Here is a 72,089-nt window from a genome sequence, read left to right as displayed (position 1 = left end):
AATTTTATAAAATATTATCAAAATGAGGATGATAATAAAGCAATCATGACAAAAATTATACAAAGTCTGCTTCTTCCCACTAATCATTGCTACTCAGAAATACTTTCAGCAATGTATATATTTCCTATTTTAAATGCAACTTGTATAATAACTACCATAATATGTAAAACCCCGATGACAGTAGTGGTCCTAAAACACTACTCAAGAAACCAGAAAGACAATTTTTGTTGTGTTTTTTTAGGCAGAACTTTCAAGACCATATTCTCTACCCTTGACAAGTTATAGATTATTTTTCCTGGCAATAACTTCCAGTAGTTTCTCTTTACTCTTCCATTTGGAGGCAATGTGGGACAATATTTGCCGTTATACCACCACAATGTATCCTGCAAATTATTACTATTATTATCATTATTATTATTGCTATTTTAAATACATTTTTAATGATTTCAGAGAGGAAGGGAGAGGGAAAGAGATAGAAACATCAGTGATGAGAGAGAATCATTGATTCGTGATTGATTCCTGCATGCCCCCCACTGGGGATCGAGCCTGCAACCCCAGCATGTGCCCTTGACCAGAATTGAACCCAGGACCCTTCAGTCTGCAGGCTGACGCTTTATCCACTAAGCCAAATCAGCTAGGGTTGCAAATTATTTTTTTCTATCAGTGCTACTTGGCATGTGATTCACTCTAATCCAAAGGTTTAATAAGTCCATTTCATCATTATCATATCTGCTTTCATGAAACAGATAAGGAGAAATGAATAAAACTTATTCAAAAGATACATGTGGCAATTTGAGGGAAAGGGAAATCTACATTTTCCTCTTGCTGAATGTTTTAGTCTTCTGTTAGACTGACTTTTATTTTATATTTTAAATCTTTATTATTGAAAGTTATAGATTATTTTAACCCCCTCTTTCCCCCCAATTGACCTCTTCTAGCCTGTCCCCCACCCCCTGCCCCAGGCCTTTACCACCCTATTGTGTGTGTCCATGGGTTATGCATATATGCATATATGCATACAAGGTCTTTGGTTGATCTCTTCCCACCCACCCACCCTTCCCTGCCTTCCCTCTGAGATTTAAAAGTCTGTTCTATGCTTCTATGTCTCTGGATCTATTTTGTTCATCAGTTTATTTTGTTCATTAAATTCCACATATAAGTGAGATCATGTGATACTTATCTTTCTCTGATTGGCTTATTTCTCTCAGCATAATATGCTCCACGTCTATCCATTCTGTTGCAAGTAGTAAGAGTTCTTTCTTTTTATAGCTGCAACAGAGACGTAGCCATGAAATTCATGCTCGGGTATGGTCCCCAGGGCCAACTTCCCTGGCTGCCCACAGCAGGCTCTGCCCCCGTTGCCACCCATCCCTGGTTCCCCTTTCACCATCCGGTGATCAGTGCCTGATGGCTGGGGGAAGGGACTGAAGGGCCGGCTGTTCCCGCCCGCTCGATGGCCCCACCCCCACCGCAGGTCGCCCTCTGTGTGTGGGGTGACCAGCGGGGTGGGGGCCTTGGCCTGGCGCTGCCCGCATCCCCTGCCACCCACCCCCAGTTCCCCATTCGCCATCAGGTGATCGGAGCCTGCTGGCCAGGGAAAGGGACTGAGAGGTGGTCAGTGCGCCTCATAGTGAGTGGTCCAGCGGTCGTTCTGGTCATTCTGCCTTTAGGGTCAATTTGCATATTACCCTCTTATTATATAGGATAGTATTCCATTGAGTAAATGTGCCACAGTTTTGTTTTGTTTTTTTTGTTGTTTGTTTTTTGTTTGTTTTTTAAAATATATTTTATTAATTTTCCACAGAGAGGAAGGGAGAGGGATAGAGAGCTAGAAACATCGATGAGAGAGAAACATCGACCAGCTGCCTCCTGCACACCCCCCACCGGGGATGTGCCCGCAACCAATGTACATGCCCTTGACCAGAATCGAACCTAGGACCTTTCAGTCCGCAGACCGATGCTCTATCCACTGAGCCAAACTGGTTTCGGCTGCCACAGTTTTTTTTATCCATTCATCTGCTGATGGGCACTTAGGCTGTTTCCTGATGTTAGCTATTGTAAATTGTGCTATGAACATAGGGGTGCATATATTTATTTTTATTGGTGTTTCTGGTTTCTTAAGATATATCCCTAGAAGTGGGATCACTGGGTCAAATGGGAGTTCTATTTTTAACTTTTTGAAGAAACTCCATATTGTTTTCCACAGTGGCTGCACCAGTTTGCATTCCCACCAGCAGTGAAATAGGGTTCCTTTTCTCCACATCCTCACCAACACTTGTTTGTTGATTTGTTGATGATAGCCATTTTGACAAGTATGAGGTGATACCTCATTGTCATTTTGATTTGCATCTCTCAGGTTATTAGTCATTTTGTGCATTTTTTCATATGTCTCTTGGCCATCTATATGTCTACTTTGGAGAAGTGTCTATTTAGGTCCTTTGCCCATTTTTAAAATTAAATTGTTAAATCACATAATTCTAAAAGTTTCACCCAAGTCATTGAAATAGAACTGAATTCTAAAATTAAAAATTTTCAACTTTGAGTATCATTAGTTTTCTGCCATCCCCATCTAAAGGAAAATAGAGATGCATTTAATATTAATAAAGAAGAGAATGCCTTATATTTGCATGTCAAATATTTGAAGCACTTTTCACACATTATATTGAGCTACACAAAATTTTATCCCTTGCTTCCAATTATAAATTTGGTAAATTTTATTAAACTCTAAATTCTTCAAACACATACTGTTTGAGGAATTTATTTTTTTCTTTTTAAAGTACCTTTAAAAATATATATTCCAATGCTTCTCAAAATATCTGACAGAATTATTACAAGCTCCTTTATTAAAGTTCATCTTATTATTTATGATACTAAGTATAGAGATATTAATCTGTTGGATGATTTTTAAATCTCTTCCTACATGCTTATTTGACTCATCCCAGTTTTATCCATTATATATTAAGCAGTTATTAATTAAGCTATTATGACTTAAAAGTTAATTAGCTAGTGCTCATGGAAAAAATATAGCTACTGAGAAAAAAAAATTGTAGAGCTGCTGATAGCTTGTAGCCAGTCTGGCCACTCAGAACTATGCTGTGGTGTGCCCTGGACTTTAATAACTTCAGAAAATGTTAACATTAGATGAGATCATTCTGTGACTATAATAGGACAAGACAAAATCACCACAAATATGAACATCACAGTGACCAAACATCTGTCTTTTGGGGAGAATATGAATGGCTACGCTTCTTTTGTAGTGATAACTCTGGCCCAAATAGACTTTATCCACTTCCTAGATAAAAATTAATAAGATACCCAAATCACAAATCAGCCTTATTCCCTGATAGCACCCAATCCTATACAAACCTGTACACCCTTAAACTTCACCCTGAATTACTCAGTTACATAAGATCAAATTTATAATCTTATCCTAACTTCTTCTCACTAAGTTACTCCATAATACCTGTGATGCATGATTGCCCTTACTACAGAAAGGGAAATATACTTAAATATATTTGACTATCAGTGTGTTCCTGGTGGCCATTGGGCACTGGAATTTACCACTGCATATTTATAAGCTATATGTGTGTGTGTGTGTATAATTTGTGTCTCTATATTTATAGGTATTTGGCTACCTACAATAACTGGGAGATATAGATACAGAGAAAGAGACATATTTGTTCAGTGTCAAGTACCAAACACATATTTAACGAATATTGAGTGAATGAATGACTGACCATCTGAAAAAAATTAATAAAGAATAGTAATTTTCTGACAAACATATTATAATGTAACTGGGATTAGGTTATTCCCTAAGATTTCAATAAAATGCCAAAGTGAAGAAACACTATATTAACTTTGAATTTTGAGAAAGCGAACCTCTGTTACAGGGAAATATCACTCTTTAAATGCTATAAAGTCTTGGTGAAATACAAGCAGCTGTCAGTCACTGTGGCTTTTGTGTTTTCTTTTTAACTCAACTATTATTATTTTGTATTATAAAATGTATTGGGATGACAGTGGTGAATGATATTATATAAGTTTCAAGTGTATAATTCTATAATACATCATCTGTATATTGCATTGTGGGTTTGCCACCCAAAGTCAAATCTCCTTCCATCACCATGTATTTGATCTCCTTTACCTTTTATTACCTCCCCCACCCCCTTTTCCTCTGGTAACCACCACACTGTTGTCTGTGTCTATGACTTTTTGTTTTTCTTGTTTGTTCATTTCTTGCTTTCAATTTTATATCCCACATATGAGTAAAATCATATATATTGACTTTTCTCGTCTGACTTATTTTGTTTAGCATGACATTTTCACGATCCATCCATGTTGTTGCAAATGGCTGAGTAGTATCCCATTGTACATATGTACCATATATTTATCCAATCATTAACTGAAGGACATTTCGGTTATTTCCTTGTCTTGATCACTGTGAATAATTCCTTTGCTGCAATGAACAAAGGAATATATATATATATATATTTACAAATAAGCATTCTCAAATTTTTGGGGTAGATACCCAGAAGAGGAATTGATGGGTTATACAGTAACTCTATTTTTAAAATTTGAGCAACATCTATACTATTTTCAATTAATGGCTGTACAAGTTTACATTCCCACCAGCAGTGAAAGAGGGTTCCTTTTTTCCCACAATCCCTTTAACATTTATTGTTAATTTTTTGTTGATGATAGCCATTGTAATAGGTATGGGGTGGTATCTTATTGTAGTTTTGATCAACATTTCCCTAATAGCTGGTGAAGTTAAGCATCTTTTCATTTATCTGTTGGCTAGTTATATGTCTCCTTGGGCAAAGTGTCTGTTCAGGTTCTTTGTTTATTTTTTAATTGGATTGTTTGCCTTGTTTGTTCTTAAGTTGTGTGGTTTCTTGTGTTTTGGAAAGAGCGAATCCTGAGCCACTAGATGCTACACTGAAAGTTTGTTCTGCCCTTGTCCCTCAGGTCTGTTAAAAACTTTCTATAGTGCCTTTAACCTTTGGGGCACACATGATGAATTAAGCTTCAGACTTTATTTACCACCCAGTCTTTCATTCAAACTCCTCATTCCCCATTAGTTCCTGACTAGCCCAGGACTTCAGTCCAGTTCACTGAGGGCCCGGATCCCATTTCCAATTCTTCTCAGCCTTTCTGCTTCTATCAGTTTGATTTGTCACCTGACAACTGGTGGAGGAGATGTTCTGCTTTCTAAGGCTTCATCATCAGGCTCCACTTTTTAATTCACTTACCTTTATTGTTGAAAGGATTACAGATGCCCCTCCTTTTTTCCCCATTGACCCCTTCTGTGCTGCACCCACCCCTCCCAGACCTTCCGTACACTATTGTCTATGTCCATGGGCTATGCATATATGCATATAAATTCCCCAGTTGATCTCTCCCCACCCCGTCCCCCAGTGAAGCCCTCTGAGATTCATCAGTCTGTCCCATGCTTCTATGTCTCTGGATCTATTTTGTTCATCAGTTTATTTTCTTCATTAGATTCCACACATGATTGAGAGCATGTGATATTTGTCTTTCTCTGATTGGCTTATTTCGCTGAGCATAATACCCTTCGGACCCTCATGCTGTCTCAAAGGGTTAGAGATCCTTTTTTACTACTGCATAATATTCCAAGGGGTAAATATACCACAGGCCCCACTTTTTTGAACCACAGTGGGGAATAACTTGATGAAGTGCTAAATATTTTAACTTTGGTTTCATTTCCCATTCTTCACCTCCTCACCAATTTTAACTAATTTTACTTAACTTCCTGGTCGTTCTTATATTTTCTCAAATCTGAAGTCTCATAAACAATGCTGATTTGTATGTCAGTGCTATATAAAAACCCACTTAAATTATATCTATGCAGATATCTATTTTAATTACTTGATTAATTTTACTGGTTCAGCTTATCTAAGTTGACTGTGAACAAATATAATATAATTTAATGGAAAATACAACATTTTCTTCAAAAGGTGAAGAAAATTGAAACTTGAAAAATGGAGGTTGTCTAACAAGTGGAAAGTGTATACCAGAGCACATTTTTTTTGAGTCCACTTGGTTGTATCAGAGATTTCAAAAGCATACATTTTTCTCCTGATAAATTCAATAGGCAATCCATTGAAATGTACAATAAATGAAGGGATTTAAATTATTTTTACATTCTGATGGATTCAAGATTTGTACTTATCTTTATAGTTATTCTCAAGACTTAGGAATCAGTAAATGGTGCTCAATAAGAGGTCAATGAAGAATACTGACAGAAGACCAGAGTGGGAATAGTTTCTCTAGAAAATTCATTTAATTAGATTACACATTAAAAAATAGCATATCCTATGAGATTTATATTATATATTAAATAAACCATTTAGAGATGCCACCTTCACTGACTACCCATATACAGTAAAAATATGAGAAAATAAAAAAGCAATCAGTATAGTCTTGAAACTTTTTGATTGCTAAATAAAATAATGGTTAACAGAATTACTTCTTGTGACATAGAGAAAACTTAAATTTAGATATTCTGGGATGATAATAAAGACAGTATAACAATATTCCTGAGATACAAGAAATTCTTTAGTTGATTGTAAATACTCCAGTTTTTTTCTCAACCCACAATTATAAATAATACTAGAGGCCTGGCACACGAAAATCGTGCACAGGTACGGTCCCTAGGCCTGGCCTATGATCAGGGCCATCTTCCCCGGCTGCCAGCAGCCAGCCCCACCCTCACTGCCACCCACCCCCTGTTCCTCATTTGCCATCAGGAGATTGGAACCTGCTGGCCAGGGGGAGGGACCTAGAGGTGGTCAGTGTACATCATAGCGACTGGTTGAGTGGTCATTCTGATTGTTCTGTGGTTTGGTCAATTTGCATATTACTCTTTTATATGTATAGATTAGATAGAACATACAGTGGGTTAATTAACTATACTAAATCTAACAACAAAAACATCCTATTAAAATTGTCATTTTAAAAAATATATATTTTATTGATTTTTTACAGAGAGGAAGAGAGAGGAATAGAGAGTTAGAAACATCGATGAGAGAGAAACATCGATAAGTTGCCTCTTGCACACCCCCCACTGGGGATGTGCCCGCAACCAAGGTACATGCCCTTGACCGGAATCGAACCTGGGACCCTTGAGTCCACAGGCCGATGCTCTATCCACTGAGCCAAACCGGTTTTGGCTAAAATTGTCATTTTTATAGATAGCAGATTAGAGGAAATAAAAAAAGCAAAACAGAATTTTTCTATGTTGCAGATTGTCCTGATTCACTTTGCTAGTTAAAATTGATACCATTCTTATTTAATAAATCTTTTCAAATTCCTCTATTAGAGACTCCAAGTAATACTGGAATCTAACTGAGCAATTGTATAATTTTGTTATGCAATACTAATTAAAGTTTAAATAAACTTACAGTGGCATCACCTTAGAATCCCACAGTGTGCCTACAGTGGCTCAAGTTACCTCAATTAACAAATGACTGAGGCTGAAGAAGAAAGACTAATTAATTATAATTTGAGGAGACTTCCTTGTATAACCAATAAGCTATCTGAACAAATTATAACACTTTTATAAACACTTAGTCATTTAAATTTTTTACTTTGTACAATGTTTTAAAACAGGTCACTTTAGATACTTGTCTCATCTGTATATATAAATGTTTATGTAATATTTATATATAAATTTTATATATTAAAAATGTTTATATGTAATATAAAAGTAAGGACAATCTAAAAACTAAGAACTAAATTTTTTCTGTGCATTCTTCCTTGAAAATAATGATTACATTGAGTCCTTTCTGACCCTCATATTCCTGGAAAAGCCTTCTCTCAGTGTTTCTCAGCTAGCTAAATGTGTAAGTTAACTATTAATAATGAAGCATCCATCTTATATAAAAACTGCTGTTTGAAATTTTAACCTTGCTATTTTGGCTTCTGTAAATGCTTGCTTAAATAATAAGAAAAATAAGACTACTTCCGTTTCAGAGAGGCCGTGGACTATGTCCCAGACAGAGTTGTCAGTGCTGACACCAGGCCAGGACTTGAGATATGGTCTCATGGCCCCTTCCCAGCATAGGCCTTCTTTCTCAGAAGGCCCAGAAGTCTCATTCCAAATTTGGGAGCAAAAGAGCTAGAAAAAGTATAAATAGAAAAAGTTACCTCCATGTTGGGGGCGCTCAGAATTTGAAAGGCACATTTTTCTCTGGGCCTGCACAGAATTTATAATTAAAATGTAACTCCCTTTCTCTAAGCGTGGCTTGGTTTTTCTCCGGTCTTCTGTAACAATACCAGTCATCTTTGATCTACATCATTGTCTCCCATCTTACTATTAGATTCTGGGACCTATAGGCCAGTGTTGTTAATTTCTCTGTAATTTTTGTTGGTTTGTCTGAAATATTAATATTAATTAATATAAGTAAGCTTACAATGTATGTAATATTATTGTATGTTAAGATGCCCAAAGCAGCATGTAAATATATCAGATACCTAAGCACCATGCCTAGAGATTGTAATATATTAGGTCTAGACTCACTCAAGAAATCTGCATTTTTATATGTATACCTGGTGACAGTAATGTACATCTATAGGCATAAATTTAGGGACACTGTGTATACTTAGTAAGCATGAAAAGGAGTTGGGCAAGTGAAATAAGTTAGTGTGTTGTTTCATGTCAGTGGTTCCCAAATTTTGTAGTAAACAGGTTTTCTGTTCATCAACTGGAACTCCATTGGCTAATGGAAATCTGAGTGTTCTGAGCAGCTATCCTTGCGAGAGAAAGAGAGACTGTCTTTGGTTTCACTAGTAATTTGACCAATCTTAGAGAAATGTCAAAGGGCAAGCGGGTTCAGTAGCAATTGTTGCCTTCTGATTGGCATGTTAGAATTGGTTCAGCAGGCCATTAATTTTAGGTGAGTGAGAACTTGACCAGACACAAATCCCCTTTCTACTTTGGTCCATTAGTACCGGAGGTCTGCCACATCAGGAACTGCAAGTAAAGCAGCTCGGGCTGTTGGTAGGGAGTGACTGTAGTCACCTTATAGGAACCGAGAGGCATTAATATATACTGTTCAAGATTGATGTTCTAAAATTTGCTTTTCCAGAATCTCGTGAAGTATAAAATGAAAAGACCCAAGTCTTTGAAGTCAGTTGAGTTTAGGATTAAATTCTGGTTTTGTCTATTACTAGTTCTCTGACCTTAGAATATTCTCGAAGTCTCAATTCACCTGTAAAATGAGAATAATAATACTTATCATGTAAGACTGTTGTGAGGATTACAAGGGTCGGAAGAGTAAAAAAAAAAAAAAAAAAAAAACTGTTAGTAGAGTGCCTAGAAAAAATGCGTATATGTATATCTATATATAGGTATATAGATATTTAGGTATATAGATATATATGGGTATATGATTTCTCGATGCAGTGTGCAGATCAGGTTTTATTGAGTTGTACACTTGAAACCTGTATCCCAATAAATTCAATAAAAAGAAAAAAATAGGTAATTTTCTAGATACACTTTTTTCTATCTCAAACATCAATTCTTTTTTTTAGATTTTTCACTTAGAGCTTCCCTCAATTTAGAATGACTTAGGTCTTATTTTTTTAAAATATAAATGTGCTTTATGTAGAGGATCTTATTCTGCTATTGATGCACAGAGATACAATATTTAATAAGCACTATAGAGAATAATATGAAAAACTCCAAGAAATATTGCAAACTAGAAAGTTCAGCTAAAAACTAAATTATTTTTAAAAGAATTTTATAATATGAAAGTTGAATTTTAATACAAACCATGTTCTAAGAAACAATACTTAAGATGTAGTGAGCTTATCTTAAATCCTTTTCAAGTAAATTTAGTTACTAACATGGAGGAAGGCTCTCTTCTGAAGACAGTTTCAGTTTCTGAAATTTTCTGTAAAATTGACTTCACATTGTTGCTCTGACGAGTGTCTAGCATATCCTTAATACAATGAAGACTTTAAAAGACAATCATCTGATATAATGCAATGTAAAACACTTCAGATATTAATGTGCAAATAAAACTGTAAACTGGTTTGGGGGTCTGGAATTACGTTTAACTCTTCAATGTAGTAGTTTAAACACTCTCAACTTAAAATAAAACACCTTTTAAAATTAACACACATGTTAGCATATTCTAAAATTTAAATATATAATGTAAAGAGACAACCTGCACTATTGAAATGATAATTTTTAAATCTGTCTTCAGAATACACATCATAACCCAATAGCAGTGAGAAAAATTATAATACCCATTTTAAAGTACTAAGAAAGAAAAAAAGAAAAAGATAAAAATTTAAATATAGCAGTTTAAAGTGTAAAATCAGAGTACTGGTATACAGAAAATCAAAAGTTAATTTTGGTATTATAAAAATATCTGTTTTTCCTTAATCTGGGATTAACTTTCATTACAGTATGTCATTTGATCAATTGTTCACAGACCCTGATGATTCCACATTATATCTTTTGTGATTGGTGAGTGTTTATGGAAAACACATGGAAAGTACAAAGAGGTCAACACTGATTGACACTGACCACGTGCTGTATGCTTCTCATTGCTCACTATGCGGGAACCCAGGCCCACAGGCCATCCCCAATGACTCGCGTTTAAAGCCTGTTCTGGCTGTGATGGCTCACAGTGCTTGATGACTCCTATGTGATTCCTGGCTCTGACTTCAGTTCTGAGCTGGCTTCTGACCTGCTGGCAGGGATGCTGATGGCACCTGAACCCTGTTAGTGCCAATATATTTGACATGTTCAGAGCCAGCTTCTGGCTGGTAAATTTGCCATTCAAATAGCAGGCTTTTGTATACATTATGAAGTTAAACACAGGGCATGCCAGCAGTGTTCCTTCATTTAAAACAAAATATGAAAATAAAAAGCATGTGTGAAACTTGGGTAGATCCAAGTGGGTAGAAGACCGTGTCTGAATGGTAATTTCTTCTAAGCAAATAGATATGCATTTATTTTATTTATATTCTCTATAATAAATTCTCTGGTCTCTAAGTTTAAAATATATTCATAATGAAGAGCATTAACTTTCAAAACACTACTTTCAAAACACACAAGAATGATGTTTTTTTAATTCATGGCACTAGCTTCTAAAATGTCTATGGGTAATTTATCAAGTGATTGTAAAAAGTGATGGTCATCTTATTAATTGTGCTGGTAGAGAGATAGATAGTGATAAAAAATAGTGAGAAGTTAAACAACTATATTTGTGAAATACTTCACCATAAAATTTTTTTCTTTGAATACCTTGATCTTTAATTTTTTATCCTTCTTAATCTGGGATAAGTATTTTATCATGTGTTTATTTTCTTTCTTTGTGCATGTAAGATTATCTTATGTAATAAAACCCTAATATGGAACGACTGGTCGCTATATGATGTGCACTGACCACTAGGGGGAAGACACTCAATGCAGGAACTGTCCTTTGGTGGTCAGTGTGCTCCCACAGGGGGAGTGCCACTCAGCCAGAAGTTGGGCTCACGGCTGGTGAGCATAACTGCAGTGGCAGAAGATTCTCCCATCTCCGTGTCAGCACTAAGGACCCCGTGGGGGTCCTGGACTGCAAGAGGGCTCAGGCCAGGCTGAGGGCTAACCCCCTCTCCCCCCCCCCCCCCCGTGCACGAATGTTGTGCACTGGGCCTCTAGTAAATATATATACTCTTAGTCAATTCTGCCACATCCTATATAATATTTATGTAGGACTTTTAGGTAAATATAAACTATAACATAGTTTACCTATGTACAAAATGTGATGCTTGACTAAATTATTTTTAAAAGAAAAATTAAAATATTTGCCATTCTTTCCTGAACCTAAAGTTGACATTAAAACATTTACATACGTTAATAGAAAAGCATAGAATAAAGTTTAAAGTGTGTAGGTATTATCTAAAATAGTTAAATGATTTCAAGTAAGCTTTAGATATTATTATATACTAGAGGCCCAGTGCATGAAATCATGCACCAGGGCAGGTTGGGTCCCTCAGCTCAGCCTGCAACCTTTCCAATCTGGGACCCCTCAGGGGATGTCCAACTGATGGTTTAGACATCCCTCTCACAATCTGGACTACTGGCTCCCAATCGCTCGCCTGCCTGCCTGCCTGATTGCCCCTAACCACTTCTTCCTGCCAGCCTGATCACCCCCTAACCACTACCCTGCCAGCCTGATTGACACCTAACTGCTCCCCTGCTGGCCCGATTGCCCCCAACTATCCTCCCCTGCCAGCCCGATCACCTCCAATTTCCCGCCCCTGCCAGCCCAGTCACCCCCAACTGCCCTCCCCTGCTGGCCTGGTCCCCCGCAACTGCCCTCCCCTGCAGGCCCGGTCACCCACAACTGCCCTGCCCTGCTGGCCCAGTCACCACTAACTGCCCTCCCCTGCAGGCCTGGTCCCTGCCAACTGCCCTCTCTCCCCTGCAGGCCTGGTCACCCCCAACTGCTCTCCCCTGCCAGCCCAGTCGCCCCTAACTGCCCTCCCCTGTCGGCCTGGTAGCTCTCAACTTCCCTCCCCTGCTGGCCTGGCTGCCCCTAACTGCCCTTCCCTGCTGGCCATCTATTGGCAGCTATTTTTTGACCACATGGGGGTGGCCATCTTGTGCGAGGGTGTGATGGTCAATTTGCATATCACCTCTTTATTATATAGGACTAGAGGCCTGATGCACGAAAATTCATGCAAGAGTAGGCCTTCCTTCCCCTGGCTGCCAGCACTGGCTTCCCTCCAGCACCTGGGACCTGGGCTTCTCTTCAGCTGCTGCTGGCAGGCACCTGGGACCCAGGCTGCTTTGCTCTGGCCACAGCCTCATCCAGAAGGATGTCTGGAATGACGCCGGGGAGGACGTTCAGTCTAATTAGCATATTACCCTTTTATTATTATAGATATTTACAATTTCTTCATTTTAAGAATAGGAACTATATTTAATTTGTTGAATGGACATCAGGCCTCAGGTATATCATTTTACTGTCGCTTCATGTCAATCCAATGCATTAAAACCAGTGCTCTAAGTAATTCTAGCCCACTCAAGCAAAAAACTTTCACTATAGTAAAAGACAATGTAGTTGTACTATAGTTTGAAAGTAACAACTATCCTGTGATTAGCCATGTGAGGATCTAGAATAAATGAAAAAGTAATGAAATGGAAACATGTAGAGAAATAGAACGCTGAATATGCTTAAATGTGTACAAATAATGGTCAATTTTAAATACCACAGAATCATATCAGTCAACAACAGAAATGTTAGTTGGTACAGAGAGATACTTGAGCCCTAATATAAAAATCATTTTTTTCTTTTGTTTTAAATTTCTTCCCTAAACCTGTTTTTGCGGAAAGAAGATGAGTAACTCTACTGAACATCTGTAATACCCAGCTGCACACTGGCATTTGGGTAAGATTTGATTGATGGCGTACTTGAATGTAGATTTACAAATGTGGCCCAAGGCCAGTTTCCCCTTATTTCGACAATGAAACACTGTAAGTCTTAATATTAAGTGTTTACTGGAATGGGGAAGAAGAAAACAATTTCTAGCAACATGCAGAGAATGAGAAGTGGTAAATTAATCAGTGTTACTACTCACCCAAAGCTTCTAACAGATACTCCACCCATGAAATGGTAGCTATTCATTAATGTGGAAAGAATTGCCTTAATACAGCCCACTAGTGCTATTACACTGGTGCTGCCAGTTGGATACTCCCAAAAGCTCTGTTTTATCTATTAATCCCATGTGTGTGTGTTTTTTTTCCCCCTTTGGAAGCTTAGGTCCTTTGTTAAATTTAAAAACACACATTAAGGTATAAGTATAAAATGGTATGATTAGACACTCTGAAAACAGCAAAACTTTATGGTCTGGAAAACATTTGTGAGCCAAAGAAATGCTACAGAATAATAAACAGATTGTTTAACTTTGCCTAAAATATGTGCATTTGTCTACATTAAAAAAGGATAGCAAATCTTGTGAATTCTATTTTCAGACCTGTTTAGAATTAATTGTAGAGATCATAACGAATATTTTGTAGTTTTTCACGTCTGAAAGGACGGTTAAAGTTTATGATGAGGTCTTACACACTGTAGTTGTCACGGACAGATGTGGAAAAGTGAAGCCCATGTTAACTTCCTGGAATCACTGGAATTTTCAGAAAATTTCCTTTACTTTAGTCATGAAGAGCCTTTCTATCAATGCAGCAAAATCCTCATTACACAGTGTTTTTCAAAAAGATCAGCTTACCAGGACTGTTGTTTATTTCACAGGAAAGAAAAGGTATTGTTAATTTTCAACTATACTTGCATTAAAAAATGCATATTTTTCATCATTGTTTTGATTTGTATCCTAATAGTGTCAAGGATACCTCTTAGTCCTCATAAACAAGTAACTCATTTTATTCCTTGTGTGTTCTCATTACCAGTTTACTGAACGTATTTCACTACTCTTATTTTTAGCTTACCTTTCTTTTTTTTTTCCTGTTTAATAATATATCTTACAATAATAATACAATGTCATAGTTACATAGTTACTTTGGTTGAACAAAGCATTTTCTTAGAGATTATTTAAAATCATCATCATGGTAATTATGTAAAATGTGTATTCAAATTAGCTCCATAATGGATTAACTATACCTGCTACATAATTGGTAATAACAGAGCTGGAGTTGCAATCCTAAAGTCATAACTCCAAGCTTAAATATTTTTTCATGCTCACTTTTACTATCGCTTACTTTCAGGCATGCTTCAGTAATATTCTTTTTCCATTCGCAGTATGTTATATAACTTCACTGAATATAGCCTGACAATTATATTACATCATCAAATCTGAGCAGAGAAATCAAATGATAAAAACTTTGATAAGATTAGAATCTGTCTAAAAACCTGTGTCCAGAAATATAAATATACATAAACTCCTAAAACCTACAACATAATTATTATTGCTGTTATTAAAAACTGGGGAATAAGGGCCCTGGTCCATGTGGTTCAGTGGTTGAGTGTTGTCCTATGCAATAAAGGATCACACACATACCCAGGTTGTGTGTGCAGGTGGAAACCAATTGATGTTTCTATCTCACATTGATGTTTCTTTCTCTGTTTCTTTTTCACATCCTCTTGCTCTTAAAAATCAATAAAAACATATTTAAACGAAAAGGGAGAAAATCCGGACTTATTAATTTCTTTTCAAATTTTAATTGATAGTATGAATAAGTTATAGATTTTAAAGGGAAAGACATAAAATGCCAACAATTATTTAGGGAAATTAAAGCTAAATTGCAAAATTCCACTATGCTCTATCAAATAAAGGTAATAAACAAAATAATAATAAATATAATATGCATTCATAAATGCAGAAAGACATTTCATAATGCATATTTCTGAGAGTCCCCAAAAGCATATAGAATAAAAGTGAATGATGCTAATGCTGATACTATTTATTGTATTTTATAGTCCAATAAAACATTGACTTTTAAAAGCAACAATAATTACTAATTAAGGTGAATAAAATCAAGTAAAATAAGTAAGCCAACTAATACTTACTGAATTTATTATGAAGTTCTGGGGTTCTTATTCCTGCATTAAGAAGGTTTCAGCAATCTGGAGAAAGGCTGTGTGTAACTTAAGTAAGAGTCCAGAGACGAAATATAATTTTGAAAGACATTGGGGGTCAGAGGAGCCTAGCTAAAGAAACCAAGTTCTCTTTATCTCAGGACCCCTTGCTTTTTATTAACACAATTTGTCCTAAGGCATGGTGGAGATATACACTTCAAAGGGTAGGATTTCCTACAGAAGCATTGGGAAATAGCCTACGACTGTTCAGGTGTTTGGCCAGTAGGAGGCAATAACATGTAGATTAAGATGCCCTGAGCTGTCTCGCAGCAAACAATCAATTTAATGCATCCTTTTCATGTTTGGGGAAATGCTTTCAGCCATTCCAAACAGGTGACAACATATGTGACTCAGCCCTTGTTGAATCCCCAAGTTCTATCAACCTTTAGATGAAACTTGCAGTTATGACATGCTAGAACTGGCCTCCAGCAATGAAGTTATTCTAACTTGTTCTCACAGAGAAAGGAAAACAGAAATTATCTAGAATAATATAATTGTGTATGGACCTTAAATTTTAAAAAATCTGATTAATAGTAAAAACAAATTGATGCCAAAACTGGTTTGGCTCAGTGGATAGAGCGTCGGCCTGCGGACTGAAAGGTCCTGGGTTTGATTCCGGTCAAGGGCATGTACCTTGGTTTGTGGGCACATCCCCAGTAGGGGTTGTGCAAGAGGCAGCTAATCGATGTTTCTCTATCATCGATGTTTCTAGCTCTCTATCCCTCTCTCTTCCTCTCTGTAAAAAATCAATAAAATATATTTAAAAAAACACACAAAAAAAACAAAAACAAAAACAAATTGATTTGTTAAGTAATATGTATAATTAAATGCTGAGATAGAATATTTTCCACTCCTGCACTTGAGAAATGCCAGGATTATTTTATTGCAATTACTTTTTTGTAGCCCCATTACTTTCACATTCAAGTTGTCATGATAATGTTAATTGTATAGCATTCATCATAAATATAAAAGGGCAAAAACCATGGTCCATTTGAAAAGGAAAGTTTGATAATTTACAGGGTTAAAAACAATAACCAAAACTTAACATCTATTCAAGGCTTATGCAGAATTGTTAACCCTTTTAATAAAAAAACTATCTTGTTTATTCCCTCAACTTGAGAAAATAAAAAGATTACAGAATTTTATAGTTTCCAGTTAAGCTTTTAAAATTTTGAAATGCAGGTTCATTAAAAAAAACACATTAATTAATGATATGTGTCTGAGATATTCTACATTTGCAATATTAACTCTTTATATGTTTTACAACTATAGTAAAATTTTACTTCTCACTTCAAAAATGCTTCTAAAATTTTGAGTTTGAATTGTAGCCTACATCAACCAAGACAACCAGGAAAGTTTATTTGTTAATTATATAAATTCATAACTTTAGTTTTCTGTTTTTATATTAACCCTCCTGAAAACATAAAGATTTACTATTACCAGGTAGTATAACAATGAGCCATTGATAAGTGTTTGCAATGGTATAGCAGTATTTTATATGTGCAAAGCCATCAGAATCTAAAACAAAGTCAGAGGAGGAAGAGGAATAAAAGAAGGAGAAGAAAGAATAAGAGAAAAAGAAGGAGGAAAATAACACTTAGCAGTTAAATGATGACAGAAAAATATAGTCAAATTTGGGGAGAAAATACAACTGAATTTAATGCTATTGATTCATTCACTTATAAAAATAATTATAAAGTATGTTTAAATTTTGGTAAGAATGTAACTATGAAGAACAACAAAATATTTTACCATTATTAATGAAATTTACCCAATTACCAATCTTTCAAATTTGAGTTAATTTTATTAATAAAATAAATAGCAAACTTTTTTTGTATTTTATTAGTAGCATATAATAGGCAAACTCAAATGTTTGAAAATGTTATTCTCAACAGGAGTATTAACGTTTGAATGAATGACCTGTGTTCTTACTTCATTTTTATTTTCAATCCTTATGGACTATATCATTCATTTTGAATGCTGAACAATTAACTCCTCTGGTTTAGAGCTTTGGCTCCTTTCCACAGTGCACAGAAGAAAAAAAATGCTAGAGAAAATGATGCTATGAAAAAACTCAACCAGAGTCAGCATGAAGAGATCTTTTACAATTTTAAAAAAAATAAATATCTTGGATATTTGGATCATGTTCTAAACTTAGCTCAGAGATGCAATACTCTCCTAGTAGGGGGCCTGTTTTGAGTTTCAGTGTAGTTGTCATAGGACCTCACATTCAGAATTCCTAAATCAATTAAAGATATAATTTAGGTTTTCTGGAAGCATAACTATCAACCCTTTGTAACATTTAACTTGCATCATATTCACTTAGAAAAATATGGACCTTGTCATAGAGAGCTGGTACATAGCATCATAACTTGATGTTCTTTTCTCCATGGAAAATGTCTACTCCATGGTCTTTTAACATGATATTAATAATAGTAGTCAATAGAAACATAACTGAATGAGGTAGTTACTATTTTCTTTTGAAATGTATTATCAATAACACTCTTCCTTAAATTTCATTTTCTCATTCTCAAAAGAATCAAGAACATAACTATTTCTATTAAATGTATTATCAGACATTTAAATCAAAAATATTTTGTTAAGTTCCAAATAATGTGCACATTTTGTACATATTTGCTTCAATTATAATTGCCTTGGAAATATATCAGTTACACAAAAGCTACTGTGTCCACATAGTGTCCCAATTACACTTGGCCATCATAGCTACCTATTACCTCTTTATTAAACTCTGACACAAAATATTGCCTACTTTTTTTCCCCTTTCTCTTCTGCCCTTCCCTTCCCTCTTTTATTTATTCCATTAGCTATTTTCCTATCATTGTTTTTTTTTATCATAAGTAGATCATTAAAAAGCCCTTCCCTCCTTCTTCTTACTAAATTTTATCTGTCAAAATGACCTGAATCCATATATGACAAATATCTCATGTCTGTACATTTTAACTTATATTACGTAGGTAGTGAGAGAAGGGGTGAGGAAAAACAGAAGATACTGTATCTGGATTTTTCGCTCCTCACTTCCATCAGTTCACTGTCAATAGCTTTGATCAAGCACCATATTGAATTACTTCCTGTAATCCAAAGACTTTATTTTCAGGGAAAACGTGCTTACCATCTCTATATACTTATTTCACAACTTGAAATATGTGCATTACTTTCTAAGTAGTGGTATCTTTAGTATGATTATAACTCAAAAAAGAGAATCTGGGTTATACAGTATGTTATGTCTTATGTAAAGAAATTTGGCTTTGTTTTTATATTCTTTATTGAGAAAGAAAACAAAGCCTTAAGCAAGAAATCTGTTTCATGGTTGTCAGTATCTTGCAATTCAAACTGATTAATAACTGTTCATAAGCTTTAAGCCTTATTTATTTTTATTTATTTACTTGTTTATCCATCTTAAGCCTATTTATTAATGCCTTTGCCAAAGCTCTGGTCAGCCACAATCTGCAGAATTATACTAAAAAGACTTAGTGCAGGGATTGGTCATTCACAGACAAAAAAAAGTTCCTTTTTCTGTTCTCCAATGAATAAGGAATTACAAATCGCTTAGCGTGCTACAAGAAACAGAACTCCTAGGTCTTAGGCCAATTATGCCAGTAAATCCTATCTAATAAAAGAGTAATATGCAAATAGACTGTACCTACACTACACCCACAAGCCACACCCACCAGCCAATCAGGAGCGAGTATGCAAATTAAACCAACCAAGATGGCTGCGGCCATGGAGAGAGCAGGAGGCTTGGGTTGCCCCCGGCAATGGAGGAAGCAAAGCTTTCTGCCTTCCCTGGCAGGCCCAGGCCTCCACTCAAGGCTACAAAGTTTCAATTATATAAGATAAATAAATCCCAACAAAAATGGCAGCAGCCACGGAGCTGGAGAGAACAGGAGGCTTGGGTTGCCCCCAGTAATGGAGGAGGCCAAACTTTCTGCCTGCCCTGGTGGGCCCAGGCCTCTACTCAAGGCTACAAAGTTTCAATTGTAGAAGATAAATAAATCCCATCAAGAATGGCTGCTGCCATGGAGCAAGCAGGAGGCTTGGCTCCAATCAAGGCTACAAAGTTTCAATTATAGAAGATAAATAAATCTCAGATACCAGGGCCTTCACTTGGGTCACCGGGGGGCATGGCTGGCCTGCAAACCACCACAGGCCCCTCGCCCAGGCCACCCCACACCCCAAGGGTAACCCCCACCCTGATCCGGGACACCCTTCAGGGCAAACCAGCTGGCCCCAATCTGTGCACCAGGCCTCCATCCTATCTAATCCTATCTAATAAAAGAATAATATGCAAATTGACCGTCACTCCAACACACAAGATGGCTGCCCCCATGTGGACACAGTATGGCTGCCACAAGATGGCCAGCAGAGGAGGGCAGTTGGAAGGGACCAGGTATGCAAGGGAGGGCAGTTGTGGGTGATCAGGCCAGCAGGGGAGGGCAGTTGGGAGGGACCAGGCCTTCAAGGGAGGGCAGTTGGGGGCGACCAGGCTGGCAGGGGAAGGCAGTTAGGGGTGATCAGGCTGGCAGGGGAGTGGTTAGGGGGTGATCAGGTTGGCAGGCAGAAGCAGTTAGGGGCAATTAGGAAGGCAGGCAGGCAAGCAGTTGGGAGCCAGCAGTCCTGGATTGTGAGAGGGATGTCTGACTGCCAGCTTTGGCCCGATCCTACTGGGATCGGGCCTAAACAGGCAGTCAGACATCCCTCGAGGTGTCCCAGATTGGAGGGTGCAGGCTGGGCTGAGAGACACACCCCCATGCACGAATTTTGTGCACCAGGCCTCTAGTAATTATATAATAGGGCACAGGTCCCTTAAATTCTCTGGCCCTCATTTTCTGCTTTTGCAAAGTTGGAGATTTTTTTTTCTTGACCAAAAATGTGCAATTTTGAAATTTTAGAAGTGGAAAGCCATTTTTCTTTCACCTATAAGTAAATTTGAAATGATCTGGGGCTTGTCTTTGTTAAGGAACCACTCTGTTATTTAATTTCAACCACCATCTCACCCCTTCAACCACCACTGAAGCTGCTACAAAACCTAGTTTGTATGGGTGATTTCCTCTCACTTTGGGACATTTGGATTCCTGACCATCACTGAATGGATTATAGATGGCTATACAGCCCCAAAGTAGACAATCCGCAGTCATAGCAGTGGGCCAAGTGGTTGGAAGGAGATATAAGCTATATAAATTGATTTTTTCTAAAAATATAGCAAGAGAATGGCACAATTAGACATCACTGAAGCTGAAAGGATGTGAGAAGGAAACCACAATTGTGAATAAAATTAGGAATCAGCAAATCTGATAGAGACACCTATGAGATATGGAGAAAAATGGAAAGTAAATTGAAAGACAAATGATTAGTAATAATGAAGAGTAGAAAAAAGAATAAAACTGAGAAAATGAGCTAGAATAAATATCCAGGGATCCTACGGGATCCTTCTTAGAGTTCCTCTGCCTGTGTCACAGTTGTTCTTCATTCTCTGAGTACCTCTTTGTGAATACTCAAAATTCTGTAGTAGGCTTCCAAATGAAGTTACAAGCTTTTAACCCAAAGATTCTATTTTAAAAGATGTGTAAACTGCAATCAGACTTCATATTCTCAGATGGTATTCACATTTTAAAAGAGAATCTTATTAATTCCAAGATATTTACAATTGGAGGAGTATTTAGAAGATATTTTGAGACATAGAACATTTCACATGAGTATTACCTAGTCCAGATCCCTGCTTCTCATATCCTTAATAACAACAACAAACTTGACAAGAAATCCTCTTCACAATGATGCCCACCAACAAAAGCAAGATATTTATATTGTGTTTTCTAGAGTTTTGTTGGTTTGATTTATACATCTTCATGTACTTCTATCAACCCAAATATGAACACGTACTCCATTAAAGTTCATTTTCACTTTTACCATACCTAGATTTTAAATTAAATTTACCTAGATGAGGATATAAATCAAAGGAAGCCCATAAAACTTAAGAAACATTTTTAAAATGTCATTTTTGCTATTCTTTAAAAAAGAAAGCCATGCTTTTTTACTACATTGCATCAGGGCATTAATGGTTAATGAAGAGGTTTGACAGCATTGCATTTACTTTTCATTTTAGAAAAATGGAAACATATACAAGATAATATGAGAAATGGAATAAAAAAGAGGCCTGTTTGATTCAAATGAAGAAAAATATATAAATGTAGACTTGTCATCATGTATACAATGGAATAAAAAGTAGAGATTGCAGTAGGGTCCAGAGTTTGCTTGGAGAAGACTCTTGTCTTGTCTAGTCTCCACCAATACCCTCTGCCTCAGCCAAAATAAATAGAAATTGCATTTTTATATTCACACATAGCATCCATATGAGCACTCCAGTTTTCACTCAACAGTGTTGTTATATATTTTCCTTCCTAAAGAGAAATCAGAAGTTGCCACCACGCCCAGAGAGAAACCATGTCTAAGAATCACCCTGGACTGCTCTGGACCACACTTCGAAGTAGTTGAGAAGGCTTTCATTAGTCTTCTTTTCCTTCTTTGTTCTCATCTTCCTGGTCTTCAGTGCTGATGCCTCCCAGGTTTCTGTCTAAGGTGCCACCATCCTAATCCTTTCCCTCTTGTTACTGTTATAATCTTCCCTTCCTCACCCTTTTCTCCAACACTTAGACATGTGGTTACCAAACTTTCTCCTAATGAAATTACCACTGCTATATAGAGACGGTTACTAAAGTGTCAGTGATTTGGTCAGATAATGCTCTATCAAGTGATCAGTGTTCCGGAAATAAAAATAATCTTTTTAGTCAGATCAATGCATGACTCTATCATAAAGGATTGTGAAAAGTGTAAAATCATACAAAATTCTTAAGTTATATATTCTGTTCATAAATTATTACCTGAAAGAAAAAAAACCTATGGTCTGACTTTTAAAGATGGAAACATATTCCTTTAGAGAATCTTATTCCTGGACAGCTTTGTCCTCAGATCCATTTCTAAAAATGTCTATGCCTGCTGTGTTTCACAGGAAGGATAAATACTGCAGGCTGCATTTCTCAGTCACCATGTCAGTTGGCTTCCAACTGAGTTTGGTCAATAGCAGGCATTGGCAGAAGGGGAGTCAGCGAGTGAAGGGGAGAATCCAGGATATGTGTTTCCCTCTCCATCTGTCTTTCCTGGTTGGGCTCTTCGCAAGATGTGCAGTTCTAGAAATGACAATATTTGGTATTGCACATACTTTTCTAAAAGCTATGAATTTCATTAACTCTCATTAAGTTTTTCAAAGAAATGTTAGATGGGCAAAGATGATGACTTAGCACAATTTCTCTTCAAATTTATTTGTCTGAAAACTGCCAAATACCCATTTGTTATAATGTCAATCTGAGAAACTAAAACAATTGAATAACTTGATAGGAAAAGTGGTGCTTTTTATGACACCAACTTATTCTTTATTATGATAAAATAGGTAAAAAGGAGCAAATGGCTAATGAAACAATTGTGTAATAAATGTGAATTTTTCTCATTGCTCAACTTGACATAATTTAACAAGCATCTATTAAACAACTACAAGCATACCTCAAAAATATTTGGTGTTTAGTTCTAGATCACCATTATAAAGTGAGTATCACAATAATGTGCGCCACATAAAATTTTTTTTATTTCCCATTGCATATAAAAGTTCTGTTTACACAATTAAATGTGCAAAAGAATTATATCTAAAAATATATATATGCCTTAATTAAAAATATTATATTGCTAAAATCCACTAACCATCATCTAAGACTCCAGTGAGAAATAATCTTTTTGCTGAAGGAGAATCTTACCTCAATGCTGATGAAAATGTAGTATCTGAAAAGTGCAATAAAGCAAAACACAATAAAACTAGGTATTCCTATAATCTGTGGCCAACACGTATTATTCTAAGCCTAAGGATAGAATAAAGAATAAGACACAAAACTTGCCATACGGCATTTTATTCTAGTAAGGGAGACATATGTGTAAGCAAATAAATATCAAATAATTAGCAATTAGGATAAAATGGGGAAAATTGCAAGTTTCAGATATAGATCAGAGAGGGCAGTATCTTGGTGAGGAGTGTATAGAGGGGTTGATCTGGAAAGGTTTTCTCAAGAGGTAATGTGATAGTTAATTTCATGTGTCTACTTGATCACAGGATGCCCAGATAGCTGGTTAAACATTATTTCTGGGTGTATCTGTGAAGTGTTTCTGGAAGGAATTAGCATTTGAATTGGTAAACTGAGCAAAGCAGATTGTGGTCCCAATGTGGGTGGGCTTCATTCAATCCCTAGATGGCCTAAATAGAATAAAAAGGGGGAAGAACAGAATATTTACTATTTCTCTATCTGACATTGATCTTCTCCTAAACTCAGTGCTCCTAGTCCTTAGGCCTTCAAACTAGGACTGGGATCTGTCGTGAGCTCAAATAAATAATAAATAAAAGTATATAAATTATGCCCTAGCCAGTTTGGCTCAGTGGATAGAGCATCGGCCTGCGGACTGAAGGGTCCCAGGTTCAATTCTGGCCAAGGGCACATGCCTGGGTTGCGGGCTTGATCCCCAGTCGGGGGCGTGCAGGAGGCAGCCAATCAGTGATTCTCTCTCATCATTGATGTTTCTATCTCTCTCTCTACTTCTTCCTTCCTCTCTGAAATCAATAAAGAAATATATATATATTTAAAAAGGTATATAAATTAGAGGAAAGATAATGCAAGTATTAGAAACAGGACCAATAAAAGATTTTCTTTCTTTGAAGAAGCCTGATACAAGAAACATCTAAGTAACATATTGAAGGACCAATATTACTCAGCCAAAAGCCATGTTAGAGAACAAGGTGAGAACAAATTAACAAAAAGATTTTTGTACTAACATAATAAATCTTGGATTTAATATATGCTAAAGAATTTGTTAAGAGTTATAAGTATGAGATCAACATGATCAGACACATACTTTGGAGGAATATTATGAAGGAAGTATGGAGAGAGTGAAACTAGTTAAGAAATTGATATAATCTAAACATGGTACTTCTCTTGAATTAAGGACAAAAGAACATAAACTAAGGCAATAGGACTGGACATTGGGAAGAAACTATGTGTTAAGAAATATTTAGAAAGTAGAGTTGACATGGTATTGTGACTATTTTGATGTATGGTATTAGAGAATAAATAAAACTAATTAGATCATTTCCATTTATTCAAGTACTAGAGGCCCGGTGCATGAAATTCGTGCATGGGTGGGAAGGGTCCCTCAGCCCGGCCTATATCCTCTCCAATCTGGACCCCTTGGGGGATGTCCGACTGCCTCTCGCAATCCAGGACTGCTGGCTCCTAATCACTCACCTGCCTGCCTGATTGCCCCTAACTGCTCCCCTACCAAACTGATTGCCCCTAACTGCTTCCTTGCTGGCCTAATTGCCCCTAACCGCCTCGCCCCGCACCCGGGACCCAGGATTCTCTCCTCCGGCCAGTTGCTGACACCTGGAACCCAGGCTTCCACCCTCTGGCCAGCCGCAGGCACCCAAGACCTAAGCCAGCTTTGCCTGAGCCGGCTGCAGCAAGAGGGGACCGTGGGTGGGTGGCTTCACCTGGGCTGCAGCTGCAGGCATCCGGGACTGCAGGGCGGGTGGCTTGTCCCTCTCCTGGGCCACAGCCTGGCTGGTCCCCATTCCTCTCTCTCAAGCTCATTTGTGCCTGGCTGGTCCCCATTCCTCTCTCCCCAGTGTTGAATGTCTGAGCCATTACAGCATGACGGCATGAGGGCTTGATGACCATTTGCATATTTGCTCTTTATTATATAGGATTTTAAAATCTACTACTAGGTGGCAAAACCAAATGGGAATTAAAAGCCTATAATAAGCTCATCATGGATGAAATTTGTTTTTTATCTTTACCAAATTGCTAATTGAGGCAGCAAAATAAATAAGATATTCTGGAACCAGAATTTCTGCCTTTGAACTGAGGATCTACCAGAAAATTGTAATAGCTATATGTTGAATAGTAAATAAATAATTAATAAAAGTAGATAAATTAGAAGAAATATGGGTATTCAGAAACATATAGGTATTAGGTATCTTAGTTAACAGTTCTGTAACTCAACTCCTTTATCTGTGAAATGGGGATAGGAATAGGACCAACTTTTCAGGGTTAATAATACATACAAAAAGGTTGGCATGGAGCCTAATAAGATATTATCATCCTTATACCTAGAATGTTTTCACTGTAATGTAGCTTATGGGATGTCATTTTCAAGAAAGTAAGAATTTTTGTCTATTTTTTAAAATTTTCCAGGCACTGTTCTGGAGTGTCCAGAACAGTGCCTAGCAAATAACAGATGCTTAATACATATTTATTGAATGAATGAGAGAATACTTTTAATAGGCACATATAATTTTTATTTCTCCTTTAACAAGCATATAGTGCTTAGTATATGACATGCACTATTCTAAGTACTTTACACAATGAATTTAATATTCATAATAGCCTTATGAGACAATATTATAGCTCACTTTTTGTAGATGAGAACAATGAGGCACGAAGGGTTACCATTATCTATAGACTTAGTTCAGAATGATATAACAAAACATTATAGACTGGCTGTCTTATAAAGAATAGAAATTTATCTCTTACATTTCTGGAGGCTGGGAAATCCAAGATTAAGTCACCAGTAGATTTGATGTCTGGTGAAGGACCATTTCCTTGTTCATAGATGACTGACTTCTTGCTGTGTCATCACATAGCAGAAGGAGCAAAGGAGGTGGCTGGCGTCTCTTTTATAAGGGCACAAATCTAATTCATGAGGGCTCAACCCTTATGACCTAATTCTAAAGGTCTCGCCTCCAAATACCACTGCACTGAGTATAAAGTTTTAAACTATGGATTTTAGGGGACACAGTCAGTCGATAGCACTTATCAAAGATCACACAGGGTGTAAGCAGCAAATCTAGTATCTGAACCCAGAACCATACTGAGGCAGAGTATCCCAACTGTGTTTACTAAAGGACCAAGTAAATTCAAAATGACAGACAGCAAGCCTTTTATGATCTCTCAAGCTGGAGTATTTGTTTCATAACTTGAGAAAAATAGCTGTCCTGATTGTGGCTGCTATTCAGAGGACAGCAAATATCTCAGCATCCCACTATTGCCAATCTCAAAAGCTTTTGTGGGCCCAAATGCAAGTCTAAGATTCCTTGTTCCCTAATTTTGCATGTATGCTACATTTTACTATTTTTCCCTTTTATCCCATGTACACCTATTCCTCCTCTTTGTAAACTCTGTTTTGTATTATATTCTACTATTTTTGTTATTTCATCTTCCTATACTCTTTCCCTTCTGTCCCTTCACTCTTCTACATTCAGACTTCACCTTTACTGTCAAGTTCGTGTTTTTAAATCTTCTTGCAGTTGTTTTTATGATTTACTTTTTGTTTGATTTTTTTTTTGTTTTCTGGTTTCACATGATAGAGAGTGTTTATAAACTTTTCATGGTTTCTTCACATTGCTAACAGGTTGACAGTTTCCCCAATTCTCTCTGTGTGGTACTTCTGAATTATCTTTTAAAGAATTCCCCTGCATCAGAAAAATAGAATATAAAATTCGGAGCCACACATTATATTAAAGCTATACCTTGATTTTTAAAGACAAAAAGTACCATTTCTGTGTTACTATAGTACCACTTTCCAGGTCTGAAATTTCTACCAGTAAGTTTGTTCCCCTAGAATAGACTAGTATAACAAACTGACATCAAAAGAAAGACATTAAAAAGTGCTTAAGTTTTAACTTTAGACATCCAGCCAGTGTTCTCGAGCCCTCTCCATTATCATATTACCATGGATTAATATCAATTTCCCTTAACATTCATATTTTATTCCCTAAAGGGAACTTATTCCTTTATAGAATAAGAAGGGTTAATCTTTGAAGTTACAGTATCTTGGCAGTATACACACATACATAAATATTCACAGTCTCTCAAACACATTTATATGTAATTTCTATATTAATTTGGCAGAGTAAATATCAAATTATAAATATTATTTAATACATCATATAAATATTTTCTAAATTCCACTGTAAAGCATCATTCAATGTGTTTGAATTTCTATAGCTCATATAAGTGTTTAAATTTGGCTATGTTCTTTTCAAAGTTAACTCCAAATGAAAATTTTGTCTCACATTGTTATCCTGTGATGAGGAAGGACTAAGCTTATAAAAATCCAACCTGCGTGGAGGGTTTTTTCCTGGGGTAGAAAGCATAAGGGAGAGAGAAAGCGACTCATATCTTATCCATTATGATCAACAGCCCAGGCTAATGACACTCATTAAGCTAAATGAGCAGGAGAACAAGGACTCACGTTTTCTAATTGAGGCAGATTTATTTTTAGGACGAAATTCTCCCGAAATACATTTTCTTTTTTAATACATCAAATGTTATTTTAAGAAATATAACTTAACGGATCATGGGTGGGATATACTTTAGCCCTCTGGAAGTGTGAAATTATACAAGCACCCAAATAATCATGATCACTTTTATAGTTTTATTATAACTATTATTTATTTCATGAGTAGATAAAATATAAAAAGGAAAGAACAAAATGCTCTTCATGAGAGTTAATGACTCATTCTAGCAATTTTGATATTGAGTTAACTAAGTTCTCTTCTGCCTTAGTGAGATTATTGGTCTCATAAATGCATATTTAAAAAATAGTAACTCCTTAGGATAGGTAGGATGCTTGGAAATAGATTTTATATATGTTGAGCTCTACTGTGTTTAGAAGAAAAAAATATATATATACATGAACACAAACACATATATGCAGCATATATGAATGTTAATAAGCAAAACACATATTAGGAAGATAATAATGTATTTTATACACAGTAGATTCTACATATTGAAAGTACTTTTATAAATACTTATAACACTTGAGATAAAACTGAAAGATGAATAGACATTAAAAGATCTAAATTTAAAGATCTAAATTATAGTTCTGTTAGTTATTACTTCTAAACTATCGGTGAGTCACTAAAAAAAGGATAATAAGTTTGAACTCAAATAATGATTTTCATAATTTTGGTTCTGACTACAACAATGTAACTTGTTTCAAACAAATCTTCCTACCAAAAATATTTATAAAAGCTAGACAAAATGCATAAAAAACTCTTTGAAAGCACTGGAGAGGAACCAACTCAAGCAGAGTTTGAGGACGTATAACCTTTGAGAGAATGGAAGCACATGAGATGATTTCCACATTCACCAGCCTTTCCCTTGAAGGCATTCCCAAAGCACTGCACAGTGGAGCAGAACCCAAACAAAAAGCCACTGGACTGAAGGACAGTGGCAGGAGTTTAAAGCTGCTAAATTGGATGAGACCTGAGAAGCAAAAGCCTTGAAATGAGGGAACTACAATCCTACATAATAAAACCCCAATCTACAAATCGACTAAATGGCGGAATGACCAGTCACTATGACACTCACTGACCACCAGGGGCAGATGGTCAACGCAGGAGCTGACCCCTGGTGGTCAGTGCGCTCCCACAGGGGGAACGCCGCTCAGCCAGAAGCCAGGCTCATGACTGGTGAGCACAGGGGCTGGTGAGCACAGTGGCGGTGGTGGGAGCCTCTCCTGCCTCCACAGCAGCACTAAGGACCCCTTGGGGGATGTCCGCCTGCTGGCGTAGGCCCAGGGAGAGGTCCCGGACTGAGAGAGGGCACAGGCCGGACTGAGGGATACCCTTGCCCCCCCCACCAGGGCACAAATGTTGTGCACCAGGCCTCTAGTATTGAATAAAAAATCTGCAGACAAAAAAAAGATGAAGACCTCTTCTAGGACTGGCTAAAGGACACATGTGGTGCCAATGCCAAGCAGTCCCGGGACTGCTTTGGGTGCTTTTGAGAGAGGTGTGACACCTTCTTGTGATGCTCTCTGGGGAGCCGCCAATCCCTAACACCAGCCTTGAGTCTTCAGAGTTTGCAGCTGAGTGGGGGCTATTCCCTTATCCTCTACAAAGGAAATGATTGCTGTCTACTAACCACTGATGTCCTCTGGGTCTCTGGGGAAGTTCTCTCCCCTTACCATTTCAACTTTTTTTGGAATTCTTACTCTAGCATGCATCTCCCTTCTCTTTTCTCTGCAGTTTCAGGTCAATAATCAACTTTTCTGAGTGGATTTCGGGCCCGGTCCTTCACCCCCACTCTCACCTCTGGTCTGTTTAATGACATTTGGGCTTCTCTTTTGGCAAAAGAGTCAACTGTTCATATAAAGTTTTTTAAATCAATGAAGTCAGTGGGCTTCCAAATAAAAAAAAAATCTACAGATAAATCTATCTCAAATTGTTGGTTGAGTCATAGTCCTTGCATGTGAAAGATAACATTCCTTCCCCAAAACCAAATTAAACAAACAAAAAGTAAGACTAAAACTAAGCCCAGCCATGAATGTTAAATTAAAGCAAAAGAACTAAGCAGAAATTTCATCAGCCACATAGTTTTTGTGAAATAGAATTTGAGGATCAAGCCCTGGAAAGCTGGAAGCATCTTAAACACTTCAAGTTTTCTTCAGAAAGGCCACATCCTAGATGTAATGCCACACCCTAGGAATAAGAAACATACTTTAAGAGCAGAGACTACAATCTAAAGTAATAGTACAACTAATATGGAATAGTCCAACAAAGTTTTTGATTAGCACTCAACAAAGTCAACATTGGGTTCATACACATCTGCTGTCAAAGTAGAATTCATACACATCTGCTGTCAAAGAAAATATAACCCTCTTTAATGAAAAATAACATATTCAAGAGTCATAATTTTTTTATTCAAAATGTTTAGCAACGAATCAAAAATAATCAGGCATGTCAAATACCTTTTACACAGATTCACCGATTTTTAACATTTTGTCTCCTTTACTTCATAATTTTCCACATATTATTTTTTTAAGTATTTGTAATGAGGTTGCATACATCAATAAATGCCCATTTGCCACTTAATACTTTAATATTATTTCTATAGGAACAAGAAGCTTCCCTTATATAAGCATAACAAAATGATCAAATTCACAAAATTTTACATTGGTTTAATATTTTTTACCTACATTTCACATTCCATTTTCTTCCCTTGGACCAATGTGGATAACAAGGGATTCTTTGGGAAGTAATCTCACAGGGTGATCTGATCATAAATTCCTAGACAGATCATGGTGGTAGCCACTCCCCAGCCATGTAACTTCTTTAGTCAAAGTCTTACCTTTGTCCTAGGCAAGCCCTGTTTCTTGTTCCTGTGCATCTAAGTGAAAACACCTTTGAAATGTCCCCTTTCAGTCACCTCCTTCTAAATCATGACCACCCTCACGAGAGCACATAATATAATCTAGCCTATAATCAGAGCCCTGCCTGCTTTCTCCCACCTTCATGTAATCTTCTTTATATTCCCTCCTTAATCTCAAATGTATAAAGAAACTGCAACTGTTATTATCCCAAGCATTTTTATCAGTCTGTTGAGATCTTGCTTCCAGGCATATTCTTTATTTGACTCAAGTAAACTATCACAAAAAATTGTCTACAGGTTCAGACCTTTATTACTTAGATATACTTAATTCGATCTATTTCTTAAGTTTGCCTATTTACATAGTTTTCAATTTTTTGCAGTAACAAATAATGTTACAATAAATAATCTTATGCATATAATTTTTGTATTATCGAATCTGCGTCTTTACAATAAATTTATAGTCATGAGATGTCTGTGTCAAACAACAGATGCAGAGGTAGTTCAACTAAAATTTCTAAATTGCCTTTCATAAGAGTTCTGCCATTTTGCATTTCCCTCACAGTATATAAAAGTGTCTTCACAGCTGCATCAATAGAGCGTATTGTCAACTTCCTAATTTTTTTTCCCAAGTTAGTATGTGAGAAATAATATCTAAATGTAGTTTTTAATTTATTTAACTTTAAAAAAAATTTTTTTAAATTGATTTCAGAGAGGAAGGGAAAGGGAGGGAGGGAGGGAGAGAGAAATATCAATGTTGAGAGAGAATCACTGATTGGCTGCCTCTTGCACGCCCCCTACTGGGGATCAAGCCCACAACCTCTGCATGTGCCCTTAACTGGAATCAAACCCAGGACCCTCCAGTCCACAGGCCAACACTCAATCCAATGAGCCAAACCAGCTAGGGCAATTTATGTAACTTTTTTATATGTGAAGGTAAATGTATTCCTATATTTAAGGTTGTCTTTATGAAACTTATTTGTTCATCTTTTGCCTATTTTTAATAGAATTTTTGGGAATTTCTTAATTAAAGAAATTATTTGTATACTTGGGATAGTACATTTTATAGGAAATTAGAGGCCCAGAGAACGAATTTGTGAATGGGTGGGGTCCAGTCAGCCTGTCCCAATGGGGGTCCATCAGGCTGGCGGGGAGCAGGGGCCACAGATGGTTAGCTGGCTGGTTCCGCCCCTGATCAGGATGTTGAGTGCCAATTGGGGGCTAGGCTGGCCAGGGGTGCAAGTGCCAATTGGGGCCCCAGATCAGGCTGGTTGGCTGCCACAGTGTGTGACATAGCCACCATTTGTTCTGGCCGTTCTGCTGTTCCAGTTGCTGGGCTTTTATATATATAGATATGTGCTGTAAATATTTTTTCCAATTTATCATCTTTTTTCTTATTTGGCTTATGGAGATTTCACTGTTGGCTTTTTGGGGAGGTTTAGTTTGCCATGCAAAGTATTCTAAAATTATTTCTGTGTGGAACAATTTATCAATTTTTTGTTGTTGTTGCGTCAGATTTTGAATTCTACTTATAAAGCCTACTTCTATAACCAGGTTGTAGAAAATTTCACAAAGGTAGATCTCACAGGCATTATGCTGATTGAAAAAAAAGAACAGAATAATTCCAATCACAAGCTAGAAGTGAAAAAATAGGGATAGAGAAAAAGTAAGTGGTTATCAGGGCTTAGGAGTTAGAATGGTTGGATAGTAAGGGGTAACACAAGACAGTTCTTTGTGGTGTTGGGGCATTCCTGCGTTCTCATTATTGTGATCTTTAATCTAATAACTGTGATAAACTTTTATAGAACTATACACACACACACACACACACACACACACACACACACAAATAAGTGCATGTAATACCTGATGAAATCATAATAAATCTGTATTTTAGTTAATTATATTTTACTAATGTCAGTTTTATGTTTATGACAATGTATTATGGTTTTGTAAATCATTTCTTAAAAGCATATCTCTGTGGAACTCTCTGCACTATTTTTATAGCTTTTTGTGAAATTTAAACCATTTCAAAAGAAAACAAACACGAGTTGAATGAGTTAATGAGTGCACAGAGCACAACCCTCTTCTTATCTTAGAGTATACTCATGCAAATTGGATTCTGGTGGACAGTTAAAAATTACATAGTCTTCATACATTTATTTCTTCAGCCTATCTAAATACAATTATTTTTTATTACTAATTATTTCTATTTTCTTTTCCTATTCAGAAACTAATTTCAACTCTGGGCCAAACCAGTTGGGTTCTTTGCCTTTTTGTTGTTGTTGCTGTTACTAGTCAATGACTTTTTAATATCCAATTTTTTACTATGTCAGCTCCATTCTCATTCCTAGAAAAGCAACATACTTTCATGACTGGATTAGAGGTACTCCCAATCTTCAGTTTGAATCTGTTCTCCTTATAGTCACTAAGGAAAACTCAGAGGTAATGAATGAAAATTTCATTAATACACTTCATTTTGTTTTGAGCACATACATAGTGTCATGATCAGCTTGGCGTAGACTCTGATTTTTATTATTCCACTAGAGGCCTGGTGTACAAAAATTCATTCACTGGTTGGGGTGGGGAGCCTCAGCCTGGCCTTTACCCTCTCGCAGACCAGAAGCCCTTGGGGATGTGTGACTGATGGTTTAGGCCTGCTTCTCTGCAGGAGGTGACTCACGGGCTCACTGGCCAGCCAATCCCCTGATCGCCCCTCCGCCACCACCAGTCAACACCGCCCCCCAATTGCCATCCCCTCCCTCTGCCCACTGGCACCCACATTGGCTGGCCTGATGCTGCTGGCTCACCGGCTCTACCCCCTGCCTAACGGTCATTCCACCGTTTGATCGATTTGCATATTAGGCTTTTATTATATAGGATACTGTGTTACTTCAAAATTTTACTTTTCAATAAGCCCTCCTTTATGACAGCTCAGAACCTCCAAAATTTAACAGTACCATAGGGGCATCTTAAACCCACTATTTATATGATACCTTATAATTTGATACTGTTGGCTTTAGAAAAAATTCATAATAAGACAAAAGTTCACAGATTTATAAGGAGAATGAGAAAAATAATCTTTCCCTTATTTGTTTTTGTTTTGTTTTGCTGCAGGTGAATTTAGGAATTCTAGCATAGGAAAGTCTCTAAAATTATTTTCTAAAATGTGACACAAAGGTCCTTCAGATGTGTTGCTAATAACAGATTATTTTATCTCACCTAAGGGCCAATAAATTAATGCCATTTCAATAGAGATGAACATTTTTATTGTTTCTTTGGAGAAAATATCCTATAATATCCTCTTTTACTACCATTTTAATTTTATCTCCTATAAAATGACAATTACACAGTGTTATTATTTCTAGCTCTGTTTCATTTCTCTGAATAAACAATTCTGTAAAGAAAATCAAAGGATATTTTCCATAACCTTTGATTATTCATGTATTTTTCACTTCAGCAATTACTGAGTGCCTATTTTATGTCCTCTGTTCTCATAAGCACCAAGAATAAAATGGGGGGGGAGGGGTGAATGAGGTCATCTTTCTTGTAATGTTTGCATTCCAGTTTTATTTGTTTTGTTTTTAGATGGATTGGTATTTTGCATTTTAATCTTACATTTCTTAGGTATTATCAAAAGTTTCTTATATTCAAAGGAGTATTCCTTCATAAGTGGAATTTAAAGATCTCTGATGAAGAAACTTTTCTTATATTTCAATGTACTTTCTTCAGCAATAGGGATTTGGCACTATAACTTATCACTGAGATGCTAGAAATGTAAACTAATTTTCTAAGAGACCATAGACATTTAGGATAGATTTTTATGTATAATTTTTAAAATTAGGGAACTATAGTTACTAAGTACATATGATTTTTATCTAAGCAAGAGGTTAAGAACGAATATGTATTCATTAAAAAATAAATAATTAAAATAAGCCACTGGGATTTTTAATATTAAAGTATAGTTTGTGTGCCTAAATATATATATTTATCCCATACATATTCTTGTTGCTGTATTTTAAACATGAATCTCTGTGACTACTATGTTGTTTGGAAGTTAAAGTTAGTAATTTTTAGGCAGAATTTTATACCTTTTTAAGTTAAATTTATAATGAACATCTCTTTATATTTTCTTATTTCATGTTTTGGCCTAGTACTCCACTTAGTGTGTTGAACAGCCAAAGGCTGAAAAGTCATTTAAAAATATCTATCTCCATTCTGGAGCACAGAAATTCTTGCAGTGAAACTCAAGATTGGTCACAGAATAAAAATTATCATTTAATCCCCTAAAGAAAGTTGAGTCATAGTGATAGGATCTCTTGGGGGAAACTTGCATTGCTAATGTTTCCTTGCCACTTTGAACTTTTACAGAATAAAATGTTTTAACTACCCATAGCTGTCATGTTTAAACCTAATTGAAAAATTTCAGAGGGATCAAAAAAAATAAAATAATTCATTAGCTGTGCTCTAGGGTACTAACCAAATAAACCTCCCTGGGAACGTGAAGTGTGCCTTACAATGTGCTCTCATTCTAATCCTGGACTCTACCTGCTCCAGGCTAGTCATCTTCCCATATGGCAAAGTGACACCAGAACAAGATGTCAGAGCAGGTCCACATTTCCCTGATTTATTCTTCGCTAACATCAGCTGCATAGGTTTAGTTAGAGCGCATCTGGGATTCTTTTGCCTCATACAAAAATCTCTACTAGAATATTCCTGAAAAAATGATCATACAGCAATTCCTGGGGAAATTCACTCATTTGTGAGTTTAGAAATTAAATGCAACTTATTCCAATGATTATAGTAATCCCATTTATTTATATAAGTTTTATTTGCATTTTGACAAAGGTCAACTCTAGCTTTTATCGTGTTGTCTTTATTTATTTGTATTATTTAACTTCTGAAACACCTTTTAATAAATGTATGTTCTCTTAACCATTAAAGCTTTTCAATACTTAGATATAGTTATTATGACCCTCTAAATATTTTTTTCCTCTGGGTTTTATGGACTGCCTGTTTATAAGTGCCAAAAATTTATATGCTGAAACTCTAACCCCCAGTAGTATGATATTTGAAGGTGGGGCTTTTGGAAGGTAATTAGGGTTAAATGAAGTCATGAGGCTATAGCCCCAATGATGAGATTATAAGGGAAAAAATGCCAGCCAAGTGAGATTAGAGCAAGAAAGCAGCTTTCTACAAGCCTGGAAGATAGTTCTCATCAGATACTGAATATGCCAGCACTTTTACACTTCCCAGTCACTCAGTCTAATAATTTTGTTATAGCAGCCTGACCTGACTAATATTCTAGGTTAGGGAATAAAAGTGTTGGCTCTGGTGGTAGACAACCTGAATATGAATTCTGCCTTTAAAGCTTATTATATGTGTGGTACTCTGTGGAAAAAAATTTTCTTATATACTACTAGTGGCCTGGTGCATGGATTCGTGCACATTGAAAGGAAATTAATTCAAAGAACTGTAGCTTGGCAGTAAATCAGATTCGGGGCCAACAGTGCCCCAGCAACAACAAAACCCACGGCCAAAGGTGGAATCACATGGCCCCGCAAGAAATTGTGCTCCCTCCTCTCTGGTTCCAGGATGCATCACCTGAGAACCGCTGCTGCCAAGTCACCCCAGCTTGGCTGCTCCTGCTTTGAGTGTTTGCCCCCTGGTGGTCAGTGCGTGTCATATGTACAGCCAGTCGGACAGTCGGATGGTTGGATGATCACTTAGCCTTTTATATATATAGATAGATAAGTTAGAGATATAATATCTACCTAAATGGGTTGTCATGGGATTAATTTAATTGATATTCATACATGTATACACACACACACACACACACACACACACACATAGATATATATATATATATATATATATATATATATATATATATATAGTCTTTAACCAATACATGACATACTGCATATTAAATAATTGGTAGATATTTTTTGTGGTTACCTATATGATGTTAACGACCAAGAAAACTCTTGTTTTATTTGTACAGTTAAATTTGGGATTCTGAATTTGTGACTTTGTATTTATTTAAGTTTAATCTTGTTATTTTATCTTAGTATTATAGCCTTTTAGTGTCTTTTTCCATCTGATTCTACATTCCAGCTGGTACCACATTTCTTTGTCTACTTCATATTTAATAAGCACGCTATGTATATCTTCTCTTTCTTCTATAGCAGAGATCAGTCAATTTGTCCTAAAAGAAAGATATGAATACTTTAGGTTCTGGAGACCATACTCGTGCAACTTCTCTAAACTGCTGTTATAGAGCAAAGCAGCCTTATCCTACATATGAAGGTATGAGCATGTCTAGATCACAGTCAAATCTTATTTACAAAACAGGTGGGCAGCCAAATTTGGCCCCAGAGTCAGCGCTCACTGACACTTGTTCCTGAGTCCTTCCTTCCACCACATTGATTCAAGGAAGAGTTCTGCCAAAGAAAGGAGCCACAGCTGCCTCTAATATCTAGCCCTTTAAATGCAAAGATCTAGCCACACCTGATTTAATTTTTTGTTTGTATTAAAAGAGGTTAAATTATGACTTCCCCAAAAAAGAAAGTAAGAAATAGAAAGTTTAGCCGAAACTGGTTTGGTTCAGTGGATAGAGCGTCGGCTTGCGGACTCAAGGGTCCCAGGTTCGATTCCGGTCAAGGGCATGTACCTTGGTTGTGGGCACATCCCCAGTAAGGGTTGTGCAAGAGGCAGCTGATCGATGTTTCTCTCTCATCGATGTTTCTAACTCTCTATCCCTCTCTCTTCCTCTCTGTAAAAAATCAATAAAATATATAAAAAAAAGAAATAGAAAGTTTATTTCATGCCAATTAGAAAATGTGAATCAGAAATAGTTGAAGAGATTTGTTTTAAATTGATGTGTGAAAAACCACATAGAAAACCAAAATTCACAATTATGAGGGTAAACTAAACTGCTAACTCAATTTGTGTTGGGAAGTGTCTGTTGGATTTAAAAACAATTATATGAGTATGACATATGTTCTTAAAAAGGGAAGGAAGCAGACATTCCCTTGGGGTATAAATATGGCTTTTGGTGCTCATTTATTCCTTAGTGTTTACAGAGTAGAAGTAAAAGCTTACTAGATTTTACACATTCGTCTTAAAAAGACTAGTACTTATTAAATTCCCTAATCCACAAGTTTTAAACCATTAAAAGTTAATAAATCATCCTTTATTTCCCTTTTAGTATAATCTGTCTGTCACAGCAACATTATACCAAAATACATGTTAGAAAAATGTATTGTTTTTTGACTTCTAATAAGAAAAAAAATGAACAATGTTGACTATCTTAAACAGCATTCCAAATTCTATGTAAGTACACAAAAATAAGTATTTTGTGTTATAGAAAATTGTATTTTCAAGCCACTATAAGGGCATACTAATAATTTTATTATAAGTAAAGCATGTACTTCTGCTTTCTATCAGATTTTGTTTATCTCTCTTATACATAAAGTGTATTGGGGCTTAAAATTCCTCTGGCAATATATTAATGAAGTAGAAAAAGGATTTACTTCCTATTGACAGCTATGCAACTGAATGATGTTTTTCTCTATTTTCTAACTATCCAGTTCTAATTATCTTTATAATATAACTTTTAAAATATTCTAGGGACTCCAAAAGGTACTTACGTCCTAGTCTCCGGAACCTGTAAACAATTGCTTACATGGCAAAAAAAAAAAAAAAAAAGACGTTACAGATAAAATTAAAGTAAGAAATTTGAGATGAGATTTTTCTGGATTGTCAGAATGGGACCTAAATTCAATCTCTAAATGTATCTTGGGAGGGGAGGGAAATTTCACTGTACAGATAACAAGAGGGAAAAAAGCAATCTTACAACAGAGGCAGGGATTTGAGGATGTGACCACAACCAAGGCCTGCTGGCAGCCACCAGAAGCTGGAGAGGCAAGGAATAAATTACCCTTGGAGCCCCCAGAGGAAGCTCAGACCCCCTCACTTTGGACCAGTGATACTGATACAGGACTTCTGGCTTCCAGAGAATGAGAGGACATATTTTTGTTGTTTTAAGCCACCAAATTTATGCTGATTTGTTACTACAGCAGCTGCAGGAAACTAATACAAGAACCATTGAGTAATTTCATTTAGCATTCAACACTGTGTAATTATTGTTGATATCATAAGATAAATTTAAAAACATGTTTACTGTTTTTGAGTTGTTTACCATCTTGTGGGATATTCAAGGATATTACTGGGCAAAGTGATCTTTCGTGGGCCTTGAGAATCTCATATGTTCTTGCTGATTATTACAAGAATTTCAAGGTCCTGACCACTCCACCCAGGCCATTGTCAGGGTGTATTTTCAATGAACAACCTTCTTCTATGCCATTAGTAAGAAAATATTTGTCTCTGACCCAGAATCTCATATTTTTCTGATAGTATCCATAAGTAACAGACTGATCTTGTAGTTTGTAATGAGGTATATTGAGGGTCTCCAAGACCATTCCCATATTTGGATATTTGCTAGAGGGACTCAGTAGATAGTTGCACCAATGGCTAAGGTTTATGATAGTGAAAGGACGCACAGCAGGATCAGCAAGGGAAAAGGACACAGTCTGGAGAAATCTATGCACATGATTCCGTATATTCTCTAGCTCCTGTGAAGGAGCTACATTTGAGCATGTTTCTTTATCCAGCAATAAAACAAAAACAAAACAAAACAAACAAAAATATTGCATGTACAATGGTTCTGTCCACGGAAGCCCAGTAGTCACTCAGCACCAAAGTTTTGTATGGAGGCTGGTCACTTAAATGTACTTAAATTCCAGAGTCTCAGAGAGAAAGCAGGTATGCACCATACATCATGATGTTTACACAAACCGTCTATACACCATGAGCCTCTCTTTATCAGTAAGGGGATGGACCAAATGCCAAATTCCCAGATGCCAGGCAGGGGCCAAACCTGAAAGCAAGCTCTTCTAAAGACAGCTGATCTGACCCATTATGTTAATTCATTTCAGCACAGGCAATTAAATTAAATCTTAGACCATGAGAGGCTTATTCATGAGACAAATAATACTGCATAACAACATATGCTAAACTTCCAATCAATGCACACATTACTACTGCCAAAGGCATACAAATAAGAGAGAGATAAATATAATTGAAGGTATTTTTCATGGAGGATCTGGAAGTTGATTTGGACTTTGAATGATAGAAAAAGAGGGAGAAGTACAAAAGCTCTACTCCTTTTCATTTGATGCAGTAACGAAAATCAGTTTTGAAGTAAAATCATGTTAATTCTATAATGAGAATAAGCCAATGAAAAAATTCACATTGGAAAAAAGGACTTGTCCCACTCTGCTCGCAGATGAGATGTAACCTAAATCAGAATGACTAAGAGAGTAGTGGCATTTTTCCAAAGTGGAGGAAGGTACTTGTTGTTTTGGAAGTATAATCTCCTACCCAAAAACATTTGCTGGAAGTACACATTAGATGCCTAATAAGAATTATAATTGTTTTATTCTACCTCTTAAATAAAGTGTTACAGGCTATTCATAGAAAAAATTACCCTTAGAAAGGAAATTAAAAGTTTCCACTTAAATTCCAGATGAGATACTAAGATGCTAGTCAGAAAAATAGATCATGAAGCTTAAGTATATTTTAACATCACCAGTAGGGACTGAAACCACTCCATATACACATTATATAATTCTTTATTTTTTTAGTGAATTTATTGGGTTGACACTGGTTAACAAGACTACATAGGCCCCAGGTGTACAATTCCACAACACATCATCTGTACACTGCATTGTGTATTCACTACCCCAAGTCTCTTTTTATCACTATGTATCCTTCCTCTACTCGCCTCTAACACCATCCCCTCCCCCAGCAATCCCCACACTGTTGTTCCATGTCCATGAGTTTTCTCTCTTTTTTTCTCTCAATCCCTCCACCCACATACTTATACCCCAAATCCCCAACCCTAACAACTGCCAGCCTGCTCTGTCTATGGGTCTGTCTCTATTTTGCTTGTTAGTTAATTTTGTTCATTAGATTCCACATATGAGTGAAATCATATGGTACTTGGAGTTTTAGAAGCCTCTATGCAACACAAACATATGGGTGGAAAAGCTATTATTGCTGTTGTTATTATTATTACAACCACATTAGTGTTTAGTTTACATCTATTGTTCCAGACATTTTTCCCGTATGCCTTAATACTTATGATGTGCCAAACATTGTGTTAGAAAAGGAAACCCAAAATAAAGCACAACCTGTTCCTACAGTAAGTGGGCTCATACTAGCAAAAGCTAGTGTAACACAGTATGATTACTACAATTCTAAAAGTGGGATTTAAGAATTTAGAGAACATGTTTGCACAAGTACCCTCATGTGCACATGTACAAAATGACATATGTATATTCACTAGAAAGGTTTAACTTCAACTCGCTTTATTCTTCGGTTCTCATTTTCCTAATGAGACCCTGACTGGGACAGTATTAATATCTTTGAAATGCTTAGCACAGTCTGCCCAACAGTACACATCTAGTAATGGATCTGAAGAATAAAAGTGAGATGGAACCAAAGACATATGCATTAGAAAATTTATAAAGCATTATTTACCTAGTTTCTCTCTATCTCCTTATGATGAGACCAAAGATTTTGTGTTGGTTTACTGCTTACCCCTAGTGTTTGAAAGAATGACTGGTACATGGTAGGCATAAATATACGTATATACATCAATGAATGATTGAATGTAACCAAAATTTCTCTTTCAAAAATGTTCTCTGTCTTTTTTATTTGATAAAACTCTTTTGACACCTTTCCACCCACCTTATATTTTTCATCATTTTTTTTATATTGTATTCTCTTTGCTTTCTTTTCTATTTTTCTTGGAACTACGTGCATCTATATTTGATTCTCATTGTCTTTGCAATCTGCTACCTTCGTTTCTCCAAATTATTCCTAACTTTTCACTAAATAGTTCTCTTATCTATTTCACAGGGATCTCAACTTGTTTTAAGCAAAGTTGTCCATTTTTATTTCTCATCATTCAACAAATATATATTACATACTAGAGGCCCAGTGCACAAATGCGTGCACGGGTGGGGTCCACCGGCTCGCCCCAATGGGGACCATCGGGCCAGGCCAGCAAGGGGAAGGGGTCACAGGTAATTGGTGTGAGGCCCACCCAGGCCCCCAAGACCACGAACTGCGCAGGCATCTCCAGAGCACCAGCGCAGCACATTCTTTCACACGCTTCCTCCATCTCTTCTTTTCACGCGCTCCCTCAGTCCCTTCCATGAGCTTCAGGGCCACAGGAGGTGCGGTGCGTCCTGGGAGTTGTAGTGTGCTTCCTCCACAAAGGGCCCTCCTGTAGACTGGGCTCTGGGTTTCTGAGAACTACACCTCCTGGCGTACCCCACACGAGGGCACCGGGCATTTGCCCAGGTCAGCCTTATCTATCAGTGCAGAGTGGAGGACCCGGGAAGCTGGCTACAGCGGGAGAAGGGAATGTGCTTGCATGCTGGGCCAGCCTGTCCTGTTCATCCCAATCATTGTAAACAGGCAGAGGCAGGGTGGGGGAAGAATGGGGTGCCCGAGGCTGGCCAGGGGCGCAGTGCAGGAGGAGGCTTTGGTGGCTGCAGTGGCAGCATGAGCATGGTGGCTGTGGCATGGGTGGGCCGTTGCGTGGCAGCAGGCACAGGTTAGTGAGGAGCAGCCATGGCATGCAGGGGTCGCAGTGCGCCCCCCTCCTGTGCCCAGGGAGACCTCTCCGCATGCGCCTCACAGTAGCGTCTGTCAGGCAGCCTCTGGGGCTGGGCTGGAGTTGGGGGTGGGGGGCATGGCTGCCCCTAGTGAGGGTTCTTCCAGGTAGGCTTTTCCTCAGTTCTTGCCCTCTTTGCTGTGTGTTCCTCCCACTTCCCAGCCAGGCCTCCTTTGTGGCAGCCACATTTTGTAATTTGGTGTTCTGGAGGTCTGGAGGAGCACAGCCAGGAACTGAGTCCTGAGCCCCTGGGGCTCCAGGCCTCAGGGCAGCTCTTGGACACCTCGGAGCAGGGTAGAAGGGTGGGGAGGGCTGATCTGGGTTGGGCTGGCCAGGAGGAGGGGCCTCAGGAGTTTAGGGAGTCAATCAGGCCCTGATAGGGCCGGTTGGCCACTGCAGTGTGCATCATAGCAATCGTTGCTCCGGTCCTTCTGGTCATTCTACCATTCGGTCGCTGGGCTTTTATATATATATAGATAGATAATTAGGTACACTCACTTGGCCAGCTATGCTTCAGTATTCAGAGGTAAACAATTATCAATCTTGTAGGAAACTTTTAACACCTAACAACATCTTAAAGTGGTTTCTGTGGTTAAAATGATAGATATTCTGTCTTAAACATCAGTGCATGATGAATAACATTGATTAAATTGTGAGCGTGAAATGAGATATCATTTGCCATGAATTGTTGATAGTATTGCATCCATTTTCCACGGCTCTGTTTACCTAGTTTATTCCCAGGTAGTATGCCAACTTTTCTGAAAATGATGAGAATGTAATTTAAATAATGTATCTCAGATTGCAGAAAAATTATTTTGAGTTACTGCTATTTTTGCCTTGATAACTTTCCTTTGAAATACTTGTTACATTTGCTATGGAAATCTATGGGTTTTCCTTGGTAGTTTGTTACAGAACTTTGAAATGATATAACATGCTTGAAAAGGCATTGGAAACATGAAAAAACAAAGAAGAGTAGGTGATACTTAAAATGTCATAACTTACCACAAGTCTTTAATATCTCAGGGCTGACTACAATGTTCAAATTCTAAAAATATTTAAAATCATAGTAGAATTTTTACTTAGGTCCTACATAAGTTAGTTAACAGTATCCCTAAAATCTATAGTATAATCTAATCTAATAATAGACAAATATGCAAATTGACCGCACCTTCGCTACACCTAAACCACGCCCACAAGCCAAGCCACGCCCACCAACCAATCAGGATGAGTATGCAAATTACCCCAACAAAGATGGCGGCTAATTTGCATATCAAGACAGCGTCCAAAGAAGCCAAGAGCTGCAGAAGGGAGTAAAGCTTCGAAGAAGCAAGCAAGCAGGGGGGCGGGGAGGAGAAGGGCGGGGCGGAGGCGGGGCCGGGGGTGAAGGGAAACGCAGGCGGGCTGGAGGAGAAGGCGGGGCGGGGGAGAAGGGCGGGGCGGAGGCGGGGCGGAGGCGGGGCCGAAGGGAAACGCGGGCGGGCTGGAGGAGAAGGTGAGCCGGGTGACAAGGGCGGGGCGGAGGCGGGGCCGGGGCCGAAGGGAAACGCGGGTGGGCTGGAGGAGAAGGCGGGGCGGGCGGCAAGGGCGGGGCGGAGGCGGGGCCGGGGGTGAAGGGAAACGCGGGCGGGCTGGAGGAGAAGGTGAGGCGGGTGACAAGGGCGGGGCGGAGGCGGGGCCGGGAGCGAAGAGAAACGCGGGCGGGCTGGAGGAGAAGGCGAGGCGGGCGGCAAGGGCGGGGTGGAGGCGGGGCCGGGGGAGAAGGGAAACTCGGGCGGGCTGGAGGAGAAGGCTGGCAGGGGACAAGGGAGGAACAGAGGCGGGGTAGAGTGAAGCAGGAAATCCTATTGCAGGATTTTTTCCTGCAACGGGAAAGCTAGTGTAGTTATATTAATGAGTAGTATTTTTGTAGTATAGTTGTTATTGTGACTGTTGGAATATATTAAAGCTATTTTTTAATAAAAATAATAAAATAAGTTTAAAAAATCAAAATCGTAGTAGAGGACATCAGTCAAATGAGATTTTATTTAAAAGGTAATCAATCAAATTCCAACTCCCTATCAGGAATTTAAACCCATAAGAAATAACATCTTCATTGTCAATAGTACTTCATTTAAATAATCACAATTCCTTTGATTCATTGAGTATTTTCATAGGTCAGGCATTTGTACTATATTATATTTCTAATGAATGGGTTGTTTGTAGGAAGAAGAGCCATTTTAATCAAACGAATGATCTTCAGGTTAGAGTTTGAGCAAAAATATTCTCACTATAATTTGAACCAAGGAATATCAAGTGGCTGACCCATGGACAGGAGAGACAGTAAACTCAAGTCCATGTGCATACCAAAACTTTGAAAGAATACATTGCAGACACATTATAGGAGAGTACAGCTAGCCAACTGGTAGTGAGGACGAAAAGGGAAGACAAAAGCTGTAATGACAATAAGGCCCATTTCTATGACCTTTCCTGTTCTTAGAATCCCGTGAACTATAATGCTCTCTCTTAATAGTCCCCTCTCCTGACCACCTGACTCTTTTTGAAATAACTTATATGACTTAAAATTATCTCCCATGTTGCTTGGCCTAAAAGAGGCCCTCTTTCAATATGTTCATTAAGGGTTTGTCTACAATCAAATACATTTACAAGTAGATAGAAATAACTTTTAACTGTTTTTAAAATATAAAATTGCTGTTTTCTAAGTAATCATTTCACATCTCTAAGTAAGAAAGTATTTTACTCATTTTCATTTTATTTTCATGGAATTGGAAGTATGCACATTCCACCAATATTTTGCCATAAATACGAGTATAACTCCACAAGGATATGAGTTGGTTTTTCCAGGCTGTATCATACTCTGCAATTTAAATTTACTTTCTAATTAATATCATTTTAATCCCACAAATAGAAAAACAAATGGATTCCTTTTTTTTAAAAGTGATTTTACCAAATCCAGACAAATTGCCTAACCTATTAATTCTTTTATATATATATATATATATATATATATATATATATATATATATATATATACTAGAGGCCCGGTGCACGAAATTCGTGCACGGAGGGGAGTTCTCCCTCAGCCCAGCCTGTACCCTCTCCAATATGAGATCCCTCTCACAATCCATGACTGCTGGCTTCCAAATGCTTGCCTGCCTGCCTTCCTGATTGGCCCTAACCACTTCTGCCTGCCAGCCTGATCACCCCCTAACCACTCCGCTGCCAGCCTGATTGATGCCTAACAGCTCCCCTGCCAGCCTGTTTGCCCCCAACTTCCCTCCTCTGCCGGCCTGGTCACTCCTAACTGCCCTCTCCTGGAGGGTTGATTACCTCCAACTGCCCTTTCTTGCAGGCCTGGTCCCTCTCAACTGCCCTCCCTTGCAGGGCTAATCCCTCACAACTGCCCTCCCTTGCAGACCGGGTGCCTCCCAACTGCCCTCTCCTGCTGGCCATCTTGTGGTGGCCATCTTGTGTCCACATGGGGGCAGGATCTTTGACCACATGGGGGCAGCTATATTGTGTGTTGCAGTGATGATCAATCTGCATATTATTCTTTTATTAGATAGGATAGAGGCCTGGTACAGGGGTGGGGGCCAGCTGGTTTTCCCTGAAGGGCATCCCAGATCAGGTGGGGTTTCCCTTGGGGCGTGGGGCAGCCTGATTGAGGGGCCTGTGGTGGTTTGCAGGCCGGCCACGCCCCCTGGTAACCCAAGTGGAGGCCCTGGTATCTGGAATTTATTTTCCTTCTACAATTGAAACTTTGTAGCCTGGAGCAGAGCCAAGCCTGGGGCTCCCTCCGAGGCCCGAAGCCATTTGTGTTGAGGTTATAATTGAAACTATGTTGCCTTAAGCAGTTGGGCCCGGCCAGGGTGTGTGGAAAGCTTTGCTTCCCCTGTTGCTGGCAGCAACCCTGGCCTGCTCTCTCAAGCTCCATTCTGCCGCCATTTGTTTGAATTTGTTTACCTTCTATAATTGAAACTTTGTAGCTTGAGTGGAGGCTTAGGCCTGGCAACGGCTGGCAGAAAGCTTGGCCTCCTCTGTTACCTAGGAAACCTTGCTCTCTGTGGCTGTAGCCATCCTGGTTTGGGTTAATTTGCATACTCGCTCTGATTGGATGGTGGGCGTGGCTTGTGGGCGTGGCTTCTGGGTGTGTCGGAGGTATGGTCAATTTGCATATTTGTCTATTATTAGATTAGATATATATATATATTAGAGGCCCAATGCATGAAATTCGTGCAAGGGGCTCAGCCCTCATAGCCCTGGCTTCATCCAGAAGGTCGTCCAGAATGTCGTCCAGAGGTCGTTCTGCTGTTTGGCCGTCTGGTCTAATTAGCATATTATGCTTTTATTATTATAGATATTAGAGGCCCGATGCACAAAATTCATGCAAGAGTAGGCCTTCCTTCCCCTGGCTGCCAGCACTGGCTTCCCTCTGGTACCTAGGACTCGGCCTTCCCTCTGGCCTCCAGCAGACACCCAGGACCTGGGCTTCCCTTGCAGCCCTGGCTTCATCCAGAAGGTCATCCAGAGGATGTCCAGTCTAATTAGCATATTATGCTTTTATTGTTATAGACTAAAGGCCCAGTGCACGGATTTGTGCACTGGTGGGGTTCCTTGGCCTGGCCTGTTCCCTCTCACAATCCAGGACCCCTTGGGGGATGTCGGAGAGCCACTTTCGGCCCGATCCCCTCAGGCCAGGCCGAGCGACCCCACCAGTGCACAAATCCATGCATCGGGTCTCTGGTATGTATATAAGATCTTTGGTTAATCTCTTCCCTCCCTCCCCTTCCCTCTGAGATTCATCAGTCTGTTCCATGTTTCCATGCCTGTGCATTGAGTGTCTGCCCCCTGGTGGTCAGTGTGCATCATAGCTACTGGTTGAAAGGTTGCTTAGGCTTTTATATATATATAGATATACAGTATATCTGGCAAACATTCTTTAATCTTTTTTTCTCACTGTCACTAGTCTTCATTGCTTTGCATCAGGATTCCTGCATTAGATTTCAAATTAGCTTCTTTATTTAAAGGTTCTGTAGTTAACTGTCTATACAGTGCTATTATTCATTGTGTGGTCTGGGAATTTGCAGTATTGGCATTGTCTGGGAACTTATTGGAAAGACAATGTCTCAGGCTTTACTTGACAACTTCTGAATCAGGATTTGTGTTTCAGCAGGATCCCCAAATGATTGGTGTCACATTAAAGTTTGAGAAGCTGTTTTGAGCATGACCATGTTATTTCTCTGCTTGCAAAGCCTTAAAAAATCATTGAAGGATAGAATTCATTAAATTTACAAGTCTTAACATTCTATCAAAGGGTAGTTCCCACTAATCACCTATACAAATCCTATATCATACTTGATTTTCTCACTATTCCTTGAACCACTCTATATTCCAACCCTTGTGTTTGGCTCATGTGGTTTACTGCTAAAAATGCCCCATACTCATTTGTTTATTTATACTAATCTAATCTATTTTGAAGGATCAATTTAAGATACAATTTTTAAAACATATTTTATAGTACCTATTATACTATTACTATTTTTAGTAGTAACTACTACTAAAAATAATGTTATTAATAGTGTCTACCAAAATGCATTTTATATTATTATATTTCCTTTAAATGTATAGCCCATATATTCAATTAGATGGCAAAGCCTTTTATAAGCTTGTATTCGGGAATATAGAGGAGAATCTTGCACACCATTGGGATCAGATGATTTCTAACAATAGGTCTTTCTAGATGTGCTTAAAAATAAAATGCCACCTATATTTAAAATAATGTTGTATAATACAAAAGGTGTTGGATATATAGGGTGTTCCAAAAAAATGTACACATACTTAAAATAATTATAAAGGCAGTATTTATTAAAATACATTTCATTTTCAAAATTGAGCTATGAACTGTTAAAGTGTATGTACTTTTTTTTGTATTGTGACATTTCAAATGGAAATAATACTCTTTAAATATATATATATATATATATATTTCAGTAAGAAAGGGAGAGGGAGAGAGAGGTAGAAACATCAATGATGAGAGAGAATCATGGATCAGCTGCCTCTGGCAAGCCCACACTGGGAATCAAGCTCGCAACCCGGGCATGTGCCCTGACCAGGAATCTAAACGTGACCTCCTGGTTCATAGGTCAGTGCTCAACCACTGAGCCATGCCTATGCCTGCTGGGCTGGAAATAATATTCTTAATGAATCTACAAAGAATTAATACTTAATATAGGAGAGAATCAATCATAGAAAGTATAAAAAATATACTTTGTACATATAAGTAGTTTGAAACTGGAAAAATTATAGGTAACTTTATAATATTTGACTAGATAACTATTTGAAGCAAAAAAAGGTATTGAGAGTTATTACAACGAAGAATCCTTTTATGAGAAAGAACTGTATTAAGTTTTGCTGTTTCCTTTTGATATTAAAAAAATAAGGATGAATTTCACTTTTTATTTATAGTTCTTTGTTCCAAATACTAAAGAGACTTTTGTTTCAAATACTAGTTACATATCTTACTTGTTACTAATACAGATTATTGAACCAATATGGGAGGAAGTTAATCCAAAATGAGAAAAAATTAAAAAGTTTATCTCTCTTTACATTGGAATAGGGATGAAGTGGTGGTAAAGAGGCAAGGATTACTATTTTTTATACTGTCTGCTATACTATATGGATGTATAAAGTACATTATTTTGACCAAAATAAATATTAATATGAAAAAGTGTACCAGCAAAATTATTTTTAAGACAAAATTTCTATGTTTCATGACATGCTGAAAATTTTAAAGATACCTAAAGCTGAAAACAGTGGGAAATTTATTTTTTATAAGCTTATATTATTCCTTAAGAGAAATGCCAAACAATCTATCTAAATAATCAATGTAAAGTTCAAAGCCTTTCAAATGTATCTTAATACATACTTATTTGTGTTGGTTAAAACTTCACTTATATACTTGTTCTTGAGAAAAGAATTAGTAAGGGAATATTCTGTCCAATTGCTATATATTCTGCCACTGTTAATATTCTTCATAAAAGAGTTTTCTTTATTTATTTGTAATTATTATACAAGTTTCATGTGTTTAAAGATTTTTTTTCAGTTTAAATTCAAATGCCAATTTTAAAGTTGCAAGACAAGAACTGGTTCCATACTGCTCCCTAGTGGGTTTTTGAATATAACTCCCCACAGTTGTTTTTTTTTTTGTCTCTGGGATACTGATACAACATATTCCATTACAATGCACAATTTTGCAATTTTTAAAAAAATGGACTAGAGGCCTGGTGCATGAAATTTGTGCATGGGAGGGGGATCCCCTCAGCCCAGCTTGCACCCTCTCCAATCCGGGACCCCTGAGGGGATGTCCGAAGGCAGTCGGGCATCCCTCTCACAAGCCTGGACCACTGGCTCCTAATCGCTCACCTGCCTGCCTGTCTGGTCAACCCTAACTGCCCCCCCCCCACTGGCCGGATCGCCCCCCACTGCCTCTGAGTGCCAGCCTGATTGCCCCCAACTGCCTCCCCCGCCAGCCTAATCGCCTCTCACTGCCCCCGCTGCCAGCCTAATCACCCCAACTGACCCTCCTGCTGGCCTTGTCACCCCCAATGGCACCCCGCATCCCGGCCTAGTCGCCCCTAACTGCCCCCCCCCTGCTGACCTGGTCGCCCCAAACTGTCCCCCCTACCGACCTGGTCACCCCACGCAGCCTGTTGTTCAGTTATTTGGTTGTCCCTCACTAACTCCCCTGCTGGCCAGGTTGTAGGCAGCCATTTTGTGAAGGTGCGAGGGTCAATTTGCATATTACCTCTTTATTATATAGGATAACAGAGTTTTACAGTATGTTTATTCACTATTTCTGATGTACTATGGTCATTGTTAATTTACTAACAATAAAAAACAACAAACTAGTATATTTTTAAAAATCTAAGTTAGTTAGCATGCTCAATTTTGATTAGTCTCCAAACATTTGCTTGTTATAGCATACTAGGCTTAGGGGAAAGGTGTTTTCCAACTGAAGGTTTATTATTCAGAAGAATGTAAGGGAAAGACTGTTTTATCAACACCTTTATTCAAACACTAGCCTCAAGATGTTAGAATAAAGTAACAATGTGTGAATTTAAATGTTGAAAACTGTACTGGGTTGCTGGGAAATAAATATATTTGACAAAATATTTTTCCTTTGAAATAATATTATTTTCCCCCAGGAAACCAGCTGATGAGTAAAGTAATACTCTTCTATTACAGAATTCATTTATGTCCTCTAGGCAAATGTAAAAACATAGTAATCACAGCTCAAAATCTTCATACTCAAGAAATGCTCACCAAGTGCCTTAACGATGTCTTGTTTATCTTGATGGTTTATTTTTCTCCAACGCATTTGAAATGTTACCATTCAGCTGATTCTGGCAGTTCCCAGGCATATCCCCAATATCTGAAAGGTGAACTTGCCTTTCCTTCTACACAGCTGGTTGGCAAAGGTGGTGTCCTGGCCTGTGGCCAGGCGTTTCTCTCTGGTGCCATCCCTGCATTTCTTATTAGACTAGTGAATGCGGGGAACAGCAAACCCAAAAGCAAATCAGATTGCAAAACTATCATTCAGGTGAATACTATTCTAGCATAAGGAAATACACTTTCAATTTTTTTAAAGCCATGGTTGGAAGGAAAATACATATGTGCATCAAAGCACAATCTATGCTACAATGCAATGGGTATATATGAAAACCTAAACCTTTAAACTGAAGATTCATTAAAAAGTAATAAAGAAAATATTATGAGAAAATAATTTTGATTAGTAAAGATGTAGATAGCTGTGAAAACATAGCCCTCCCCAATTTATGAACTTAGCTTAAATTGTAAAACATTTAACTTGTGAAAAGATAAGTTGAGAAATATTTAATTTTTGAAGAGTTTATTTGAGCAAATATCTATTCAGTTAGGCAGCTCCAAACCAGAAGTGTACCCCCGAGAGGAACCAGGGAAAGACTTACATAGAGAAAGTGTGAAAACAGAGTAAGAAATTATTGACTGGCTACAGCTTCAAGCCTGTTGGCTGTTTGTGACTGCTTGTCCTTTGCATTCTTATTTCATAACTGTGAGGCATTTACAAGCTAGATTTTTGTTTCTTTACATAGGTCACCGGGACAATAGAGCCAGTTCAGTCTAATGGCCTTCTTGCTTAATTAATTGAGAATATTGAAATACAGTCTGTGTTTATCTAATAACTAGTGACCTAGCGCACGAAATCGCGTGAGACCCAGACCCATGGGAAATCGCGCGAGACCTGGGACTCCAGACCCCACCGTACTGTGGGACTCCCCCGAGTCCCGCTGTGCTGTGAGACCTAGAGTCAAGTCCCTGCCCACCCACATGCGCCGCACACGCAGCCTCCTGGTGACCGGTCTTTGGCTGTTACAGCATTAGGGCCACTGGGTTTTTATAATATAGATATTTGTCTCTTCTCTTTGTCTGGCTGTCAGTGTTCTAATAAGATTTGCTGAAGATCAAAATCCTTTGTAAAATTAAAATCATTTCTAGGTATTAGAAGTCTTTTTAATAAATTATTCTTGGTATAACATAAGAGAAAAATTATTTTTTGGAATTATTTTAGATATTTTTCTCAGAAAGTATTAAAAATAAATTAAATCTATAATTGTAACACAGAGTGATGAAATAGAATGATAATTGTTCATGTCTGAAATAATAATTACCTCAAAAATATCAAGACAGAAGGCTTCATTATGTTCTCTAATAAAACATCCTTTCAAACTATGGTCAGAAGAGAAATTAAACATAAGTCTAATATACAACAATATTTATTTCATTACTATGCAATATAAATATGAATTGGAAAATGTAACTATATTTTTTGATAAGTCATACTCATGATGCTATGTGTCATTAACAAAGATTAAGCAGTAAATTTAATAACTAGTACATTTACTATACATAAAAACTCAAGGTTTAATACTACCCAACTTTTCCAAAGAATGCATAAGATGTTACAAATTACTTCTATAATTTTGAAGAACAGTCATTGAAGTATATTTTATTACCACGTTTGAAATGGGTTTTCTCTCATTAAATGAAATATTGAGTAGAAATCTGGCTTTATTATCTAAATGACTCATAATTATCTGAAGTTAAAATTTTATCCAAGCACTGAATCTCAAAAAATTAATGTTGACATGAATTAATAATTATATCTATTTTAGTAAATGAGGTAAATGAAAGAATAGAAACACATGGTAACTTTTCATAGTTATAATATTTCAAATGGAAACTAATTTTATTTTATTGCATGCTGCTCAACCATGAAATTCTTGGTCAGCCACTGTTCTAAGTGATTTTAGATATCTTTCTGGTAGTCTAAGCATATCTAATTCACAATAAATTGTCTAAAACACCCAATTGTCATTATCATCCAACAAGTAGACCTTCATTGTTAAAGATATAAACATATTAAAGTCTAATATACAACATTTCTTTCTTTAAAATTCTTTTATCTTTACTGTTGAAAGTATTACAGATGGCTTCTTTTTCCCCCCATTAACCCCTCCCAGGCCTTCACTGCACTATTGTCTATGTCCATGGGTTATTCATATATGCATATATGTTCTTTGGTTAATCTATACCTGCCTCCCTCTCCCCCTTTCCCTCTGAGATTCGTCTGTCTGTTTCATGCTTTTATGTCTCTGGATCTATTTTGTTCATCAGTTTATTAGTGACAAAATAAAGAAAAGTCAGAGCATTAAGGAATTTGACTTATAACTTATCCATATTTGATTTTCAAAGTAAATGAAAATTTTAAGTGTAGCTTCTGGATCAAAATTCTGAACATATATCCTATGAGAATTTTGATTTTGCAAGAATAAAATAATGTATTCACAGACATAGAAAATAATTTGTAGTTAAAAGAAATAGTCTTGTTGATTATTTTTTAAGACTAAATGTGCATATGATATAATTTAAATTGTTGGTTGAAAGGAATTCATGGGTAGCAACTTTAACTGAGGAGGAAATTTTGTTTGTATGTGTTATCGGTGGTGAGAAATTAGATTCTTGAGCGCCATGTGTTCAGTCAGTCTGCCTCTCTCTTTGCCTGTCTCAAAGATAGACAATTTATAGTGTGCCATCTGGAAGGGGTACAGGCAACCACCAAAACAAAACCCAGTTCAGAACTCTACAAGCTATATATCCAGTTGGGGAAGACAAAACAAAACAGTGCTGCCTTAGGCGTTTTTAAGATTTTATCTAATTCTGCTCTTTTGATTCATTGATGTAAATCTTTGTATTTTGGTTGCTTACTTTTTGGAAATCATGTCTATGATAAGTGTCTAATTTCTCAGGTAATATTTTTGAAGAGTAACGTAAGTTTTGGAGTCTATCCATTAGAGATCTATCTTCCTTCTAGAGAAAAGGATTAAATGGTTCTACTTAAAAAAGAGTTCCTCTTCAAATAGTACAAAATAATCTTCTAAAACAGACCCCACCAATAAATATATATGTATACATGGCAGATAAACACATGAAGATATGTCAACATTATTAATTATCAGGAAAATTACAATTAAGTTAACATTGTACACCCATTAAAAGAGCAAACAGTAAAGGCTGAGAATTTCATGTGTTTTTGAAGATATGGAGCAGCTGGGCTTCTCATGCACTCTTGGGGGGAATGTAAAATGGTACAACCATTTTGGAAAACTGTTTCTTAAAAATCTGAACATACATCTATAAAATAATCCAGTTATTCTATTATAGTTATATACTGGAGATAACTGATAGTATATATCCACACAAAGGACTTACATGCAAATATGCATAGAATTTTTATACAACATAACCAAAACCTTCAAATAACTCCATAGTCCATCAGTGGATACATGAATAAACAAAATGTGATATCTCTTTACAACTGTATGCTGCCCAACAATCAAAATGAATAAACTGCTGATATATACATTAATATATATGTATCTCTAAGTCACTGTGCTGAGAGAAAATCTATTATAAAATAGTTCATGCCATTTGAATCCATGTGCCTGGAGCAGGTACAGAGGGAAAAAAGACCTCTAAAGGGGATTTAGAAAATTTTTGGAGGTGATTGAAATGTGTATCTTGATTTGGGCATTGGTTTTAGTCTATAAATCTATCACAATTAATTAAATTGTACACTTTAGAATGGATACAATTTCTTATATATAAGCTAGAGGCCTGGTACACGAATTCATGCACCAGTGGGGTCCCTCAGCCTGGCCTGCAGGATTGGGCTGAAACCAGCTCTCTGACATCCCCCAAGGGGTCCTGGATTGCGAGAGGGTGCAGGCCAGGCCGAGGGACCCCACCACCAGAGCACAATCGGGGCCAGGGAGGGAAGAGGGAGGTTGGCCAGCCAGGAAGGGACCGCGGGAGGACTCCAGGGCATGTCCGGCCCATCTCGCTCAGTCCCAATCAACCATACCCCAGCAGCAAGCTAACCTACCGGTTGGAGCGTCTACCCCCTGGTGGTCAGTGCAATCATAGTGAGCGGGACAACCGGACACTTAGCATATTAGGCTTTTATTATATAGGATAGACCTCATTAAGGCATGAATCCTCTAAAGACACTGATAAACATAAAACAATTTTGTCAATAGAACTGTAATATATACCATGCTTTTACTTCCCTTTTTAGAGTCTCCAAATAAATGCTGTAATAATAATCTTACAGAAATATCATTTTTATTGTATATGTATATGTCAATTATGCATTAATTTGTAATGTCCAGAATCAGTAATGGTTTTGGCTTTTTGCGTCTTTTATGGCATGTTAACTTTACCAAGTATAAAATCAATTAAGAAAATAAAAGACAAATTTCCCAGAGAAGTGTGAGAAAATTAAAGGTAAAACAGTTAAACCAAAAGTGACATATTTTATAATGTTTCCCTCTCTCACTGCACTAAACACTCTTTTAAGTTTATGTAAATATATCTATATTTGTGTATCTAAGGCTAACTGCTATAATTTTCTGTTTAATTTTTGTGTATATTTATTTTAATGACTCATAGTTTATCTTAATCTCAATATATATTAATACTAAAAAATGAACATCACATATTAACTGTAAGCTAAAAATATTAATGTTGTCAGTTATATAAGTAGAGTTGAATGATGGAAACCCAGCTCTAAACTTCTGTCTCCTTTTCTAAGAAGCCATTTCTTTTTTCTTTATTTATTTAATTTTTTTTTTTTATTTCAGAGAGGAAAGGAGAGGAAGAGAGAGATAGAAAGATCAATGATGAGAATCACTGATCAGCTGTCCCCTGTACATCCCCCACTGGGGATCAAGCCCCCAACCTGAGCATGTGACCTTGACCAGAATTGAACCCAGGATCCTTCAGTCCACAGGCTGACACTCTATCCACTGAGTCAAACCAGCTAGGGCGGAAGCCATTTCTTAATTTGTTCCTCAAAAAGCAGAAACTGACTGGCCAGGTGGCCTAGGTGGTTGGAGTACACTGGTTCCAGTACACTGAAAAGGTTGCAGGTTCGATCTGTTATGATGTGAACAGAAACTGGAGGCAACTGACCCATATTTCTCTTTCACATGGATTCACCTCTCTCTCTCTCTCTCTCTCTCTCTCTCTCTCTCTCTCTCTCTCTCTCTACACACACACATACACACACACACACACACACACACACACACACACATTCTCCCATCCTCTCTCTCTCAAATCAATAGAAACATATCCTTGGATGAGGATAAAAACAAGCCAGAAACATGTTAGAGTCCTCTCACCATTTAAACTATGAATTTTCATTTTCTTTTAAAAGTCAGCAACATGTTTCCCTTTCTTTGCTATAGTATGTTTTTGAACTTCTTAGTAAAAAAAAAAAAAAAAAAAAAGGTTTTATAAAGCTGAATTTAAAAAGAAAAATATATATATACATATACATGCTGTTGGGTTAGTCAAAATGTATTACATCCAGGTCTTCTGACCTGGGTTCAAAGGCCAGGCCTCAGTGATTGCATCTCTGTGAAATGAAAACATTTCCTAATTCACAGTGTTGCTTTAAGGGACACAAAACCCAAAGAAAGCATAGGGTGCATGTTAAATTGCAAAGACCTTGATTTTTAAACCAGATGTGCCTAGAGTTAAAACTTGTTTTCTCAATTTAGTATTGGTACAACGTAAGGCAAGGTACTTAGTCTCTCTATTGGTTTTCATTAATTAAATAGGACTAATACCTTCATAGTGTTGAGGTAAGATTTAGGGATTATGTCATTTGAAACCTAAGCATAATGGTGGGAACATAATAGGCATGAATTTTTATAGCTATTATAAGTAGTGAGTTAAGATACTGACAACTGGTTGTACCTTATTAGCTTTTCCCAAATCAATTTTAAATGGCCACACAACCAGACAGAAAGGGAATTACAGCTAGCACAAGAAACTATGGAGCTGTGTTTTCAAATTATGCATATGTTGCTCCAAACAAAGAATTGTCCTCATCTGCCACTTCCATTACTGCTCAGAAACACTGCCTACAACTGCCAGTCATCATTCTTCGTCCTCCTGAACAATGAACACTTCTATGGACAAATCTATTCATATTTTTCACTACGTCTCCAACCCCACTCCCGGTGTACAAAAAATCAGGAATCAGAGGGAAGTAACCTTAGTGCATGAACACTTGCTGAAAGACAGTTTGAATGAATTTCATTCCACAGTTTTGCTGGTCAATTTCTTAGATTTAAAGCTTTGGGGAAGGGAAGGGATCTGCAGTCTGCCTATTGGTGCAATTAATAAACCAAACCTCTACTCCAGTGTCTGTTCCCTAGAATAAGTCCACTAAGTGCAACTTGGCCGTGTTTCTATAGAATTTTCTCCTGACCTCTGCTTACTATTCTTTTTGAGAAAATAATGCGGTTCTGAAAGGTCTGAGGAAATCTGTCTTCTCCTTTTCTTACCAGGTAAGTATAATATTCTGTCTCTTGAGCTAGATGATGGTTACAGAGGTGGGCTTTACATGTATGACATATGCAGAATGCTGTATGCAAATTATACCTCAATAAAAAAGATACATGTATTAATAGTAAGAAGAATAGTAATGCAATCACATTTCTCTGTGTTTCATGACATATACATTATATGACCTTCTCTGGGTAAGAAAATGGTTAATAAATTGTGAAAATTATAGAAAAGTGGTTCTTACATAAAGAAACTTGGGACATGGTCCATATACTAGATCCCAACTTGAGGATGCCTGACTCAAGGTAACAAATAAAAAGCCCTGAAAAGGGTTACCATAAATGTACCTGTTGTGCTTTATCTAAGACTAGAGGCCTGGTGCATGAAATTTGTGCAAGGGGCGGGTCCCTCAGCCGGGCCTGCACCCTCTCCAATCTGGGACCCCTTGGGGGATGTCCGACTGCCGGTTTAGGCCCTGTGATATTGGGCATAAACCGGCAGTCAGACATCTCTCTCACAATCCGGGATTGCTGGCTCCTAACCACTTGCCTGCCTGATTGCCCCATAACTGCCCTCTAGACAGCCTGGTTGTCCCCTAACTGCCCCCCTGACGGCCTGATAGCCCCTTACTGTCTCTGCCTTGGCCCCTACCACCGTGGCTTTGTCCGGAAGGACGTCCGGAAGATGTCCGGTCTAATTAGCATATTACCCTTTTATTAGTATAGATAGTCTTCACAAAACTTAGATGTATTCTATCAAACATGAATTCGGCATATTAATATGTGATGTAGAAAAGGAAAAAAAATATGTGGTCAAATACATTTAAGTAGTAATGAGTTAAATACAATTTAACAGTTTTCTTAACTCCTAAAATGAAATTTCCTAAAATGAAATTTACTATCTTTCCCAGGGTGCTATACTTCTGTAAATGAATGAACACTATATTAACTATTTTAGAGACGTATTGTTTTCTCTGCCATCATCTACAATGAACGGGAAAAACTATGTTACAAAGTGAAGGTTCAACTACTAAGTTAAGCTGTGTCAAAGGGAGAGAGACTTCCCCATGCTCCCAGAGTTTCATCGCAGACATTTGTAGCCACTCTGAATTATGCAGCAGAACTTTTCAGGATGAGGGTTTCTTGGGAGACATTATTTTCAGAGTATCTCGCCCTTCACATAAAACAGCTCTAAAAATGGCATATCCAGCGTCTCAGGCATCACCCATTGTCACAGGAGAGTAATACATCCAGTAGGTTCTGCTTTCTATAAATCTGCACTGCACTGATAGGGTCAAAATAGGACATAACAAAAAAAAATTAATGTGTTAGATGAACTCAGACATTGTACAAAGAACTGTGTTGAAATGATCGAAAATTAAGGACTGGCATCTGAAAAACTATAGAAATTTTCCTAAAATTAGAGTACCTACCAAAACAGACACCAGAAAGTGATCAGTTTATGTGAACTAGCATAGCAAACTTTCAGGTCAAGAGCCATTTCTGAATAACAGTACCTTTGAATAGAAAGATAAGGAAACTTATCTTTAGAATTTGCCAGCAGAAGCAAGTTCCACATATTTTGCTCTGGTTAATAGTAAAATTATAATGTAATGTTGGTAGAATTTGTATATTTTCCAAAGATGAACTATTTCTTTTACTCATTACAAGAACTTTTAAATGACTTTTTAAAAGATAAAATCAAGAGGACACTTTGTGCAAATCATATTGCTTGAGTATTTTCTGCTTTATCCATCTTCAGGGAATTCAGCTGACATTGGTGTTGATCCATTAAGGACACAGCTCACTTGACATATTACATTAGTTTAGAGAATCATTTCATATTAAAGAAAATGCATGAAAAATAATAAAAAACCACATTACAAGTAGCTTTGAAATTCTTATCTCCTTACTTTATTCCTATTCTGGAATGACCTTCTGTCTCCTTTTCACCCATTTAAATCTTACTTTTCTTTCAGGCAAGTCCAATTTCAGTTTCTCTATGAAGCATTAAAACACTAAAACAAAACTTTATTGGCTTAATTGTCTACTCTGTTCATTAAGCACATATATAACTATCCAACAATGTATTTATTTTTCTCTCATGATTCTTAAGATGTATATGTCTTACTATATTTTATAATATACTTCCATTTAATTTTCTTTCTCCCCAACTTTTCCTTTCTCCTTTCCCATTTCCTATAGCTTTGGTTATTTATAAAAGGACTAGTGGCCCTGTGCACGAAATTTGTGCACTTGGACAGGGGGGATCCCTGAGCCCAGCCTGCACCCTCTCGCAGTCTGGGAGTCCTCAGGGGATGTCCGACTGATGGCTTAAGCCCACTCCTCCAGGGACATCCTTAGCACTGCCATGGAGGCGGGAGAGGCTGCCACTACCACTGCTGTGCTCGCCAGCCGTGAGCCCTGCTTCTGGCTGAGCAGTGCCCCCCCCCCCCCCCCGCTGTGGGAGTGCACTGACCACCAGGGGGCAGCTCCTGCATTGAGCGTCTGCCCCCTGGTGATCAGTGTGCGTCATAGCGACCAGTAGTTCCACTGTTTGGTTGATTTGCATATTATCCTTTTATTATAGAGGATAATACTATGTTCTGTACCAAGTTCTATAGCCGTATTTTCCAGTATACCTTTTTCATGTTAGAAAACAAATGCTTTTGATGAGTAAATTAATGTAATAGCTTTATTCTAAGACTAAGATCTAAAGTAAAGGCAATAGGTGTTAAAAGTTATCACCTACCATTAATTAATTTGAAATGCAGAATGATTTTGAACTAAGAGACACTAAAACCACAGCAAGAACATGGTACTTTAGAGGCACTTTTAGAGAATGAAAGAGTATAAGAGAAAGAGAAGAATTGAATGTATCAGGTGTTCTTTTTGTAGCAGGAACTGTTTTGAGAAGTGTGTGTGTGTGTGTGTGTGTGTGTGTGTGTGTGTGTGTGTGTGTCTCATAACAGCCTGGTATGTGGTCAGTATTTCTTTGCTCACTACACATAGATGTAAACACTGAGTCACAAAGTTGCCAAGTGGAAGAGCTGAGATTTTAACCCAGGTTGTTTTAATAAATAATACTTTCTTTTTCACTCCACCATACCTTGAACATTTTCAATATGAAGTAATCAAAACTCTTAAAAAAGCATGAACATTAAAACTCCATGTTGTAACAAAGTTTCCTCTGCACCCCCTCCTGCCGGAAGCCAATTCCAGCGTGTCAGCAGGGCTGAATCATCTGGGATGGCTGAAGGGCATTTCCCCAAACCTGACTAGGATTGTCTACTGCCAGACAGCTCAGAGCATCTTAATCTGCATGTTATTACCTCCTGTTGACCAAACACCTGAACAGCTGTAGGCTATTCCTAAAACTGACAATGCTTCTGTAAACCCCTACCCTTTGAAGGGCATTATCTCTACCTTGCCTTAGGACAAATTGTGTTAATAAATAGCACGGGGTCCTTAGACAAGGGGTTTACAGAAGCATTGTCAGTTTTAGGAATAGCCTACAGCTTCAATTCCTTTAGCTGAAGCTCCTCTGACCCCCAATGCCTTTCAAAATTATCTTTCGTCCTTGGACTCTTTAATCATCTATGCATCAGCTTCTTTCTCCAGATTGCAGAACCCTTTGTAATGCTGGGACAAGAACCCCGGCACCCTCCCTCCCCTCCCCCTAAGAACCTGGCTCCCCGCCCCTTCGAAGCTGGCAGGGATCCCTCCCTCCTCTGCTCCCTTCCCTCCTCCCCATGCCCTGATTTCTGCCCTAGTGGCGACTGGAGCCGGCATCGGGGCCAGAGCGCCAGCCCCAATAAACAGCTCAGCCATCATTACTCAGATCAACAACGAGAAGGCGCGGGGCCGCTGTGGGACAAAGGTGACCAGAAGTCATCGCTTCTTAGAAGCCCCAAAGCGGGGCATCTTCTACTCACTTTTCTGCTGCATCTGCTGGGATGATGGGGAGGCCCTGCCCACCCACAGTGGGGCACCCTTGCTTGTGGAGGAAAACGGAGCTATTCCCAAGGTGCATGGTGGCCAGCAGACCCCAGTCCAGTATCTGCTCCACGAGGCCAAGGCCCAAGACTCAGACAAGATCTGCGTGGCCATCGACCTGGATGAGACCCTGGTGCACAGTTCCTTCCAGCCAGTGAACAGCGCTGACTTCATCATCCCGGTGCAGATGGATGGGGTTGGCCACCAGGCCTGTGTGCTGAAGCAGCCCCATGTGGACGCATTCCTGCAGCCAATGGGCACACTCTTCGACTGCCTGCTGCTCACTTTCAGTCTGGCCAAGGATGCAGACCCAGTAGCTGACCTGCTGGACAAGTGGGGAGCCTTCCGAGCATGGCTGTTTCATGAGTCGTGTGTCTTCCACTGGGGGAACTAGTCAAGGACCTGAGTAGGCTGTGCGAGACTTGCGGCGGGGGTTTATCTTGGACAACTCGCCTGCCTCCTACGTCTCCCATCCAGACAATGCCATACCGGTGAACTCGTGGTTTGACAACATGAGTGACAGAGAGCTCCATGCCCTTCTGCCCATCTTCGAGCAGCTCAGCCAAGTGCATGACATGTACTCAGTGCTCAGGCAGCCACGGCCTGGCAGCTAGTGAGGTGCCCCGGGGCCAGGCCCTGCCCCTGACCACACCTACACCTTTCACATATGGACTCTTCCTTAGGAAAACCCAGCAGCCTGGGCCCCCTCAGTGCCATGGGGAAGTGGGCGTCTCCCCCACCAGCCTGGCCCGGCTGAGAAGGGGGCAACAGGCTGCACAGTGGGCAATGAGACCCTGGGTCCCTGGGTCAGTGCCTTAGAACCTCCTTGCTCTTCTTGGGGGACCTACGGAGCCCTGCATGCTGCTCCCCCTTTCTCTGTCTATGCTGCCTTGTTGCTCTGCTGCCAAGTTGGGCCTCTCAGCCCATTTTGGTTCTGCTCGGGGGAGGGGCAGGGTTCCTGCTGCCCCCTGCCTGGGGCCCCAGCCTGGGAGCATGGACACCAAGTGCCTTGCATGGAGCCCTCTTCCTGCCTGGTTTTCCCAGGGCCAGGTCAGGTCAGCTCTTGCCTGGAACCGTCTCCAGACTGTTGGTCGAAGAGAAACTAGTCCTCACACCTCTTCCGTGGGGACTGATGCAGACCCCACCACCTCCGCCTCGGAGGGCACAGGAGGGGAGAAGATCGGTTACCACTTGTGAGAGCAGCAAGGGTTTGTCCTGGACTCCTCAGCTGAGAGATGCTCCCCATATCACCAAAGGTTCTGGGGCTTGGTTCCCTCAGCTGCAAGTGTGGGGGCATAGGCAGTACCCCTTTATGGTGCCATAGACATATGTGTATGTGTATATAGATTTTTAGGGGAAGGAGAGGGGGAAGAGTTGGAGTAGAGACAGCCCTTCCTCACCCCTTTCCCGGGCCCATAAATTAGGGGGAGGGAGGAAAAGGATTTTTGCATATTTAAACTGCTATTTTCTGAATGAAAGAAGCTGGGCCAAGGGGTTCCAGGCCCCGTCCCCTGTCCCCTACACCCTCTTTGCTTCATTTAAAACATTTATTGAACAGCTTCTCTGTGCCCAGCCTGTGCTAGGCCAACCAGCTGAGTGTGTGTGCGAGGAGAGGGGGATATCTCTCCACCCCATACTTCACCCGTGCCTTTAGGGGATCTGTGGGAGGTGGGACACTTATTGTGGGGTTTTGGGGGTATTCCTGCTAAGCTACACCCCTCCTCCATGCCAGCCCACTCTCTGCAGCCCCCTGCCTCATCCCCTGCTGGCTGAGGGCTGCTCCCAGGACATCTGCCTTCCAGCTCTGCCTCCTTTACCTGGAATCCCTCCCCCAAATGCTGAGTCTGGAAGTCAAGGCCCTGGGCTCTTCCCAGGGCCTAACAGTTAAGGTGACTCACATACCAGTGCCAAGGGAGGTGTCAAATGGAGATGTCCTTGTTTCCCACCTACCCCCAGCTGGGGGTGGGAGGGAGGACATGGCTGGTCTGAATCTGATGACCCTCCCATTTAAGTGCCTTCTCTGTGATAGAGAGCTCCTCAATGTTATGAACCAAAGAGAAAGCCAGAACTCCCCCGCACTCCCCCCCAAAAAAAGCATGAACATTGGGCACAGCATTGCAAAAGATCCTGCATTAAGTATATTCATCATGGAAAGCTGATTGTTAAACTCAAAATAATCTGCACATTAAAAATTTTAAATAATTTATGACAAATATATTGCTTTGGTAAAACATTATCCCAAAATTATAACCAACTTTAGAAATTATCAACATATTAAAGTGTAATTTGAAAAACCTAGATAAAGAAAATTAAGAGGGAAACCAAAGGGTACTCTTTGATCAGATATCTAGATATCATCTATATATATAAAAGGCTAATATGCAAAGTGTTCCCACAGGAGTTCAACTGGGAGACTGGGTGTTTGATCACTCGCTATGATGTGTGCTGACCACCAGGGAGCAGCACAGAATGAAGGAAGGCCCCTGCCAACCCTGATCACCTGCCAGGCCTAGGGACCCTACCCGTGCATGAATTTCATGCACCGGGCCTCTAGTGAAGTATATAAAGACTTGTGAATAACCCTAAAGCAACAGATTAACATGAGCAAAATCCAACTCAATTCAATATTCTATTTTCTAAAACATTGAATTTATTAGTCATTTGTTTTTGCTTGTGATTTTCCTTTGTCTTAAAATTTATTTTAATCAGATCAGTTGTACCTATATGAAAACAGCTGTGTGAGCTGAATAGAGTAGAGCTAGCCTTCTCCTAGGCCTTGGACATAGATTTTAAACAAAATAGAAGCCCTAGTCTCATGAATATTATCTGCTAGTGATGGCAAAGTTAGAGGGAAATAGAATGTTACAGAAAGAAACATATTTTGCATTGTTAATAATTATTGTAAAGGAAAACAAAGCAGAGAAAGGACCAAGAGGTGGTCAGGAAAGTCCTCTCTTCAAAAGTGACATTTTAGCAGGGATATGAATCAAGTAAAAAAACACACTAATGTTCAGGAAAAGAGTGGATTGGCTGAGAGAACAGTATGTGCAAAGGCCCTGTGGAAGGCTGCACCCCAAATTATAGGTGTAAAACGATGGTGCCTCTAGTCCTTTTCTTTCTCCAACATTGATATATGATCTAGGAACAAGGAGAACTACATTTAAAAAAAAAAGTTAAATAGAGCAGAAATATCCTGCATTCTCATCACAGATTCTGCCTTAAAAGTTTGTTTCTTAATTCAACTTATGTGTGTTTGAGACCATTTTATTTATATCTAGAAAACAGCTACAGTGATAATTACAACTTCCTCAGAAATTATTTAATCACTCAACTGTTAGCATAAATTGAATTAATTCTAAACTAATGGACTGTAGAAATAACAGTAAAATTGTATGGTGTTACACATCACTAAACTATGCTGAATTAATTTACGCTGAAAGCTTTGCTTAATTAAAACAAAGGCTTTAAATAAATATATATTTTTTAAAGTATCATTCGAAACAAGTAATGGTCTCCAAATATAGTAGACTGAGACATTCTTTTATAAGCTCATAAAAAATAATAGGAATGACTTATTTTTAAATGGTTACTTTCTTTCAAATTCCTTGTGTTTGTGTCTTAACCTAAAAACCATATTAATTTCAACTGCTTTATAATCAAGTTGTATGAACAAAATCATGTTTTTAGATATTACTCTATGAACATATAATAATACTTTCCCTTATTACTCAATTTCTCTCAACTTTTTAGTAATCAATCGTATCTCTGCCTTTTATTTGTTCCATGGTTAATTAGAGGTAACTAACCGATGTGTTTGTCTCTTTCCATGTTTCTATGACATTTATCATGAAGTAAATGAAAAATTCTACATTTTAATTTAAAGATTTTTAAAAACTAAACCTCAAAAATCAGAATTCCTTAATATTGTACTCTATTTTGGGAGTTATTACAAATAATCAGAAATTAATAACATGAAAATTAGATTTAATTTATGTTTTTTCTAAAACATGTGCAAAAACAATAAATCCTGTAAGTAGCATAAAAAGTTTTCATATTTTATCACATTTATTAGTATACTAGAGGCCAGGTGCATGAAATTCGTGCACGGGGGGTGGGGGGAATCCCCCTTAGCCCAGCCTGCACCCTCTCCAATCCAGGACCCCTTGGATATCCCTCTCACAATCTGGGACCACTGGCTCCTAACTGCCCCCCTGCTGGCCTGGTTGCTACCAACGGCCCCTCTCTGCCAACCTGGTCACCCCTCACTGCCCCCTGTTGGCCTGGTCACCCCATGCAGTCTGCTGTTCAGTCATTTGGTCACCCCTCACTGCCCCCCTGCTGGCCTGGTCGCTCAATGCAGCCTGCTGCTCAGTCATTTGGTCATCCCTCACTAACCCCCCTGCCAGCCTTGTTGCCCTATGCAGTCTGCTGTTAGGTCATTACTATGAGGGTGTCCTGACCAATTTGCATATTACCCTTTTATTAGTATAGATCAGTGATGGCAAACCTATGACACGCATGTCAGCACTGACACGCGTAGCCATTTCTGATGACACACGGCCACTGAGGCGGCCGCATGCCAAGGATGAAACATTTGCTGCTCCTGAGGATGAAACATTTGCGAAATAATGTTTTTTCCTCAAAGTGACACACTACCCGAGTTATGCTCAGTTTTTTTGCGAAGTTTGACACACCAAGCTCAAAAGGTTGCCCATCACTGGTATAGATACTTGACAAAAAAAATGTTACAAAAATTTTATTTGTTCATTTATTACATTTTAGACTCTATGCTCATTAGCTTTGTTTAATGCTATCTCATTCCATAAAAGGAAAGATGGGTTAATTGCAAAAATAAAAGTGGATGATCTCTCCCCCTTACCCCTCCCATCCCCTACCTTCCCTCTGAGGTTTGATGGTCTGATCGATGCTTCTCTGTCTCTGGATCTGTTTTTGTTCATCAGTTTATGTTGTTCATTATATTCCACAAATGAGTGAGATCATGTGATATTTATCTTTCTCTGACTGGCTTATTTTGCTTAGCATAATGCTCAATCCAAGGACTTGTATGCATGCATATAAGCCTAACCAATGGATGCATACACCAGTGGGGTGAGGGCATGAGTGGGGGGGTATTGGACAATGGGAGGATAAGGACACATATGTAATACCTTAATCAATAAAGAAAAACAAATAAATAAATAAAATGTATTACAGTAAAAAAATTCATCAATAAGATTCTATACTTCTGTTAAATTTTAATGAGAAACACATTTTAACAAGTGCCATTTTGAGCCACTGACAATTTTTCCTTTTACTTCCAAAATCTAACTTTTACAGAATTAACTTACATAGTTCTTAATAATACCAGCCATTTGTATTTTATCAGTTACTATTATCCATAATAAATTTTATCTGTGAGACTTTAAAAAACTAACTAACTAAATAAAAGTGGTTAAAAGGCTTTATATTGTCCAGAATGCGACCAACTTTAGCTAACAGATTTTTTTATGGTTCTTTACCTAATATTATTTATTTTATATTAAAAGTTAAATTTAAATAAAGAAATGAATTATTATTATTTTCAATACTGTTAATGAAGCTTAATCTACCTTTGGGGAAAATATATAAAAAATGTTACTGCATGCACATACTTTTAATATGTTTCTTAGCAAATTGTCTGGTATTGGGTTATCAACTTGTTTATCTTCTTTCCTAAACTGCCCTAGATCTTACTGAGGATAGAACAAAAACTTTTTCATTCTTTGTGATTCCAACCCCTAGCAAAGTGCCTAAAACAAAAATACTCTTGACTTGAACACTAAATTTTTGAGTCTAAGAATTTAACATTAAGAGTCAATTCTAGGAACACAGCAGGTTCTTCTTCAGGTCACCTGACTGGAGCCAGACTTTTCTGATCATTCCATTTAAAATAGGAATTCTTCCCAATCCCAAGTACCCATCCCCTTCCTTATTTCTTCGTATTTTAGCACTTTTTACCATATTTTCACTTTGTTGTGTCAATGATCCTCCACATCTAGAATAATGACGGATACTTATGGGGCTCAGTGAATAGTTGTGGAAGCAATGAATAGATGAGTGAGGAAGCAGAAGGAAATCCTAGTAGTGTAAGAGCCAGTTTCATCACTTGAGAGATTTTTTCAAAGATGGCTTCTTCTCATTGTTTGTTGTTGTTGTTGTTGTTGTTGTTGTTTTTTCCTGGATTCTGATGTTTTCCTAATTTTATAGTTCTTTGGCCACTTCTACTCAGAGAGTTCTGGTGCTATTTTTAAAAGGGACTAAAATTGGAAATAGTTATTATTTCTAATATAAAGTCAAACAATCTGACTAATTTAATCTCTAGAAAACTTATGAACTACTAAATATTTAAAATACACATCAATGCTTTACAAGTAACAATTAACATATTCTAGTTCTGCCATACTCTAAATCAGCAATATCCAATAGCACATTCTGCAATGATGTAAATGTTGCATATCTGTGTGGTCCCACAGTGGACACTACCTACAGGTGGTTATTGAGCACTTGAAATATAGTTAGTGAGAATAAAGAATGGAGATTTTAATTTAAGTCCAGGATTTCTGCTGTATGTGTAGTATCCATCTGGGCCACTCTACATCACCCTTGGGACTTGAGAGTCAAGGAGAATTGACATGAAAACTGTGCTTTTGCTTACTGCTATGCCATGAAAAAATAAATTCCTCTTCTCATCCAGAGTCTTGTGTCTTCTACAATCATCCATGAAAAGGTAATAAATAGTGTAACTTCTTAGCTTGCAAGAGGGTAAAATATTACATTCTTTCCAATTACTGACAGTGAATACAACTCAATTTAGGGACAGCAAATGTTACAGAGTAGGTAATTGTAAGGGTAGCTACTTCTCTAGATTGGGGTTCCCAGCTCATATAATTCCAAGCTTCTGGCTTACACTGTAGCACATTTCTCAAAAAGAGACATCTTAACCCTCCATCAACCAGGGAAAGTTTATTAAAGCCATTTAAAAATATTACCCTGAAGACTTTTAATATCCACATTATTATCTCTACAAAGTAACACTTTAGCATGCTATCTAATGTTAATACATAGTACAAAATCCTACTACAAAAAAAAACCTCAGCACTTCCACCCATATAATACCATTCAGTGATTGATGTTAGCCAGTCTCCCAGTATTTGCATTCAAAATTGTTGTGCAAAAAACTTGTAGAATGTATTCAAAGTTAAAAAAACACACACAACCTTTAAAATTATATATCTGGCCCTTTAAGCATAATGAAGATGTAAACTCATATCCAGCTGATTGAGTCTTAATGGTAAAAAGAACAACAATAGTAATAAGATACTTTATAAAACAAATAAAATTGCAGTAGAGATATTAAAAGAAAAAGTGACCTTGTGCTATATTTTTGCTGCAGCAGGTGTTTCCTGTGATAAATGATACTTGTAAATCAGGGCTAATGTGGTACAGTCCCAATTGACACATGAAATATAACTGCTTCTGATGAACTTTATAAAGGCCAAACAGCAGATGCATGTGCTGGCTTTTAACATTCATGGATTTCTACCTTATTAAAAAGAAAGATAGAAGTTAAATATAATTTAATTGCTGGCCACACAATGAAATTTCACAAAGATGTTCCATGCTTAAAGAATAAAAGGGAGAAGATAACTTTAAAAATGTACATATAAACTAAAGATGTGGTTTTATCTATACAAGCAATTATGAAAGTTTCCAGACACCTTAAAATGTTTCTTTTGTGTGTTTTTTGTTTGTTTTGTTTTGTTTGTTTGTTGGTTATTATGACAAAACAAAAATGGCCGTGAAAACTTTGTTTCTAAGTACTTGAAAAATAACATATAACGTCAAGGTGATTTTTGAAGGAGTAAGTTTGCCCAATGACTCAATAAGCAACAGTGGACATACACAGTGTTTCAATTTATATCTAACTAGAGGCCTGGTGCATGAAATTCATGCACGGGGGTGTGTGATTGTCCCTCAGCCCAGCCTGCACCCTCTCCAATCTGGGACCCCTCTGGGATCAGGTCTAAATGGACAGTCAGACATCCCTCTCACAATCCAGAACTGCTGGCTCCCAACCACTCGCCTGCCTGCCTGATCAACCTCTAACCACTCCCCTGCCAACCTGATCAATGCCTAACTGCTCCCCTGCTGGCCTGATTGCCCCTAACTGCCCTCCCCTACCTGCCTGGACACCCCTAACTGCCCTCCCCTGCCAACCTGGTCAACCCTAACTGCCCTCCCCTGCAGGCCTTGTCTCTCCCAACTGCCCTCCTCTGCTGGCCATCTTGTGTGTTGGAGTGATGGTCAATTTGCATATTACTCTTTTATTAGATAGGATTTTTCCAAAATGTTAAAAAATAAGAATATCTGATTTCTGATAAAGGCTAACACATCAAAAATTCAAAATTCTTTCAAAGAAAGTATAGTGCATCTTTCTTACTTCTTTAAATAATACATTTACCTAAAATGTACTATTATATATATATAACTTAAACAAATGGTTATTATTCTTGGCACTTGGAATATATCAGTGAACAAAACAAATAAACCTGCTTTCTTAGGGCTTACAGTATAATTGGCAAAATAATTTTTAAACTTAATGGAAAATGGAAAAGACTCATTCTCAACTGTAGCCCAAACATGATTAATAAGATAAATTTTTGTAAAATGACTAAAAAATATAAATTGAAAGAGTGCCTTAGCTCAAATGGTAAATAATGAAGACTGCTTTTCTGATATACTAAAGATTAATACATTTACTAAGTGGCCCTCTTTAAATACTTAAAGAGGGCCACTTAGTAAAGAGCCTAGCTGTGTCATAGGTTCACATTCAATGTACTTATAGTATCCTATCCAATAAAGAGGGGATATCGTTGCAAAGATGGCGGCGCCCAAAGCCAATAAGAAGAGAATATGTTAATTGACTGCCCCGCCCTCAAAGATGGCAGCACCCACAGCCAATAAGGAGGGAATATGCTAATTGACTGCCCCACCCTCAAAGATGGCAGCGCCCACAGCCAATAAGGAGGGAATATGCTAATTGACTGCCATGCCCTCAAAGATGGCGGCACCCATAGCCGATGGAGGCTGCCCAGCCGCCCAGGGTTGCCTGAGGCTTAGGTAACCAGGGCCAGCCAAGGCTTGCGCTGCCGGCAGTGGCAGCAGCAGAGGTGTGATGGGGGCATCGCCTTACCCTGATCGCCGGGTCACCTCCCGCCCCTGAGGGCTCCTGGACTATGAGAGGGGGCAGGCCAGGCTGAGGGACCCTGACTCCAGTGCATGAATTTTCATGCACCGGGCCTCTAGTTAAAGTAATAAAATTAATGAAAATAGAATCGTTTAGGTCACTCTCAGACAGATAGAATTACCAGTCATTGATTGACAGAATAGAATTAACAAATTCTTGGCTTCTGTCCTATTCTGGATTTGGAAGGCTTACTCTACCTGAAATGCTTAGATCTTCATGACTGTATTAAATGCTGACTTTCAATATGTTTCCTATCTTGGACTAAAAATATGCTATAATTCTTTCTTCACAATAGGTGATGTTTTACAACATGAGGATTTGGACTTTAAATGCTATGCTTCAAATAAATTATCTGAAAATTAACAATTTAATAACAGTCAAAGTAAGTATATTTTATTTAAAATAAATATTTATGGTGGCCACTGCTACTTTTAAACTTCAAAAATGGCCTAAAGTTTGCCATAAATGTTCTATGCAAATATACTAAGGAAGTTGTATGCAACAAACAATAAATATATGGTATAATTAAACATACTTAAAATATTTTAATTTTGAGTCAGATTTCAGAATATATATAGATAATATAATAGATAACATATACCATATGCTATTTTTAAAAGTGTTAGAAATATTTATATAAATTAATATAATTTACTATATTTTAAAGCATGAAATACTTAATAAAGGAAGCACTATACAGTATTGTTAAATTGTATTACTGCCTGTCAAAATTAAATACATTTAACTTCAAATTTTGATTTAAAATTTGAGACTCCAGTTTTCTTCCATGTTTCATTGTATTCAAAAGTTAATATTTGACTATTTTGACTATTCTTCCAATCTATTTTTACATTGAAAATACAGTACCAAAACTATATAATATAGTAAATATAATAATACACCAATACCTTAAAAGTATAAAAATTATAAACTTAAAAAAATGAATCAGTATGCTTGCCTAATTACTAAGATGTAAAATTATTAACTCATATTCCTACAAAATAAATGTGCAATATTTTCCCCCCAAAGTATGCTGGTACTTGTTATTGAAAAGTTTGCTAGTTCAGAATATTCAAAGTTAATTGCATTCATCCCTGCTTCAAATAAATGTCAACATCATTAAAATAAAATACTCTGAAATACGAAGCATGTCACCCTAACTGAATAGCTCTCTTGTATAAAGTGTTAGGGGAAATTGCTTTACTTGAATACTTATCAGAAGTG

General features: G+C 37.9%; 1 protein-coding gene across 1 annotated transcript; it reads left to right on the top strand.

The window, feature by feature from the left end:
• The first annotated feature begins 42,520 nt into the window (after positions 1 to 42,520).
• On the top strand, positions 42,521 to 62,193 carry LOC103294844 (carboxy-terminal domain RNA polymerase II polypeptide A small phosphatase 1-like). Its single transcript, XM_054726619.1, is given in 4 exon segments — positions 42,521 to 42,572; positions 61,357 to 61,968; positions 61,971 to 61,991; positions 61,994 to 62,193. Coding segments are annotated over 4 exon segments (885 nt in total).
• The last annotated feature ends 9,896 nt before the right edge of the window (positions 62,194 to 72,089 follow it).

Source organism: Eptesicus fuscus, chromosome 14 (assembly GCF_027574615.1).
Source record: "Eptesicus fuscus isolate TK198812 chromosome 14, DD_ASM_mEF_20220401, whole genome shotgun sequence".
In the NCBI taxonomy this organism is placed as follows: domain Eukaryota; kingdom Metazoa; phylum Chordata; class Mammalia; order Chiroptera; family Vespertilionidae; genus Eptesicus; species Eptesicus fuscus.
Note: the sequence above shows the minus strand (reverse complement) of the source record. Positions and strands in the feature narration are given on the sequence as shown.